This window comes from Lycium barbarum, chromosome 6, assembly GCF_019175385.1.
Source record: "Lycium barbarum isolate Lr01 chromosome 6, ASM1917538v2, whole genome shotgun sequence".
Taxonomy (NCBI): domain Eukaryota; kingdom Viridiplantae; phylum Streptophyta; class Magnoliopsida; order Solanales; family Solanaceae; genus Lycium; species Lycium barbarum.
The window spans coordinates 116,161,758-116,233,846 of NC_083342.1; the positions used below are offsets into that span (position 1 = coordinate 116,161,758).

At 32.4% G+C, this 72,089-nt stretch overlaps 3 protein-coding genes across 3 annotated transcripts; all 3 read right to left on the minus strand.

Annotated features, from left to right (window-relative positions):
- Positions 1-11,894: 11,894 nt before the first annotated feature.
- On the minus strand, positions 11,895-20,051 carry LOC132645733 (plasmodesmata-located protein 8). The gene is made up of 4 exons (XM_060362893.1): positions 19,499-20,051; positions 18,970-19,271; positions 12,516-12,623; positions 11,895-12,169 (listed from the first exon to the last, which is right to left on the minus strand). The coding sequence occupies exons 1-4, from the start codon at positions 19,984-19,986 to the stop codon at positions 12,165-12,167; spliced, it is 903 nt and encodes a 300-aa protein (XP_060218876.1). The 5' UTR covers positions 19,987-20,051; the 3' UTR covers positions 11,895-12,164.
- A 10,171-nt stretch (positions 20,052-30,222) lies between these two features.
- LOC132644457 (uncharacterized) lies at positions 30,223-33,065 on the minus strand. The gene is made up of 4 exons (XM_060361052.1): positions 32,461-33,065; positions 31,660-32,177; positions 30,880-31,490; positions 30,223-30,663 (listed from the first exon to the last, which is right to left on the minus strand). Exons 1-4 carry the CDS (start codon positions 33,063-33,065, stop codon positions 30,223-30,225), a joined length of 2,175 nt encoding a protein of 724 aa, XP_060217035.1.
- A 24,045-nt stretch (positions 33,066-57,110) lies between these two features.
- Positions 57,111-58,190, minus strand: LOC132645734 (auxin-responsive protein SAUR36-like). Its single transcript, XM_060362895.1, has one exon. The coding sequence runs from the start codon at positions 57,830-57,832 to the stop codon at positions 57,338-57,340; it is 495 nt and encodes a 164-aa protein (XP_060218878.1). The 5' UTR covers positions 57,833-58,190; the 3' UTR covers positions 57,111-57,337.
- Between the last annotated feature and the right edge of the window lie 13,899 nt (positions 58,191-72,089).

A 72,089-nucleotide genomic window follows, 5' to 3' on the forward strand; every position in this document is an offset into this window, starting at 1 on the left:
ATAGCCCCAAATTTGAGTTTTCGAACTCCCCTTGATGTTCCAGTTCCTTTGACATATTATCCACTCGAAATGAAGTTCGTTTGCGGCAAACCGATATTTCAAACTTGAGCTTTGAACTCCTTTAATGGTTGACATAAGAATTTTTTTTTTTTTCAACTTGGTTCTTCAATTTTCAAATTCTTGGAAAAAATTAAAATGAGAAGTTGAATCACATCGTGGGTGAAACCACCTCTCGTGGAAAATAATTTATTTGTAAACTTTATGAATCTCTAAATGCTCTGTATAATCTCCAGAATATCTCTTTTTATGAAAATAGCCAGTATACCCCTATTTATAATAATATGAAACTTATTTGACTATAAATTGAAAAACCTATTTCTATATAAATTTGTCTATAAATCTTAGTTAGATATGAATTTTAAAAAAAATTACCAATTTTGATTTCTTACAACTTTGAATTATGTTTTTCAACAATCTCCAACACTTTTAAATGCTACAACTTGGCAATACATATGGGTGTCAGTAGTTATTTAAGATAAAACACTTAATGAGCTAGCCAAAGGTTTTCCTCCTTTGGTATTTAAGACCTCAATTATTGTTTTGAGATGCGCGAATAACATTCTTGGAGGAATGACGTTGGTCATGTTGGAAAATCTCACAGGATCGTAGAAATCGGATGAAGGAAAGGTCGTTGGCGTTGAGGACGCATTGGTTGAAGAGAAAAGGAAGGTTGCGCATCAGGGCTTTTTTTTTTCCAATCTGCTAAAAATTATAAAATCTTGCTGTGTTTGGTAAATAAAAAAATGCCTATATGTTTAGTGATATAGGGCCTTATTTACATGAGGGATGATTTTCCCAATAAGAAGCAATTGGTGTTGGCTTAAGTGTGAGCTAAAGTCTATGGGGCACTCAATCATATGGACTTAGTACACCTTTGGATCGGATTCACAATAGAAGTGGATTAGATCACAACTGAATTTTCTAGGATTAGTTACATGGTGAGATAACATTTAAGAGGTATTTACCTACAGTAATTATAATTTAAATTAATTGCCTACTGTACGTATACTATGTATTTAATTACCAACCGTAGTTATGCTATGTATTTCTGAGAATCTCAGGCTCAGGCTTTGGGACGAATAACAATACCTTTGACAACTAAACCTTGTTTCCAGTTCAATCTCTCTGTTCATATAGAAAAATCTCAATATCATTTCTCTTCTCCTCCCTCTTTTTCTTCCTCTTAAATTCACTGCTCGCGAACAACTCTCCTATTGGCACTTATTTTGAAGGAACCGCAGCGTTAGTAACGACGTTAATTCAAGGTGGTAGGTTGGCTGAGTATCAACGGCGATGACAGAGTCGTCATCTCTGGTCGGAATCCATGGCCAATCGACTGAATTTTATCAAATCTGAGTGTATTTTTCAGATTTAGGTGTATATTATTTCTTGTCGGATCTGATCAGATTTGAGTGTTTTCTTCATTTATTAGTGTAAATACATTGTATATTTTTGTCTTTTTGTATGAATTTCTGTATTTCGAAGGAGATTTTTTTGGTATTTTCGCTTGTATTTTTTGAATTGTTTTGTTTGACTACAACCGAATTGAATACAATGCATTAGATATAATGTAGAAGTAACTATGAATGAATACAGTGAATTGAATACATCCGAATATTTCTGTATTTTTTTAATTTTTTGTTGTTTGAATATAGTCGAATTGAATACAATGTTGTTTACCCTTAAAATGGAAAACAATTAAATTTGTACGCAGTGCTAAGAATATGTGGTTTGATTTAACACAACATTAGATTATGTGACAAACGATGAAATAAAATGAAATATAACAGATCTGACCGCGATGAGTATCGATCGGCCTCGGGTACGAAGAACCGAGATCAACCCATTGTGGCCGGATAATGAACAGTGAACAATGGTGAAGAACTTAGAAAGATGAATAAACGTTGATAATTATAGCCTCCTCAGTACATGGGTGTGCGTGTGAGAAAAACTGGCCAAAATAAATGGGGGTCTCCTCTTTATATAGTAGAGGAGTCCTAACCCTAGTACAAATCTAAATAAGGCACAAAATCCCTCAATAATTGATGGCAAGATCGGTGCCGAAATATCCGGCTACAGGTGGCGGATATTTCGGTCTCCCACGTATGGTGATTAACTGTCTTCTTATCATGTCCCGACATCTCGTTCCAATCCGAGCTCAAGAACCCGAGACCTGGTGTAATAGTTCTGACTCCAACCGAACCTAGCTTCTATGTTGGTAAACCGAGGATATCCATGCCCTCGTTTTTATCTGTATACAGTATAAAAGTAGTTACGAATAAATATAACTAAATTGAATACATTTGAATTGAATACACCCTATGTCAAGAAACTATTAGCTACGAGCCATAATTGGCTAGACAATAAATATGACTTGTTAGAACAGTCCAAACTATAATTGTTTCCGTAACTTACTTAATTTTCTTAACACTAAACAAAACGCAGCATTAACACGGGGGAAGAAGAGTTAAGACGGAGTTAACATGTTATTTATGTATAATAACTCTTTTAAAAGGACAAACAATATAAAATTTTCAAAATTGTAGTCAACAATTACTTCTCAGATTGGACATCAGTAGCATTGCCAAAATAAAATAGACGCCTAAAATGAAAATAACCAAGAGTAATTAATAATGTGTCCAATTCTGCTATCATGTTACGAATCTATATATAATATAAAGCTAAACATAGACAATCCTATATGACACCTCTATGGCCTCCATTGACATTTATTTTTTTTCTCAATTTTTTGACATTTTCCTCTTCATTTTTATATTTTACTAAATAAAATAAAATATTAAAGGTTTCATCACTCACTCATAATAAAGACTCACTCACCATTTAATGTCATTATTTTTTCCATCACTTCCCCTATAATTATTGTGATTACTTTGTATTAAATTTATTATGAGTAAAAGCAATGAACCTTCCTCTCATTCTACTCATTCAATTCAATTTTAAGGATCCATCTATATATATATATATATATATATTTGCATCATTCTTCTCATTGATTATATTTAAAAGCCTATGTAAAGGCAATAAATAATTATAGTAAACAATTGAGAATAACGAAGAGTCATAGTATGGGCACTGTTACCTACAAAGTGAAGAACGAGGATGTGAGGCAATAAAGAATTGCTCTAATAAATGATAATGAAGAGTGGCAGAGTCATTTAGAAACTGAAGAAATTAATTCTTTTCCTGAAATCTCCTCTATTCCTTCTATAGTTCTATTCCTTCGTTTCCTGCCACAAACAATCTTCTTAATCTATCTTTTCCTTTCTTCTTCCCATTTTCTTTTTAGGTAGATTTTGTGTTTTGCAATGTATTTGAAACCTTTTCCAGAAATGCTTAAAATTAGAAGTCAACTGTTATTATTCTTTTTTTTTCCCCCATTTCCATTAATCTAAGTTGGGAATGTTATATTGTTGATCTTTGTTTGAGGCTTTTGCTAATTTAATTATTGAAAATTGGAATATTACATGTGCTAGAGTGTCGGTTTCTAGTGTTTCGTTCTTCCACTTTTTCTATGATTTTTTATATTTTATTAACTTTAGCTTTGTTGATTATTGCAGGTTGCTTGATTTGTGAATATGCTGATTTGGATTATTTTCGTTTTAAAGATATTGTTAAAATTATTCCTCAAGTGAATTTTTAAGTCTATTATGAAAAACAATGGTTACACGCTCATTACTTTTTGGAAGGACTGATTTGCTTCTTCTTTTCATGCAGACACACATAAAATCCTATCATCAGTGATCAAGCATTTACTGCTATTGATCTGAAGATAATATTGCATGGACTGGTTTAGAGCAGATTAAGTTTAAGGAGAAGGAGAGAGAGTGTTGCGGCAAGATTCAAATCTACACCTCTTTCTTTTTTGGGAAAAGGGTTCAAAACACACTCAAACTATGGCCAAAGTTGTCATAACACACCTGAACTTTGCGGGGGTCCTATGACCCCCTTGGACTTATTTTTTGTGTATTATCTACGCTTTCAAATGGACAAAGTCACCCAAACTCGTTTGAGTGTATGCACACGCTCCACTACAGGAAATTTGATTTTTAGCGACCACTTCTTAACGAAGGGAGATGAATCCGGTCGTTATAAGTGAACTTATAGTGACCAAATTTTTTTCCAGTCGTTAGAGCTAATTTTTCTTTCAATTATCGTGCCTTTTGTGTTGAGTTTGTGCCTGTTCAAAAATTTATGTCTTTTGCTTTCCTTTGTGTTGAGTTTAAAAGATTTAATTATTCTTCAATTGGGTATTTTTCATATCTCCACTTTTCAAAATTTCAAACCCAAAAAAACCCCATTGTAACGACCAAATCAAACGGGTCTTTTTCGATATTATATAGGATTTGTGACATTGTCGACATTGAAAACATGATTAATAATAGTGGATTAAGATAGTAGAACCAGTAAACAAAAACTCCATTAGGGACATCGAGTTTCGACTTGAAGCTTTCAGATCTAGGTCTTTAATTTCCGGATTTGATGAATAAAATTCTTGGTTGCTGATTGTTTGAAGCTGAACTCGAGCTTAGAAGACGTCTGGAACGTGAAGAAGAACTGAACGATTCCATGACTGCCATGAACAAAGCTTGAAGCTTCGAACTTGAATTTTCGGGTTGCCGCAAATGAGCTTCATTTCGAGTGGGTGATATATCAAAAGAACCGGAACGTCGAGACGAATTCAAATCTGAAATTTGGTGATGTTTGCTTGAGATTTAAAGTGCATTAGGATCAAATTTCAGTCCAGTTCTCTATGAAAAAGATGAACAGTAATTTGCTGCCCAGATTTTGCTGAAGTTGCCATAACACGCATGAACTTTGCAGGGGTCCTATGACCCCCCTGGACTTATTTTTTGTGTATTATATATACTTTTATATGGAATCTTACGCGCTCAAAGAGAGTAGATACAATCGCTTGTACAGGTCACCATATAAAGGCGTACAAAATACACAAAAAATAAGTACTGGGGGGTCATAGGACCCCCGCAAAGTTCAGGTATGTTATGGCAACTTTGGCCATAGTTTGAGTGTGTTTTGAACCCTTTTTCTTTTTTTTTTAATTAAAATTTACCCACTAAATACATAAATGTATATATGTAAGTACCTCTTCAGATATGTAAGACTTAGTTAAATTTTTCGATGTACTATTTTTGAATTTACAATTGAATGAGAAACTTTGTGATCAAATAGTCTGTGACGTTCTTACATGTTGTGCTTGAAATTTTTTATTTCTTATATGTGTGTGTGTTTTGGTAATATTGCTAATATTTGTTCTTTATATTTCGATGCAGGAATTTATTAGAAAGAATGGACATGATTAAAGGTTTTGAAGAAAGAACTTGAATGAGAATTGGAACAACTAACCACGTCTCTTTCACTTTGGGAAATGGTAATTTTGTGTTATTTTCTGTATAATAGTTTAAATCTTATGAATGAATAGCCTATTTCCTAATGTGTTTGCCTTAATTGTTTGGAATTGACTGTATTTTGTTTCCTTGTGATTTAACAATATTATAGAAACCATTAAAAAATTAAAAGTTATCTTAAATATTTTCTTTCAATATATTAAAAAGTGATACTTTCACTATTTTCATTTAGAATTTTAAGCGTAGTATCTTCTCTAATTTTCCTTTATCTTATACCTTTTGAAAATAAAATAATTCTCAAATATATATAAATCAAAAAATGATTGAATAAAGAATATAATACCAAGGATGAAAACAATGAAAAGGGACAAAACTTCCTTGTGTTTATGTTTTTTATATTAATTTTTAAATTAATATTAACAAAACTATATGTTGTGTTGAATTTTCTCTCTCTTTTTCTAAATTGAACCGTTCAATATGATAAATATCATTTTTTTTTTGGTTTGATACATGATATCATCCAATTATGGCTAATGACATAACAAGATATGTCATTATTTTATCATATAAGACACATTATCTTGATTAATTATCTAAATTCATGTATTGAGAAAACATTTGCATTGTAATCAGAGTTTTTATATTATTGAAATTATTGAGAAAAAGTATATAGTGTATTTTGTGAAGGTGAAGGTTTTACGCCTTCATATTTAAAACGCGGAAGAAATGAAGGTTGAAAGTATTCTTTTAATTAATGAGAAGTTAAAATGACTCATATCATTCGGCACATGCTTCTATATATGTAAGTGGATACAATGTCTCTCCATTCCCCGTCACATTCCATCAAGTCTAGATTTTTTTTGTTTTTGTTTTTGACTGTCTTTTGTTTTTTATAAGTGCAGGAAATGGATGGAACTTGGAAGGCTATGAATTCACTCAAAGAGATGGGGTTAAACTTGATCAAAAGAATATATAAATACTAGTTTTGTATAATAATTATAACAATAAATTCAATCATAAATAATTTTCTTTAACGATCTCGCGAAGCGCGAGCTAATTCACTAGTATGAACAATAAACCTAACTCAACCTTATAAATCAGCTCATAAAATGGAAATTGTCTTAATCTATGGAAGAAAAGCTATTCCCTAGTTAATATTGTAGAAGAATCTAACAATATGCTGAATTCTGCATTCGATAAGAAAAGGACTAATTAATTCCCACTAAAGTTTGTCTCATTGAAATGGAATTGGCTGACAAAGGATTGCGATTCGTTATGCCAAAGATGGTGTAATCAGTCACTGCTGAATGCTGATATTACTGTTTTATATATGCCAAAAGATAAAATTCAACTTTGGATATATTAAAAGATCGTGTCTAGTATAAATTAACTAAAGTAGGTGGACTCTTGATAGCTCCGAATTATAAACAAATAGAACTTCACACACCAACAATTTGCATTTTGTTATAAATATCCTAAGTAGTGGATATCCATTAAGTTATAAATATCCCAAAATATCCCAAAATATCTCAAAATATCCCATGTCCTGTTGCTCCTATAAATAGGATGCACAGATGCAATGTTGAAAGAGCAGAAGTAATATAATCTGATATCCCTCTACATATTCTCTCTACATATTTCCTCTGTGTATTTACTTAATAGTTTTATTTTATAACACGTTATCAGCACGAGCCTCAGCCATCTTGAGCAAATACTTTGAAAGCCTCGAAGGTGCAATTCTTGGAATTACACTGAGTACAAGTCGTTGCCTCACTGGAGATAAAGTAAAGGACTTGCAGTACTTATTTAGTCTAAACAGTTCAAGTAACATGTTCCAAGTATTTTTCTATCTTTGTTTTGATGGTTGATTGTTGTTGACTTTAACAACTACGAAAATTTTAAACTGATTTTTGGGAGAAGCTCACCATCAACGTAGTAAGAAACATGGCCTTTCTTTTTTTAAATATTACTATGGAATATAACACTTCGGCCTCTTTTTGCCAAAATATCTTGAAACCAAAGTTGCTGAAGGCCTTATGCCAATATTCTACTGGAAGGTTAGTTCGCAAATATGAAATGATTAAATGAGTTTATATCCGTGAACACCAGAAGTGGTAATATTTTTACGGGCTTATTGTGTTTATGATTGAAGATGTGTTAGAGAAAAATTCTCCACATTAAATGTATGCCTCGATTTGCTCCTGAAGTAGCAATATCTTAAAAGAGGCTATAAGCTATCACGATTTGATATGCTTAAGGCGCGTTCAGATAATTATGTTTTATTCCTGAAGAATTAAAACTTTTGATAAATGTTATAAATATAGATCCAATCCCTGAAGTGAATGTGATAATATGTGGTAAAGCCTATAAATATAAACGTGCATTTGATTGTGAAAATATCATGATCCATCTCCAGAAGAGGTAGAATAATTGAGAAGAAATATTCTGAATATTATATGCTTTTCTCCCGAAGTACTAAACTCATAATTTTGCTCCACGAGTAGCAAACTTTGAATTCTACTCCAGAAGTAGTAAGCTTATGTATTTTACTCCTGAAGTAGTAAGGTTTTTAATTCTACTCCTGAAACAACTCTGAAATCTACTCCCGAAGTAGTAGAATTCAGAAATTTACTCCTGAATTAGTCAACCTTTAAACTTTACTCCTGAAGTGGTAAAACTTGAAACTTTACTCCCGAAGCAGTAAAACTCTGAAACTTTACTCCTGAAGCAGAAAAAATTACCAAAATATCTGAGAAATACTTTGAAGCAATGTTTTCTTGTGTTTGAGCAAAATAACGAGTTATTGATGAGCGTCGTATTTATAGCACATTTAAATAATCAGGTTTCATTCCCCGAAGTGAATGAACAAATACCACAACTTATCTCCTGGAGGGATAAAATACAAGGAATGTAGATGTTATATTCTGGTGGTATGAAATTCAGACATTGCTACATGTACCTGTCGTACGTCGAAACATATTTCTAAGGCAAAAGGAAGTAGAGTAGAATGTTTTCTCCTATAACCACATTAATACATTATGGTTAGTTGTTATTGATTTCCTTGAAGAAAATAACAATTAATATATTTCTTTATGAAGGATTTGATTATTATGTGTTTGAGCTTAGATACAAAATACTCAGTTAATGATGAATCTCCCTGAAGGAGATGTTTGAAATATTGAAGTTTAGAATTCAATGTTTATTTCGTGACATCAGTAGTGTCGAAATTTGCTTTAATGGTACCAGAAGTATTTAAGAAATATTTGGTAATAGAAATTAATGATCAAAGGCTCCAAAAGAGCTAATTATTTATTTACAAGTATCATGACACTAGCAGTGTCCAAATAATATATGATTAAGGTGAACAAATTGATGTCTCTCGAAGAGCTTATATATGATAGTACCATTCATCTCAGATCATAATTATTTCGATCGGAAAATAAATTATAGTAAACCTGAAGTTTACTAGCGAGAAAAATGATCATCATATTGAGACTACAGATGATTGGAAGATTGAATATCTCCAACTTATTACGGGTAGGGACACGTGTGTAAAGCGTTACCCGAGCATGATGAGATCGCATGTCACAATAAACCAGAAGTTTTGACATAAAATTTCATGCAATAGTAAACCAGAAGTTTATTAAAAGAAATAGCACTCATCATAGTAAACTTGAAGTTTACGGGTACAGATAATTTTATCAGTTGACAAGACCATTTTGATCGTCCTGATTTAAATATGATGTGCTAATTGGGTATTAAAAACATATTGAAGAACTAGAAGATTCTTCAAGAATTTGTTTGTGTTGCTTGTTCTCATGATAAATTGATTACACCAGCTAATGTTGGGACTGAATCCTCAAAATTCTGAAAAATATAAAAGGTGAATGTGGGCCCCTTCACCTGCAATGTGATGTCTTAAATAGATGCATCTATTTAAGACAGTCACATGTATGTTTATTGTCAACTGGCAGTTTGACATTTACAAAGTTGCTTGCTCAAAATAATTGAGTTGGAAGCACAATTTTCAGAATATGTAATCAAGACAATCATCTTGATAATGCTGGTTTATATCTAAGTTGGTTTGGCATTGGATGCCTCCATAATACAGCTAAACCATTGCTTATGAGAACAGAGTTTCAGATGTTGGTCTGAGATATGATATATTGCATACAACAGCACTTGTATGCTTCAAATCAATAAATTTTGATAAATTCTCCCCTCATATTTGGTTCAGGGTCAGGAACTAGATATTTCCATCTTTTAGCATTTGATGTGCGGTACATGATTAATGGATATACCATGATGCACACAGATGGATTTTCCCAAAGAAAATGGGGACATATGTCACTAAAATAAGGGGGAGAGAATAAGCAGTTAAGAAATATGTTGTGAATTATCATCAGTATGATCCTCAGATAATTCAAGTCAAATGCTGGAAGCATTTGCTGACCCAACTATTTCATATTTCATTTGCAAAATGCTCTTAATGTCCCTGAAGGACAAAATCTACAGCGTGCATGGAGCATGGTAGACCAATCGGTTCCAAATAAAATAATCCTTGAAAAAGGGAGGAGCAAATGATCATAATAAGAAGGCAATGTGCTCTTGAAGAGCTACGACATAACACTTCATAAACCTTATGGGAGGTTCAGGTACCTGAAAATAATGAAGTGATGAGATCTCAGTAAGTTATGTCGAATTGCGAACCGATACAACATGATATCTTGTCGACAATATACAATATAGCGCACAATATTGTATAAGGTTGTGAGGATTTGATTTCTACGTCTCTTAAAGCATGTTGACGTAGAATAATTACCAAGTAAAATGATCCATCTTGGTAAACGTAATGTTTATTGGGCTAGCAGTCCAAACAACAGAAGATGTCACATTATTTATACTGATGGATGCTGTCACGGCCTATGTGGCTTACTTGATGAAATTTAAATGAAAATTCCTGAAGGATATAAAATGCCTGAAGCATTTGGTTTAAAGTCTCGGGAAATGTATTCAATCAGATTACAAAGATCATTATATGGTTTAAAACAATCAGGGCGTATGTGGTATAATCGCCTAAGTGAGTACTTGATAAATGATGCCATTTGTCCATGTGTTTTTATTAAGAAAACAAAATCAGGGTTCATTATACTTGCTGTTTATGTTGATGACATAAACCTCATTGGAACTCCAGAAGAGCTCCAAAAGGCGATTGAATATTTGAAGAAAGAATTTGAGATGAAAGATCTCGGAAAGACAAAACTCTGTCTTGGTCTGCAAATTGAACATTTCGCAAAAGTGATCTTTATACATCAATCTGCCTATACTGAGAAAGTTTTAAATCAGTTTTACATGGACAATGCGCATCCTTTAAGTACTCATATGGTTGTTCGCTCACTTGAAGTGAACAAAGATCCGTTCCGACCTCAGGAAGAAAACGAAGAGCTACTTGGTCCTGAAGTACCATATCTTAGTGCAATAGGTGCACTTATGTATCTTGCTAATGCTACAAGACCTGACATAGCATTTTCTGTTAATTTGCTAGCAAGATATAGCTCTTCTCCTACACGGAGGCATTAGAACGGGATTAAGCATATATTGCGATACCTGAAGGGAACTAGCGATATGGGTCTGTTTTATACTAATAAAGGTAGTACAGATCTTGTTGGTTATGCAGATGCAGGTTATTTATCTGATCCACATAAAGCTCGATCTCAAACGGGCTATTTGTTTACATGCGGAGGTACTGCTATATCATGGAGATCGACCAAGCAGTCCATTGTTGCTACTTCTTCAAATCATGCTGAGATAATCGCTATTCATGAAGCAAGTAGAGAATGTGTGTGGTTGAGATCAGTGATACATTTCATCAGAGACAGATGTGGCTTGAAGTGTGATACAAAAATACCCACAATATTATATGAAGATAATGCTGCATGCATAGCTCAATTAAAAGGAGGTTTCATAAAAGGAGATAGAACAAAGCACATTTCACCAAAGTTATTTTTCACACATGATCTCCAGAAGAATGGTGATATTGATGTGCAACAAATCCGTTCAAGTGACAATCCTGCAGATTTGTTCACTAAATCTTTGCCAACTTCAACTCTTGAGAAGATGATATTCAAGATTGGAATGCGAAGACTCCGACATCTGAATCTTGGTCTTCGTCAGGGGGAGTGAAATACGCGTAGTACTCTTTTTTCCTTAACCAAGTTTTGTCCCATTGGGTTTTCTTGGTAAGATTTTTAATGAGGCAGCTCTCAAAGCGTATTTCTAGATATGTGCACTCTTTTTCCTTCATTAGGACTTTTTCCCACAGGGTTTTTTTTTTAATAAGATTTTAACGAGGTACATCATCTATTAATGGACATCCAAGGGGGAGTGTTATAAATATCCTAAGTAGTGGATATCCATTAAGTTATAAATATCCCAAAATATTCCAAAATATCTCAAAATATCCCATGTCTTGTTGCTCCTATAAATAGGATGCACAGATGCAATGTTGAAAGAGCAGAAGTAATATAATCTGATATCCCTCTACATATTCTCTCTACATATTTCCTCTGTGTATTTACTTAATAGTTTTATTTTATAACACATTTAATAAATTAACAAAAAGAAACTCGTGGTGAAACTCATAATTGCTCCTAACAAACGAACCCACAGAAATCCACCTTCCACCTCCTTGAACCATGCTTAAGCTTCCCTTCTCTCAATTTACCCTACAAAGATTAATCAAGAAAGATACAAATTTAAAACATTGTAATGAGATTGAGAGCACAGCCCACGTGGCAGACCAAAAATTGTGTATAATGAAGTTATCTCTGGTACGATGAAGGATTCAAATTATGACAATGTGAATAAAGAGATGTATTAAGTAATTAAATATCTATACTGATTAACTTTATCTATTCTTAATCTTTATATAAGAAATTCGATTATGAATTAAGTATTGCATTCAACTCGAAATCGCGAACCCATTGTTGAATCTCTCTTGTAATGTATACTCATAAATTCGATAAGAAAAAATTAATTTGGGCACAGCATAAAGAATGTATAGAAGTTTACCTGGAGACTTGCAGCAAACGGAGAGAAGAACGATGAAAACAGCAACACCCGCTAATACTCCTACGACTATTGCTACTGTTTTCCCTGCTACGTCATCGTTGGATGGATCTGTTCACATAGGTACACACAATTAGCTCTTACATTAAATATAAAGAAATTTGCATAAAGACTCTAAGATAATGTTCTCTTGTTATGTTTAGCGAAATCCAACACCCCCCACAACCACCCGGGTGGCGGAGCAAGAATTCATACTAAGGGGTGTCAAAAAATATAGATCTGTCGTGATCCAGGCTCACAACCTTAGGGAGGTTTTGCAACCCCTTACCACTGTGCTAAGTCTACAACTTGTGTCAAGGAGTGTCAATACTGATATACATATCTATACAGTGTAAATTTCCTCGGGCAAGGGTACCCCCCCACCCCCCAAAAAAAAACATGAAAAATTTCAGTGGATCAAGGTCAACTAAATTCTAACAATAAAGTTATAAGTTAAAATAAGAGATGTTTTTTCTAGTCAAGTCTTATCGATTTTTATATGATATTTTTATTACTTGACGAGTCAAACAATTTATTAAACAATTTTGAAACACTTTTCTAAATATTTTAAATCATATAAAATTGTGATTTATAGAACTTTTATATAGTGTCGAAACGTATTATATGCTGGCTTTTTTTAAAATGAATTGGTCGATGTCCGAATTCATTAAAAAATTAATGCACTCCTGAGTCCCAGCTCATCGCCTTTTTAATCTTTTTGGATGAAAAGAGGCCACTAACATAATTACAGAGATAACGTATTTTGAGAAAAGGTTACTCATGTAATTACGGAGATGACTGAAGCTCAACAATATCTACCTTGACATTAAGAGCTTTAGACCTCATTTGTTTTCATTAAGATTAAGACGTCTGAATCTGAATGCACATCTGAATGATTAAGATGTTGTCTTTACATCTGAATACTGAATGATTAAGAATGTTTGTTTTTCAACATCTGAATGTGCAGAACATATTTATTTAAACAAAATAAATATACAATTCAAATAAAAAAGTAACTAAATAAAAATTTAATAAAACAAAAATATTATTTGACAAAAAAAATGAAACATTTATGTTCGCTAGTGATGGTGGAGATGCTTTGTAGTGGTGGTGGGTGGGGTAAGTGTGTGGTGGTGGGTTAGGTGGGGTATGGGTGGTGGGTGGTGTGGTGAGGGGGGGGATTAGGATGGTGTTGGTGGTGAGTAGGGGGGGAGGGATGGTGGTGGTGGTGGGGTGAGTCGTGGTGGTGTGTTGGTGAGGGTGGTGATGGTGGGTGGGTTGTTAGGGTGGGGGTGGTAGGGGGTGGGGTTTGGGTGGTGATGGTGGGTGGGTGCGTGGGTGGGTTGTTAGGGGTTGGGGTGGTGTTGTTGGTGAGTGGAGGTGTTGGGGTGGAGCCGGTGGTAAAAATTATTCATAAAAAAAGTACCTTTTAATGATGTTCAGACTTTGTTCAAGATCATAATGATTAAGACCTATTCAGACTAAAGGTGGCAACCGGTTCGGGCTAACCGGTTTTAACCGGTAACCGGAACCGGTAGAACCGGTTCCGGTTAACCGTGTAATTGTTTACCGGTCCGGTTCCAATATTTTGGAAACCGGAACCGGTTAAACCGGTAAAACCGGAACCGGACCGGTTTAACCGGTGAAAATTTAAAAAAAAAAAAAAAAAAAAAAAAAAGGAAAGAGCCGTTGGGCCTTAATGGACCGTTGGCAACGGTCCATTTGCAAAAATGGCCGTTGCCAAACGGTCAGTTTTTTAATTTTTGGCCTCCCAATTTTTTTTTAACACTTTAACCCATCCCCACCCCTATATAAACCCTTCTTGATTTTCATTTTAATTTACATCAATTCACTCTTCTTCATCTTTTTCTCAAATTTCAATCTCTCAATTATAGTTTCTTTGCAATAATTAGCCACAAAGTCTTATTATAGTTTCAACTTTCAATTATTAATTTTGCAATTATAATATTGTTGGTGGAGTTGGTGATTTTGCAACAATCCGAAGTAGCTTTGGTGGATTTGCAATTCTAGCCGCCTTCACTTTGTTGGAAATTAATCCGGCAATTTGGTACCTTCGTTCCAACTCTATCTTTATTTTTCGCAATTTAATTCTAGCAATTTATTTTTCGCAATTTAATTTACGCAATTTAATTCTAGCAATTTAATTTGTTGTAATTTATTTTCTTGTGATTTATTTGATCGTGATTTAAATTAATTCTATTTAATAATGTAAAGAGGTTAAGACGTGGTGCCGGTAGTAGTAGTCGTACTGTTAGGGGCGCGCTTAATGAGGAAACATTTGTGGAAGAAACACCTAATTTAGGTATTGATGTTGGTGGAAATAATCCACTTTTAGGTCATGAGGCAATGCAACAACATTTTACCGACACTTTTAATGAAGACTTAGATGATGATGATGAAACACAACCCCCCGAAAATCCCATAGGAGATACATGTCCTGCACAATCACATACACAAGACAAACCGCCTAGAACTCGTAAGCCAACAACTAAAGTTTGAAAATTTATGACTAAGAATAGGGAAAACCAAACAGCTACGTGTACCCTATGTGGACAAGTATTTAGTTTTAAGCAAGGAACTGGTAAGGATGGTGAAACAAGTACACTAAATGGTCATATGAGAACCAAACATATGGATATTTGGGGAGAACAAACGGGTTCAAATGTGGGGGGGATTCAAATGACGATAGACCCACGAATCGGTAGAAATTTTAAGTATGACAAGAAAAAAGAACGCGTAGAAATAGCTAAAATGGTAGCTTATGATTGTTTACCATTTTCCTTTCCCTCGGGTTTGGGGTTTGTTACTTACATTCAACGTTGGTATAACCCGTTATTTGAGGGTATTCCTAGAAGTACTTGTAGAGCCGATGTTATAGATTTGTTTAAAAAATATAGATTTTATTTGCGCCATGTATTTAATTCTTTAAATTGTAATGTTTGTCTTACCGCTGATTTGGGTCTTAGTATTAACCATTTAGATTTTTTTGCTATTACATGTCATTGGGTTGATGACAACTGGGTTATGCAAAAAAGAATTATAGTTTTTTTATATGACGAAGGAAAAGGTCGTCACGATGGAAAATTTTTAGCCGATTCAATGTCTACTATAATGAGATTTTTTAACATTTATAGAAAAACACTTTGTATTGCTTTAGATAATGCTTCTAATAATACAAAGGCAATTGGTCTTTTAAAAAGAGAAATAAACCCTCCTCTAAGAAATATTTTTCATGTAAGATGTAATTGTCACATTTTAAATTTAATTGTTAAAGATGGTCTTGTGCATTTTGATGATTATGTTCAAAAAGTTAGAAATGCTGTTGCGTTTCTTTTTTGTAATGCTAATAGGGGAAGAATTAGAGATTTTAAGAATGCTTGTGTGGAAAATAACGTTAGACCTAGGAAAATTTAAGTAGAAATTGAGACTAGGTGGAACTACACTTACATTATGCTACAACAAGCATATGAGTATAGGATTCTCATACAAAAAGTTCACAACAAATATAATACTGATAGTGAGGATTGGTTAACTTTTAGGCATTGGGAAGATGTTAAAGAATGTATTGAACTCTTAGAAAATTTTTATAATGCAACTCTTGCTTTTTCTAGACAATTTTATCCCACGGTAACCGGAATTTTAGCCTACTTAGCGGAAATAGCTAGAGTTTTACAAGAGTATAAATATAAACCCGATTATCAAGTGGCTATTTTTGAAATAATAATCAAATTTAAGAAGTATATTTTCCCATCCCAACTTTATTTATATTGGGTTCCCTTTTAAATCCTTATTTAAAAGTGTCTTATACTAAAAATTTGGTTAGTCAAATTTATACATTTTTAGAAATTGAAGAGGGAGTTCAACCATCTTTAGCTGAAGCCGATCTCGCTATTAATGATGAGTTTAGAAAATTTTTTACTCATTATTCTAGTTTGGAAGAACGTGCTACACCCGTTGCTCCACGCCCTACTACTTCTCAGAGTAGCAAAAAGGGCTTGTCGGGTTTAAAAGTTTTACATTCACAGCCAACTTCTTCTTCTACTGCAAACTTTGATGAATATAACTTTTATTTGATGCAGCCAAATGTGTATATCAACCAACTGGATGAGGTGGACGTCTTAGCATGGTGGAAGAAGTACAAGGCAAGCTATCCGGTACTTTCAAGAATGGCTCGAGATATCCTTACGGTTCAAGTATCAACCGTGGCTTCGGAGAGCGCATTTAGCCAAGGAAGACAGCAAATTGGAGACCATAGACATTCATTATCCGGCTTTAGCTTGCAAGTACTAGTGTGCATTCGAGATTGGATTAGATCGGAGCGACGCAACCAAAACTCAGAAGCGGAGGAAGGCGAAGAGGAAGAAATTGAAGATTTGATAGCTAGTGGACCGGACCAAATGGAAGACTTTGAAGATATTTCCATGACCGAATATGATGTGGGGGAAATTAACGAAATGGTTCAAAATTGGTGATTTTATTATTCTGCTATTTTTGTACAACTCATGTATTATTTGCAAGTTAAAAAAAAATACAACTTGCAAATAAATGTTATCCAAGAATGAATAAAATATATGGCTCATTGAGCTTTCTTCTATTTACTTGTGTTCATATTTTTACTTTTATTAAGTTAGGAATATACCTAAAATATACTAAGAATATACTTATAAGTATATTAAGTTATATAGTATACTTAAACATATATAAGTATATATAGAAAAAATAGTATATATAGTATATAAGTAAGTATATATAGTATATAGTACATATATATAAGTATATAAATATATATAGTATATATAAGTTATACATATATATAGTATATATATTAAGTTATACATATATATAAGTATATGTAAGTTATACATATATATGTATACGAAAAGCACTATTCTGTATTGCTGACTTGCTGTTAGGTTGTTAGTCAGTAAATATTTAAACTTTAATTATAAAGTTGTATAACATATGTAAATATACCTACAATATACAAATAAATACTATAATATATATATATATATATATATATATATATATATATATATATATATATATATATATATATATATATATAATACAAAAAACAAAAACAAAAAAAGATTTTAAGCACTCCAAACCGGACCGGTTCCGGTTTGGAGTTTAAAACCGGTAAACCGGAACCGGCCGGTTAACTAACCGGTTACCGGTCCGGTTCCGGTTGGAACCGGTTAACACCTTTAATTCAGACCAAATAAATTTTTAGATCTTAATATAAACAAATGCATTTAATAGTATAAGATCTGAACCATTCAGATTCAGACCTCCATTAAATGCAAACAAATGAGGCCTTAATTTGGCATATCGGTTGGCCCCGTTCATCTTCGATACACGATTGCTTGATCAATGAATTATTATGCGCTCTTTCAAGATGGCTGCTTCTAGGTTTTTCTTACTTACCGTTTTTAAATGGCAATATTGAAGTGCTACTTTTAAGGCAAATCATAGAAGATATGACTATGAACTCTGTTTTATGTAGGGGTTTTGATCTACTTTCTTGCACAAATGCTACTTGAGGCCATCTTGAAATGATATAAAGGCGCTTTATGTGCGATAGGAACAAAGTGGCAGGTGAAGCATAAAAGAAAGAGGGAATAACAACTTCAAAAACAAAAAGAGACATAATGGCGGCCAAATTCCCTTGAGATATCAAATAAAGTGAATTATTCCTAACTTTATGCGGTAGGAACATTTTTATATAATCTGTTTTTGAAAAATGTGAGTGATTCTTTTTTTATCCTGCATTATATAACTAAAGGAGAAATGCTTGAACCCTTACCCTTGCGGATAAATTCAGAAGAATTTGCTAATTAGAAACACAAAACCGATTACAAAAGAAATAAAGCTGAAGTAATTAAAAAAGAAATAAATTCAAGGAAATTCCCACAAAATTACTAATAAACGTAAGGAGTTGTGACGCTAAAAAATGGTTTTATATCGAATTTACGCAATAGTATAATTCCCTTATTCAAATTGAAAGTTTTAATCCCCATAAACTGAATAACTAATTTTTTTGTATATAACTACAATTCACAAGATAACAAAAAAAAACCTATAATATGAGTATCACACTTTAATATCATGCATGAGTTTCAAGTTTAACTTTCCTATTGAATAAACCAGCAAAAAACTCTTCCGCCAACCTTGTATCACTCTAAAAAATGAAAGGAAAACAATGGAATTTAACTTATACTATATAGATAGTGCAAAGAGCTTTTAAACTGTTAATATATTTTAATCGGTTAATGTGGCAGATAACTTACCTTGTCTCTAAGTTATTAATTCTATTTTTCATGAATAGAGTTACTCGTAAATCTTTTTTAGATAATCATTTTATACTATCAGCGTACAGAAGTTAAATACTCACCGGAGGAGTGAGAGTAACCAGAAGCCCAGTATCTAGCATAACATTGACCCAAAAAAACATCAGCAGCAGCAGCAGCACCACACATGTCCTTTAACTTCATAACAGCTTCAGAAACACAAGCAGAACAATCTTCCGGACTCAAATCACCCAAACACTGAGCAAATCCTTCAATCGAACCCGAACTGCTAACCTTAAAACCTGCCACCCCACCACCACCTTGCATTAAATCAGCAAGAACCTGATCCCTATGCCTAACGAATTCACTATCTCCTCGAAGTTGATTCTTGCTACACTTGTTATACCTGTTGAAAATATAATTAAGTAAATAAAAGTGTGCGCTCTCTAACGGTTTAAGCTTTTAGATTAGACTGTCACACACTTCAACATGCTATCACAGCAGCAAGACGTGTTTTCAGGTGTTTTTTCATGTGCTTGGCCATGACAAAAAGAATCAGGCTCACACGTGATGAAGCGTATGTGTTGATAGTATAATTAAACAAATAAAAGTGTCTCTCTTTAAGAACAGTACCTTAAACTCGTGTCCGATTTACCAAGAAAATCTTCGTGCTCGTATCTCACATAACAATCATCTAATTGCAAAATAGCCCCAAAATTGTAAGGACAAACTATGTTCATTTGGCCAACTGCACTTGCCACACATGTTGAGCAGTCTTTTAATTGTAGGTCACCGTTACATTGGTACAAACCGTAAATAGTCGATTCTTGAGGGGCTGCACTGTCATTTCCAAGAGCATAGCTATTGTAAAGAGTTTGAGAAGAGGAGATAACTATTGAGGAGAGTAGAGAGTTTAAGCTTGAAACAAAAGGAGAATTTGGTTCATATTTGTCTTGTGAACAACCAGCATAGATAAAAGTGTGAGCTTTAACAAGGTGATTATTAGGGGTTGTCGTAAAGAGTAGGAAAGTGTAGAAGAAGTAGAGGAAGAAAATTGAAAGAGAAGAAGAGAGTTTGAATAAAGGTAACAAGTGTTGTGGAAGGTTTGTGATGATCAGCATTTCTGTTTTCTCCTTTCTGGGATTTTATGAAATTTGTCTTCCTTTTATATTGTTCTTTTTTTGGTTGGGTCATTGGCACTTATGCCCTATTTTGTGCTCTTTTTTTTAATATTTAGCCCTCATAACAAACATTTTTTTCGCAGGGCATGCATAAGCTTACATTTTAGCATCATAATATTCCATGAGTTATGCTTCATGACTAAAGAACTTATGTCCACTAGCCTCTAAGCATAAATTTGATATTCGATTGCTAAAGGACAAATATTAAAGACCGCCGGTCCATTTGAAGGACAAAAATTAAAGACCACCCCATTTGAAGGGGATTCGTGCAATTTCTTCTTTTTGATTTGGATGCTTTAATTTGATTTTGTGAACTTCGAGGAAAATAGTTAAATTGAATAAATTAAAGTGGTTTTTTTTAATAAATAAAAAAACATTTTTGCGCTTTTACTCTGTGCACATTTGGTATCTTTGGGACTCTATTGTTTTATAGGGATAAACCAATCCTAGACCCTGGCGAGTACTTATGATATGGTTTTTAGTAAAATACTGAACAAAGAACTTTAGTTAATTGTTTACTATACAGGTATAGCAGGTGGATTCTAGATTATCCCGCTTTTGTTACTTCAAATTAATTCTATAGGAATCAGTTGAAAGAAAAGTAATTCTATAGGAATCCGAATATATTCCTATCTTATTAACAACCATCAAGATGGGCTTGGTCATGAAGTTAGCTCAACCTAACCCACTAATCATGTAGGATTACGCTAAGAAATTTCAGCCCATTTAAAACTGAACTTTCTCAGCCCTGCTCCAGAAGGCTTGCTGGCTTGATGAGATCGGGTTGGGCTTGCTCGTGAGGTTACGCATAAAAAAATGGAAAATGTACTGGACATAACTATCTCTAAGACTTATTTATTAATAATAGCTACTTTTTATTTTATTTATTGGTAATAGCTTAAATTAATTTCAAAATTACCGGTTGTAACTGATCTACAAGTGTCTCTGTATTTCCCTAAAGTTACGGCCCATGTTCCCCAATAACTCCCAATCTCTTCTCTTTTCAAATTAATTTCTCTCCCATCTTCAATATCTTCAACCGTATTATACGCCCATTATCTATCATCATTATTATCACGATTCCATCTTCCTTAATCGTTACCCACACAGTGTAGGTAACGAATTTTAATAATTTATTAGAATTTTTTTACTTTCTTTGTTGTATTTCTCTATATTTATTCTTATATTTCATCGTTTTCTTTGTTTCTTTTTCATTCCTTTTTTTTTTTTTTTTTTTTTTCCTGTTTTCAGCCATTGTTAGAGTCTTTAAAACAAGATCTAATTATCCATTTTAATGGCGGAAAGAGATACTCCAAGTAGGAATACTCGAGGTAGTCCTCATGCTTATGATGGTCCTAGTTTCTCTTTGGGATTTTCACAACAACAACTTCCAATTGCAGGAGAATTTGCTAAAATTGCTGCTGAGAGAAGAAGCAAGAAGATTCATGCCCCATCAAGGATGCGTCAACTTCCTCCAACTGAAGTTCCAAAACGGAGCAACCCAAAAGATGATGTACCAGTAAAAAAAGGTTCTAAAGTTGCTCAACAAAATAAGAGAAAAGTAACCAAGCCTTCTTCAGACGTTAAGGGTAAAAATGTTGTTAAAGATGTAGATCTGGAAGAGGATGAACAGGTATTGATGAATTTTTTCGATTTTGTTGTTTTGTATTTCACTATATTTCTGTATATTTCGACATAATTGGATATGCAATTCAGTATATTTTCGTGTATTTAATAAAATCTATATGTGCATCAACTGTAATTTACATCATATACAACATAACTGTGGAAGTTGTTTTTCGTGATTAATTGTATTTCATTATATTTCTATGTATTTTCACAAGTACATATGTTTACTATTCTGTACTTCTTGATTTTAAAAGATGTGTTAGTTGTGTTATGCAATTTTTTTTTTGTGTGTATATTTTTCTTGGATATGCAATTCAGTATATTTCTTGTGTGTGTCTATGTTTTATACAATTGTTTCAGCCTTAACTTAGTGTTGCATTTTTATTTTAGGATCCTAAATTCTATTTTAGGAGTCATCCTGAAGAGGCTCCATCGATGCAACGGTACACTAATATCGAGGTGTTCAAAGATATCAAGAGTAAGCTAACTATTGCACAGTTAGAGATCTTTTCCAAGACAATATTTGGGAAATTCCTCGGAATGTAGCACCTGGAGGTTCAAGCACAAATTTTTAGGTGCTTCATGGTAAGAGAGCTCAAGGAGAGCACTTCTGATTGCTTTACAATTGATATAAATGGTACCTGTTGCACCTTATTTTTACCAAGGCTAAACAAAGCACAACTTATGGAGCTCTGAAATAATTAATTATGTACAGAGTCGCCACCTAGCATTTAAGGTATACTAGGGTACCTATAAATTATTAATATATGCAGCTTAACATGGTCTACGAAAATAAGTGAGATTCTAGGTAAGGGTTCAAATTATTCCGAAGGGAAGGTGTTAGGCATCCTTCAGAATCCACAAATGTGGTTCCCGGCTGGACCAATTTAACTATTCGAGGGATGTGTAAAAAGGCTTGATTATTACTTACAAAAATTAGTAGAATTTAGACTAAAGAATAACTAATATGACTATTCACATAAATAATCGTGCAATATGTATTTTTTACATATGTGATATAATAATTACTTTTTAAAAAAAAGGTTATGTGCAACTTAGAAACTTGGGTATGTGACAAAGGTATAAAAAGAAAATGGACATGAAATTATTTTGCACTCGAAGTGAGTTAACTAATTTAACTAGTTAAGTATGTACGCTTAATCAATTAATTATGAGAGTACATTCTAAAGCCTAAATATTGAGGCAAATCACCCTATTTATTCACTTAAGTGTGCTAAGCTATTGAATTAAAACTCTAGCGAAACATGATAACTATAAGAATATTAGCTACAAAAATAATAACTGCCTAAAATTAATTTGTCTAAAATACATAAAATTTAAATCACCTAAGCAGATCATAAATAAATACAACCAACCTACACCCTAAAAAGTAAAGTTTCACTATATTTTATGCTTGCATAATTTAAGAATGTAAAAGAAAATATAAACAAAGAATTTAAGAAGCTATTTGAACTTCTTTTGAGTGCCATCTTCAAAAAGTAACTCCGGATACCTGCGTGAGACTTAATAAAAATGTTAGTAAGAAAATAAATAACTATCGGATGAATTAAAGAAATAATGAATAAACTTAAGCCTTGGAAATCGACGAAAATTTCTTCATCGGCCAATTTAACGCATACTGTTGAACCGAACTTAACACTAACTCTAGTCATACAAAGACTTTAATTAATTAACTAGAAACAATATTAAGCACCATGAAAATCCAAGGCATAAAGTGGTAAACAAAAGGCATACTTAAATAACAATTTGAAATAGTAACCACACTCAGTGCTTAATAAGGTCATTCTGATTTCTTATACACTGGAGAGAGCCAACAAATCCCAACTTCCACGGGCTTTGCTGAATAAAAGCAACAAGAAACAAGCAATCCCAATCTTCCCAAGTGTTATGGCCAAACAAGGACATATTGGTAAATATATATACAGCAAGCGCAGCCCATTTTTTCAGATCAATCAACATCAATAAAACACTAAGGTTCAGAACTCTTAAAAAGCAGCAATCTTATTGTGTCATTTCCACCTTGTAATATAAAGGGACATGAAAGTACTATTTGCAAATATCAAATTTAGTAGTATGCGGAAGCAGATAAATTAAAGAGCCTATATAGTCCTTTGTTCATTTTTCAACTAAAAGGGGTTGTTGATTAGAGCAAAACGAATTCATGGGCATACCGTAGATTGTCAACCATTTATTTTCCGGCGTAGTACGCCAGAGTTTCTTTTCCGTTCAAACCGCGTTGCTTCGATGGTAACGAGCTCATGGTGACCGGATTTTTTTTTTAGTGTTTTCGTGATGGGATAACAGTGGGGAGAAGAGGGGGAAGGGAAGCGTTGGTGGTCGCATGGCTGGTTTCGTGGCTATTTGGTGTGATTGGGAGACGAAGAAGGAGGTGTGGTTGCTCGCTGGCTGCTCCGGTTCACCGGAGCTTGAAGCTCCTCGACGGAGTAGCGAAGAAGATGAAGTGGGGACTGTTTTGGTGTCGTTTGGTTAGGAGTCGTGGCTGGCGCTGTGGTTAGGTAGGTTGGTGTGCACGCTGAAGGTGGTGTTCGCCGGAGTGGTGGTCGGCGGCAGTGAGGGTGATGGTCGGCGGCGACTAGGAGAGAAATGGGGGGGAAAATGTTTAGGTTTTTTTAGAGAGAGAGAGAAAAATCTGATATGTTTTAGGTATGGAGAATAATGAGGGGAAAGAAAGAAAGAAAAAATCTGAGAAGTGTAAGTGTGTGTTGTGCCAATATGCATTTGATCCCATCATTAAATTAACCCCCCCTTTTCTTATAATATAAACAAACATCCCTTTTTATGCCCAAAAATAATGAAGCCATACCCCTTTGTCCCCAACCCATCATCTCAATTAACTCTCTTTTTCTTTTTTTAAAAAAAAAAGAAGTGATGAGATCTTGACCTGACCAAATTTTACTCTGCGTTTAAAAATTAATTACTCCGATTTTCTCTGCACTGTCGAGCTGTACTAAAATATAGTTGATTAATACACATATAAATAATAATGTAAGTATAAAATATAAATAGTAATGTATAGGATAAAAAAATATATTGCTATAAAGTTAAGAAACAATTATTAATTTCACGAAAATGGTAATATTACGCTATACCTGTGCACAATAATGACTCTTGAAAAAATGACAATAAATTAATAAAATTCCCAAAATAAGGACAATCATCAAAAAATGTAAAAAATGTGTGAAAAATGTATTTCGTGCTCTTTAACGAATTAGGGTCCCCCAAAACGTTAATTTTAAGCACGTCGAGCCAAAATTAGGTGTCAACAACTTGTCCCTCTTCGACCGGAGACGGTGAAAGAGTTTTCGGACGAAGACGTTGACATTCAACAGTACCGTATTGAGATTTACCATGAGAGAATTTGCCCTTATGAGCGGGCTAAATTGTGTAGCCGATGAAGGTGAATTTACATACGATGAGGAAAAATCGAATAGGATTATGGATGATTATTTTGGTGGAACTAGGAGTAAAGTAAAAAGATTGGAGTTCATTGATTGCTTTAAGAATAAGTGTTGGGGAGATAATGATGAGGACGCTGTTAAGTTTGCAATTTTGTTTTTTATAAATACATACATCTTTTGCGGTGAGCCTAGGAAAACGAATATACCAAGGGTTCATTTTGAAGTGGTTGAGGATGGAAGGTATGTAGATTATCCATGGGGCAAAGAAGCTTTTAACGAGTTGATTAGAAGCATCAGCAAGAAGTATTCTGCCACAACACAGTATTATAGGATCCATGGGATGCCACTGGCTATGCAAGTTTGGCTTTATGAGTGTTGTTCAAGAGTTCCATCGTATCTCGCTATTAAATCCGGAAATTCCATTCCAAGAATGTTGAATTGGAGGTCCATCGACAGTCAGCCCAAATATAATATTTTGATGGAAGGCATTTTTAGAGACGACAAACAGTCGGTAATATTCGAACACTCTAACTTATTTTTATGTTTTTTCATAGCATTTTATTTTGCAATTATGCCTTACTGATTTTAGTTTGTACTCCACTGTTCTACTGTCGTATTTATTGCTTTTCTGCTGGTTTTTTTTCCTGGTTTTTTGTATTTCACTATATTTCGGTGTATTTCCTTTTGCATTTTCACCATACTTTTTAAATTTCACTATATTTCTTTGTATTTCCATGTTTTTCAGTGTTCAAAATGTAAGTGTGAATAGTTTTATAACACACTAATTAAATATTTATTTCACACTAATTAAATACTGATTAAATACTGATTTTAGTTTGTACTCCACTGTTCTACTGTCGTATTATTGCTTTTCTGCTGGTTTTTTTTCCTGTTTTTTTGTATTTCACTATATTTCGGTGTATTTCCTTTTGAATTTTCACCATACTTTTTAAATTTCACTATATTTCTGTGTATTTCTATGTTTTTCAGTGTTCAAAATGTAAGTGTGAATAGTTTTATAACACACTAATTAAATATTTATTTCTTTCTTCTTCAGAGCTATACATTTGCAAATACAATCCCCACTAGCAGTGAGTTGGAGAGCCTCCAATTGCCCGATGTTGTTGTCTGTCGAGATACAGTAGACAAAAATGTCTTAGTTGATGCCAATGAAGGTACCCAAGTCACAGATATGCCAGTGGATGACTTTGATGATTTCAGTACTACTCCCCCCCCCCACCTTTCTAAGGGCAAACAGCAACAACGGACGAATCAGACAGATTCTCCACCTTCAAAGAGACGCAGACAACTTCATACAACAGCTTCCACATCTAAGAAACAACAAATCCACACCGAACCACAGACAACTGTGAAGAAGAATCACAAGGATCAAAAGGTTGCTCAAAAACCTATTTTACAGAAGTCTGCTTCACCAAAGTTGAATGAACAAATGAATAGACCCCAAAACACCACAGTCCTACGTGATGTCCCTACTAGTTCCATGAAAGAGGAAATGCAATTGCTAAGGAAAGATTTTCAAGTTTTCAAGGAATCAGTAAGTGTTTTTTAGTTACGAAACAAAAAATATTTTGGTGTATTTAATTTACTGTTTCTAAACAAATTGAAATACTATTTTTGTTTAAATATTAGGTCGTTGGTGAGTTCACAAGTGAGTTGTCCAAGCTTCGAACTTTCATGGATGACAACTTCAAGAAGCTATTTGAAGCAATCAAGGTGAACAATTCTGCGGACAAGGTAAACGTGTGAAATAGAAATTGAACTAACATTTTTAGACTCTTATTACGAAATACAATTTATATTAATTCATTTTTTTATGTGAAGGCTGCCGATAGTGAGGCGCCGGAGCATCAAATTGATGCTGGGCTACAGTTAACGCCTGAAGAAAACTTACGACATGATTCTACCATTCAAACATCTCCTCCGAAACATGATGATGAGTCAATTAAGGTAAAATGAGTTTGTGACGTGAAATCCATCTTTTAAAGTTATGTTGTTGTGCATTGTATGCACAAAAAAGTATATGGTTGCCATGTTCCAGTATTAAATTTTAAAGTTATGTTTTCCTCGGTATTTTCTATTTTACAAACTTTCGTATTTTATGGCGTTTCGTTTGTATTTCACTGGTACATTTGTCTATTTTACAAATTTTTTTTTTTTTTTTTGTATTTCTATGTATTTCCACCCCCACAGAATCAATCTAATCCTGGCCCTATTTCTGTGTATTTACTAATTCTCCAACCTTATATTTTTATGTTATGATTTTGTTTTAAATTTTGATTTTTTCTTATTCAAAAGGGTGTTGGACCAAAGTTACATGAGGAAGTTCCGGAAATTGTAGTAACCGCCGGAAATTTAAGAGCAGATACACGTAAAGCTTCATCTGAAGAGATTAATCGGGCGGACGAAGGATCTTTCAATTCAACAGAGGTAAATTTTACATTCAATCTTATAGATCTTTTCAAGATACTGCTATACTTAACATTTATTAAATCTCCTTTTTTTTAGGGAATGGTCGCAGAGATGCTCATTGAGTTGCCTCTAGAAACTCGTGTACCAGAAGCAGGTGCGGGAATACAACCCGGGGACATCACTGATCATTAAATTTTAGAGACTCCACACAGGTTCGATGAGAACATTACTAAGTCACAATGGTTGATCCCTGACGAAATGTTACCAAGCCAAATAGGTTCGTCAGGATTATCTGTGTTTCATCAAACTGGTCACAAAGGATTTGTTATGCCAGTAATGTCTGCTGATAAAGGAATACAACAGCCAGTGATTAATGCGGAAGTTGTAATTGCTCAACCAGATGTTATTCCAACTAGGATAGTCAAACCCAGTAAATACTTCAGTTCACCTTACATGACCAATTACGGCTCTGCAGAAGCTTCTGTTCAAGACCCCACACCTTCCATATTTGAAAAGAAGCATCCATTTGTTGAAGATCCAATTAATGGCCCGCGAAATACTTCGCTTATTCAACAATACCTGAATTGGCTTGAACAGGATCTACTTCTAAGGCATGATAAAAAGTAAGTTTGAACGTATTTACCTTTTTAATTTATATATTCATTCTTTCAGCAGAGTAAACTGTTCAAAATGAAAATAACTGATTGTTGTTATTTAGAAAGGGTAAGGAAAGCCGTTACAAAAATAATAAGCAAGCTTTGGATCCTGATGACATCAATTTTGGCTTCAATTTTGGTGTGTTACATGTTGACGACAAAAACTGGTTCTATCTCTTATCGATGAATGGACAGTCTTGGAATGATGAGGTGCTATATTTCGCATTCCCTCTTTTCCCATATTTCTCTATATTTCTCTATATTTCCCATATTTCTCGATATTCCTTCTGTGTATTTCTCTATATTTCCTGCATCTTGACTGCATATTTTTCTGCAGAAGCTTATTTCATTTTTTTAACCAGTATCCATTAGACTAATTTCATTTTTTTTACAGCATATTGATGTCATTTTTTACTACTTGCGGAAGAAAGGCAAGTACGACAAGGATAACAGATTCAAATTCACAACTGTTGACTGTATGTTCTTCTCCAAAATTGATGAAATTCATCGTGCATATGCTAATCCGGAGGGGAACAGTAGTGTTGCCAGTTCGGAGAACGAAATATGCGAGTACATTAACGGGCATAGGATGCTGGCTAATGTGCCATGGCATACAGTTGATTGTGTTCTCATCCCTGTCAACATCAAAGAGGAAAATCACTGGATCTTGATTATAGTGCCATTCACTGACAGGTATTTCTACTCTTTTTAAAAAAAAAAATCATTAAATCTGCATATCTCCCTGTATGTTCCTCGTATTTCTATCCTACAAGGTCCGTATGAAATTTAATTTACCAACCTGTTAACCGAGCTGATGTAATATTCTTTTACGTGCAGGCGTCTGTACATCTACAACTCATACCGAGCTGCTGGTCATGATGCTGTTGTTAGAAGAGAAATACACAAGATAGCTACCCTATTGCCACATCATCTACATTTGTCTGGATTTTATGAGAAAAAAAAAAAGCATCGATTGGATTAACCACCCATCATACAAGGGCAAACAACAGACTGATGACTTTCATGTCATGTATGTGAACGACCTGCCACAACAAGCCTCTGGCAGCATGTATGTCTTTCAACATCAGAGTTCCATTTTTTTTTTTTCAAAATTCTCAACCAATAATCATTTTTATTTTTTATTTTTTCAGGGATTGTGGTGTGTATGTTGCCGCATTTGCTGAATACTTTTGTTCTGGACGAGGCGTTCCATCTGAAATTGATGCAGAAACACTACGTAATAGATACGAGGCATTACTATGGGAATACGGATGGCAAAAGGCTGATTTGAATGCCTTCAGTGACAATGAACTGCCGCCAAGACCAGTTAGGCCTGCCATAGATTACAACGCGGTCGACACAGTAGTTGTTAATTAGTCCACTAGGTTTTAATGTTCAATCGTTTTTCACAGTACAGTTTTGCTGACCATTTTTCTACATTTTGTTGTGTTGTTTTGTAAAGAATTGACAAATGGCAGTGTTTTTTCATCAATGACTTAACTAATTTCTTTCACGACTATTTTTTGTTTAAGTCTCCCATATTTTTATTTATCGTTTAATGAAAACAGCCTCTGGTGTATTTTCAATATATTCCAATGTTATATACCCACTCTTCAATTCGACAAATTATTCCAGGTGAACTGGAATACTTTTACAACTGGAATACTCTTACATTTTGAACACTGAAATACAGAGAAATACACAGAAATATAGTAAAATGTAAAAAAAATATAGTGAAAATGCAAAAGGAAATACACCGAAATATAGTGAAATACAAAAAATCAGTGTTGTATTCCAGCACCTGCTTCTGGTTATTCCAGTCCTAATGCAACTTAATATTTCTTAAACATTTCACTTATTTTTCATTTTAATGTCCGTTAACACCGAATTGTATGCAATATTATTATGAAAATAAAGGACAAAAATTACAGAATACAACGATGAACCAAAATTTTCTTTATTTAATATTTTTGGGGATAAGGTATTTTTTTTTTAAAAAAAAACAATTACAATCTAAACATCTACTTCTTACGTGGCTCATTGGAACAAGAACGTCTATTGTGACCAAGACGTCCACAAGTACTACAAGCATTCCTACGTTTACCAATCATCGTCTCCATTAATGGTTTATCTCGCTTTTTCTTTGGCCTTCCCGGGGGTCTCTTGTATCTTGGTGGCAAAACAACTTCATCGCTTATGTGTTTGGGAATATTCCACTCACTCTCGTCAGGCAGAGGATCCACAGGCACATCATACGTCTTAATCACTGTCTTTGGTTTGAATAGGTCTGAACAATATTCATCAGGCATAAGACTTTTACTCTTCAATACAGCCCATGCATGTGGACTTGGTATCTCGTCCATTTGGAACATCCGAGAACTGCATGTTTTCTTTTTAAGATCAATTATGAATCGCCTTGCCTCATCATTTACGGTATACACATATTCAGTTGATGGTTCAACCTAATCAAGATGAAATGTGTCAGACCAGAATACATTGAATATTAACAACGATAAGTAATATGAAATACGTGGAAATATACAATCCAAACAGAATTACTTAATATGAAATACATGGAAATATACAATCCAAACAGAATTACTTAAGTACCTTCTAAATATGCTGAAATATATTGAAATATATGTAGGCAGACTTCAACCAAATAAACAGTAACATACCGTCATACGTAGAGATTTACATTCGTTTATTGATAATAATTGCTGGAATGCTTTCCCAAGTGTTGTGAATGTGTATGTACCGTTCCTCCTATTAGTGCAATTCCATCTCCCAAACATCTTCCTCATTTCTTCAAGAAAATCGAAAACCGGCAACTCTCTTGCTGCTACCAATTTTCCATTAATACATTCGGCTATATTTGATGTCATTGTCCATCCTCTGTTAACGGGTGAATACAGTCGAGCCCACTTTTCCCTTCCAGCATCCTCCAAGTACTCTTTTACCCGAAAATCAACCTTCTCAATCTTCTCCATCAGCTTATCAAACTCAGCCTGTGTGTATGCTTTTGCAAGTGCATAGAATACAGGACTCAATACTTCACCATTCGACTTGTATTTCGTGGTCACATTTTTCCATAAATGCCATATGCACGCCAAATGTGGCACAGTTGGATACACTCTACTCACCGCCTTAATGATGCTCTCATGTCTGTCTGATACAACACACATGTTATACCTATTCCCATAAGCTTGTTTGAACTGCTCAAAGAACCAGGTCCAAGACTTATCGTTCTCTGAATCTATCACACCATACGCCAATGGTAGAATATTACCTGCACATACATGTTTTTGTGTATTATTACAGTGAAATATTGCATAAAGCATATTGGAACTACATTAGAAATATAATGAAATACAACAAAATATACCAAAAACAGAAAAAAATGTATTTAAACATTTTGGCATCTACCTGCACCATCCAACGTGCTGATACAAAAGTACCGTTATATGTAGTTTTAAGGTGGGAACCATCTACTACAACTATTGGTCTACAACACTCGAAGCCTTTTATGAACGCTTTAAGTGCTATAAACAAATACAAGAACTCGTTTTGTTGTGATTTGTGCATTCTCACATGTGATCCAGGGTATGTTTTATCCAATATGTAGACATATCCCGGTAACTTATTGTATGATTCTGTTGGTTCCCCTCTTAATTCATTCATTGCCTTTTCTCTAGCCCTCCAGACCGTCATATAAGAAACATCAACGCCATACTCATTTTTTACGTCGTCTACTATATCACCAGGTGTATATTTCCTCTTGTGATTTGCTATTTTTGGCTTAACAACTGACGCACCAATCAACCAACTTGTTGCTTGCCTTTGGGAATACACTTTGTCCTTCAATGGACACGTATGTTCGTCATGAAAAGATCTCACTCTGAACATTTCAGAGTTCGCTATACTTGAAGCTCTGAATTTCCAACGACAATCAGTTGAACAACATACCAGAGTGTAACTACATAAACCAATACAAGAAAAGAACAATCAGATTGAAGTTTCAAACACATACAACATCCTAAATACATTGTCTATATATAATGAAATGGTTAGATAATGGAATTAAATCATTCAAACAGTTCGTATTTCACTGTATTTAATTAAATCCAACTGAAATGTAATGGCAATACAACAGTTTACATCACTGTATTTCAATGCATTTCTTAGTATATTTCACTATATTTCATATATATTTCATAGTATATTTCAATGTATTTCATATTTTTAGGTGACTAACATACCTTACGGCATTCGACCTCTCTGTCCTGAAATTGAATATTTTGCGAATTGCATAATTCGCCATAACATTCTTCAGAGTGTCCTTATCTTTGTAGATTTGATCAACAAAAACATCCTTATGTTCCTTGTTCGAAATTATCAAGTCATCGTTGTTTTGAAATAAAACAACAGCCTTAGCACAATCCGACGCATCCAAATCATTTGAATCAACTACGTTTATAGCATACATATAATCATTAAATTCAAGTTGAAACATATCGTCTCCAACTGCAGATTCGCCGGACATAAAATTCTCAAGATCATTATCAGTTATGCTAACGCACAACGGATATGCTTCAAATCCCCTGTTTTCTCTCTTATGCTCAACATACACCCTTACTCCCATATTGTTGCGTATTTCAATTGGCATGTTTTCTCCTTCAACAGCATATTTTATTGATATCGTTTTCCTGCTAATATCAACACCTAACTGAATTGCTATAGTTTCAACCAAATCACCGTATGAACAATAATCTTTGAAGACAACTGCGTCTAGTTTGTAATCAACAAAGCAATTCTGTTCATTCCAAAAACCGGAGTGTCTGATCACTGTTGTTATGCTTGACATGTTTCGTTTTGATAATTCAACAAAACTAGAAGAACAGTGACTGCATTGAAAAAAAAAACATTGTTCCAATCACAGAAAATTGAATAAAAAAAAAATCACACAAATCATTGAAAATTTGAAACATACCTTTTGTAGAATCTGAAATACAAATCTGATCTTCACTAAAATTCCATATATACACTCGTCCTTATCTTATTGAGTGTATTTCAACTTGATTTTGAAGAATTCGAATGTAGAAAACCGAGCTCAAAGAGATTCTTCTGTAGTTGGATCTTTTTAAATCTTCAGTATTTTTTTGAATTCAAAAAGTTTTGATTGTGATAAAGGTGGAGAGAGATACGTAATCTGTTATGGAAGAACATTCATTACGCGTGATTAATGGGTAGATTTTAACTGAATCCCTGAATTTAAAAAAAAAAAAAACTTTTCCATAAATACGGCCTAATTTTACTCAGCAGTGTCGGACGTTCCGTGTATTTCACTATATTTAAAAAAAAAAAGAAATACACGCGTTTCAACTAAAAAATCAGCTACGCTTAGTAAATAACAATTTTATAGCTATTTCTTGTTACAAGCTACTAAAAGGTAGCTATTTATGTAAGTTTTACTAAAAAAATAAGTAAAGTTTTCACAAACAGCTACCTTTTAGTTCTTTCTAACAACCTATAACTACATGTTCTACATTTACAATTCGTAGCTGGAGGACCTATATTTAGTTAGTAGACGCGTCGACTTAAATATAGGATAAATATAATAGAAATACACACGCTGAGAAAACTGAAAGTGTTATATTTATGGAAACAAATTCTATTCCAATTTAAATTAAAATCAGTTTTTAATGTTCCTTGATTCACGCAAATATCCTCCCATTCCATTTCTGATCTCATATCTCATTCAAACAGCTAAAAAATTCAAAAAAAAAATTGAATTCAAAAAGTACATTCATATTTTTAACCAAAAAAAAAAAAAAAAAGGTTCAAAAACTAGTTCATCAAAAAACTTTGAAAAATAACAATATCAAACCAGTGAACAAAACTCGTTTTAAACGACGAATATATATTTGAATTCATCTATTGAAATATCGAATTCAAGTTGAGTTCATAATTGAGGTAACAACGTTTTCACTGCAACTTTTTAATTTTTTTTTATTTTTCTGAAATTTTGAAAAAGATAGTCAAAATATATGAAAAATATATCTGAAATATAGTCAACAGAAACCAGAATAAGTAATATTGAATATAATAATCAAAATGCAATTAGAATATAGCCAGAATATAGTCATAATTGAGGTAACAACGTTTTCACTGCAACTTTTTTATTTTTTTGATTTTTCTGAAATTTTTCTAAATATAGTCAAAATATATCTGAAATATAGTCAACAGAAACCAGAATAAGTAATATTGAACATAATAATCAAAATACAATTAAAATATAGCCAAAATATATATGAAAAACAACTATTAAAATATCAATCCAAAACATTAGGAATTGAAAATTCAGGAAGTAACGAAAAAAACATATAAGTTAAATACACGGTGAAACGTAAAAATCAGTATAGAATCTTACCTTTTTTGGGAATTAGATTTGAATTATGAGTGAAATTAATAAGTAGTTAATTAGAGATAAACAAGGAAGTTGAACTATTGTAAAACTGATTTGAAATTGGAGGAAATTAAGGGATATTGGGCATAATGGCGTGTATTTACGGGGATAGGAGAGAGAGACCTTTTTTTTGGCTTAAATTTAGGGGTGTGGGAAGTTATCAGATGAGTGGTAAAAAAGTGATAACTATAGGAAGTAAATATGTTATATTTTAGCTACTAAATATAATTATTGTAAAGTTTAGTTATGTTCCATAAATAGGTAATAATGTAAGTTATGCCAAGTAAATTGAAAAAAGATATACAAAAAATAACGGCATGGAGCACTAAAAAATTATCATCAATATATAATATAAAACTAGGAATAGACAATCTTATATGGTACTTCTCTATGGCCAAGAAACATATTTATCTTTGAAAAATTTACAGTCCATAACTACCTCTAAGACTTATTTATTAGTAATAACTACCTTTTTTTAAAATTATTTTTGATAGCTTAATTATTTATCAAATTACCATCTATAACTTATTTTTGTAACTGCAGTGTATTTCCCTAAAAATAAGGTACCTCTCTCATTTATCCACAATCTCTTTTTTTTTTTTACAAATATTTTTCTCTCACATCTTCAATTCACAACCGTATTTTACTTCCATTATTCTTCACCATAATTAGCACGATTTCTTCTTCGTCCTTATCAGTTACCCAAACTCTACAGGTAATTAATTTTCGTTATGTTATTTGTTGTATTTCTCTTCAATTGTTCATAAATTTCATCGTCTTTACCTTCACTTTTCATTCAATTTTTTGTTTTTTTTAATATTTCAGCCATTGTTAAAGTATCTTCAACAGACTCTAACTCTCCATTTTAATGGCGGGTATTGATACTCCAAGAAAAAATACACCAGTGGCAACAAGAAAAGCAGTGGATGATCTCAAGCCAATAGCCGAAGCTCAGCCATAACAATTGTTTGCTAAATCTCCATGGATAGGCCGAAATAAGAAGAAAATTCTTCTTATATTTGCTAATCATGTGGTGTTGTTTACCTTGTGAGTGATGAAGAATAGTATTGATTATAGCAATATGATATTGTAGCATCATCTAAGAGCAAGAGAATAGGTTGTTGTTGTAGAAACACCATTGATGAGAGTTGTGGAGCTTCATGCCCACCAAGTGTTTGATAAAATGTTTCAGTATATTTCAGTGTATTTCTGTGTATCAACAAACAATATCTTTAATTTTTCAGTATATTTCGGTGTATTGTTTCGCTGTATTTAAATTTATTTATCTTTTTTTTTTTTTTGGTGTAGAGTCTATTTCTACTCCACTTTGTTTTCACGATTTTGTATTTCGCTATATTTCTGCATTTTGTATTTCTAATTTATGAAATAGTTTCTGATATATTTCATTGTATATACACATACTACAACTTTACATATCTTAAACAATCAACTATATTTCATTGTATTCCAGCGTATATTTTTCTATATTTGGAAGTTTTCAGATCTTTAGTGGTTTTTTAATTCAAAATGTTTTGATTATGATAAAAGTTGAGAGAAATTCGTGAGCTGTTATGGAATGCGTGAAATATGGTTGATTTAAATTAACTTACCATTTAAAAAGAAAAAGAAGAATCTGTTTAAAAAAATATAGCCTATCTTTACTCAACTCGATTTTGTATTTCCGTGTATTTCACTGTATTTCAAAAAATTTGTTCCATAATAGCTCCTGATTTCACTGAAGCGTGTTTACTCTTTACTGTATTTCTCTATATTTTTAAAAAACAGAAATACACGCATTTTTAAAGAAAGTAGCTACGCTTGGTAATTTTGTATTTTATAGTTATATCTAGTTAGAAGCCAATAAAAGATAGCTATTTATGTAAGTTTCACATCATCTTTTATCTCCTTTTTTTGTCCCATTTATGTGATATGTTAACAAAGTTTAATATTTTTCTTCCATTCTCTACAATTGTACGTTTACTGTAGTAAGGTTTTAATACCCCACTAATTCTCAGTTAATGCCATTAAAGCATGGTCTTGATTAGCCAAAATGATAGATGTTCATCCGTTGCCCAAACGGCTTTTTAAGAAGCCAAAAAATCTCTAAAAGATGGGTTCTTTTTTCTTCCCTACTTAATTGGGTACTTATTGCAAGTTTGCAACTTTATTATGAAATCAATTCATTCATATAACTTGGTCAATATGTGTTGTGAATTTGAAAAGACAAAAACATGGATACTAAATTTTCCGTCTTTAAATTCACGTAGTAAGTATTGTTAGCAACATGAATGTGCCTTTTCAGGAAGAAAAGAGGATAAGAACATGGTCTCGAAATAAACATTTGATTTGGGTAAGTGGTACTATGAATCTTCAAGAGTGCAGGAATGCATGCTTCAAAAAAATTTCGTGTATGGCTTACTCATATTTAGATATTAGAGGACAAGGAAGTGGATGTGCCCTTTGGTTCGGTGATCTGATTGATCCGGCGGGTTTCAAATGGTGGCCAAGACCTTTATATATGGATTGAGGCTTCAAAACAAGGTGCATGTTGTAAAAATATCTTTTCTTTTAAAAATAAATTTTCTTTTTTCTTTTTACTTTTAGATCTTGTGTGAATGTGTTACTATACTAACTTAATTTTCTCCATAACAGTTACATATCCATACCACGAAAGGGATCTTTTAAAAGCTTTTTGGTATTCGAGAAGTCAACCCCTTTCCAACTGCAAATGCTTATAATTATAATATCAATTGTGATTTAGATCTTTGTTTATTGTTTTCTGTTAGTTTGCAATATTTCGTTCTACCTATTCTGTTTATAATTATTAAATTTTATTAACTTTGTGGAATTTCACTGGATATGTTGTTGTTGTTGAATATTTTATTGAGTTAGGCGAATTGTTTTTTTGCAGGTTGGCTTCTGATTGTTTTCTACAGATTGATAATAATTGTTACATCATTCGTTACTTTTTGAGAGGAGTAACTAATGTCTTATTCTTTTTTTCTTGGGTCTTCGTTTTTTCTTTTTCCCTTCTCATCTCTTTCCTTGATTTTCAAATAGTAAAGTTTCTACGTGTATAACATTTGGGTGATTCATAGGTTAAAAGAAAAATATCATTGAATAGTTCCTTTTTGTGAATTTTGATGGATTTCTTGTGCTTGTGCAGAAAAAATAGATTATAAACAGAAAAACTAGATTGATACTTAACCCTGATTTAATTCTTATAATTTTTTTTATTACTCATTAAACTCTTGATATTTCGTTGTATTCAGAAAATATATGTGAGCTTAAGATAAATGTGATATTCCCTTTTTCTAACAATAATGTGCATGTACGGGAAAAAATTATAAGCAGGAGGTGGGTAATAATAATTCTTTTAAGAGGGATGATTTTTATAGGCTTTTTGTAAATAACTTCCTATCTTCTTCTCATGTCAAAAACAAAATTATAATATTATGTTGCTTTCAAGTTTAGTGTGCAATATCACGAAATTGAAACTTTTTCCTCATTTTTGTATGTTAGTTAAAATATCTAGGCCAGTAAATATGTTTAATCGCTGATTATATATCTATCTTCTCAAATATTCTTAAATTCTAATATTTTATTTTTTCCTGGTGAAAATAGGAGTCATTTGAGATTATTAGAACCAAAGTTAAAGAACTATTATGAATGCTCTCAGAAAACTAGGATCTTCCTCCATGAGTTTTTTAGTTGTTGACTATGAAATAAGAAAGGTACAGAATTAAATTATTCATAATTTATTTATATGTGTATGAAATTTAATTAAAATCTATGAATAATTCATATTGTCTATTTAGTTCTTTAATTTATTTTGAATAATAATGAGTCTATATTCATGTATGAGTGACATCTGTGTATGTATTGATGCTAATATATGTACTTGAGTTTTTTTGGTTACTCAATCCAAAAAGATAATTATTTTTCTTTAGATCAATTTTTAGGGTGTCAAAGTTATTTGGCGGACTTTCTTTTGTAATTGTATTGTAGTAAAAAGAAGTTTCGACGCTAAGTAAAAAAAAATATTTTTCCATCTCCATTTAATTTATTTTTAAATCATTCTAAATTTATAGATATACCCGCGCAAAGCGCGATCATCTTTACTAGTTGAATATATGGTTGAGGGCTAGGTGGTGAGTTCTCTACTCTCCACAATTGAGGCGGAGGTTAATTAACAGCATACTATCCGGTGTAGCCCCTTTCCTTTTTCCCTTCCCTCTCCTTCTCCTAATGTAATTAAAAAATTAAAGAAAAAATAATGGAACAAAAAGGTGTTTCTTTATTGGCTTAATGCATATGAAGCGTCCGGAACTTGTCCCTTTTTTCCATTTTGGCATCTTAACTAAGTGTTTTTTTTATTGAATCTCTGAACTCGTCATCATGTGTGTCTATCAAACACAATCTGACTTACATAGTATTCTATCTTCAATGAAACATCACGCTAATATATATTCTAATTTAATTATGTCATCTTATAGCTAAGGTTACCAGCAATTGAGAGGGAAAACAAGAGTAAGCTCTTAATTAAGATGACAGTGGAAGAGCAGAACCAGCAAAAACCGACACATTCATGACCTAAAGAATAGCTTACCATACGTCTAAAATATTACTTCATCTTCATTACCACAATTTAATTTTTGCTTCTAATAAAAAACAGATTTAGAGGGTTTGATAGACACACTTGAGGACGAGTTCAGGGGTTTAATAGGAACAACACTTAGTTGAGGTGCCAAAATAAAATAAAAAATCACAAGTTAAGGGGGCTGCATATGCATTAAGCCTTTTTTATTCTATAGGAATCCGATATATCCCTGTCATATAACAACCGTCAAGCCGATGAGATTAACCTAATCCACTTACCACTTACTGGGGTCATTTGCACTTTTTTCACTATTTTGTGGTACTTTTTATTTTTTACCTCTTGAGGCAAATAACTTTTTTGCGAGACATAAGTTTATATTTTCGTATCATAATATCTCGCAAGCTATGCCCCTACCATTAAAGAACTTATGCCTCACTAGACATAAGTTAGATTTTGAAGGGTAAAGATCACCCATTTGAACGACAAACCATGCTTGGGCAATTTGCATGATTGTCCCTATTCAGGGGTGATCTTTAATTTTTGGCTTTCACCTAATATCATGAGGTTTAGGGTTCGAACCCCGACGCAATAAAAAAAAATCTCAAGGTAGAGTTCCGTAGCAAAATTAGGCCTATTCGGACAAAAGTTAGGCCTTAAGGCAGAGGTTTGACTTAAGGCAAACATTTGCCCAAAATTAGATAGGCAAAAGTTTGGCCTTAAGAGCAGGAGGATGAAAAAAATATGTAAGCCGGGATAATCGATCAAAGATGTCACGACCCAATTAGTGAGTTGTGAGGGCACCCACACTATTCCCTGGTGGGAAAACCCTTCCCTTAAGGCTTAACTTTTGCCCGAATAAGCGTAATTTCAGGCAATTGTTTGGCAGGCAAAGGTTTCGCGAAAGCTTTGCTTTGGATTTTTTTTTTTTTTTGGACTGAGTGGGGGTTTGAACTCAGAACCTCGCAATATTTTTAGCCACTTAGCGAAGGACAAAATTAAAGAGCAACAATTTAAGGGGTAAAAATTAAAGACCTGTGGGTTTGAAGGGCAATCCGCACAAAAAAAATGCAATTCTTCCGTTAATCGCGTACGGTTAAGATAAAAAAAGGTTCAGCCCATTACAAACTAAGCATGATCAGCCCGGCTCCAGTTAATTTATTAGCTTTAATGAGTTTTGGTTGGGCTATCCAATGAAGTTAATTAGTAACAGTATCCATACGCGAGGGGTGAAATACCTTATATTTTATTGTGCGGATTGCCATTCAAAAGCACTGGTATTTAATTTTTGTCCCTCAAATTGGTGGTCTTTATTTTTTGTCCTTCACCTAATACCTCAAGGTTTTGGGTTCGAATCCTAGCTCAGTTTTTTTTTTTTTTTTAAAAAAAGGGAATTTCGCAAGACAGATGTTTGGATTCGCAAGACAGAGTACCTCAAGCAGAATTTTGAATGAAAAACTCTACCTGCAGGCATTCTGCCTGAGGCTTAACTTTGGCCCGAATAGGCCTAACTTTGCTACAAAACTCTGTCTTGCAATTTTTTTTTTTGACTGAGCCGGGGTTCGAACCCTAAACCTCATGATATTAGGTGCAAGCCAAAAATTAAAGACCACCCCAAAATAAGGACATTCCTCCGACTTGCCCAATAGCTTATAGCCCATGTACATAATTTTGTTTGAGAGGACCAGGGTTTTATTCGGGTTTTGGGTTGTAATATGGTTTGGGGCGGGTCGGATTAGTTTTTAAGTGATAATAGTCATTAATTCCATGTGGATTAGAAAAAAAAAATCACGTGGACTAAATGAAATGCCACATCAATCTTTAGTTGTTGGCCAGATTTATATAAATTCGTGTAGAGTTACTTTTGAGTGATATAGGTAAAGAGAAGTGACTTTCTTGTTACAAAAATGATTTTGCAAAATAATATTTAATAGTCAAGTGACATTTTGATTCTTTTGATAAATTCGGTAGAAAAATACATGAAAGTGAAGTATTTTATCAATAGTTTTGTTAAGTATTTGCCTCTTTCTCAAACTTTTAGGGGAAAATTGGACAGACGTTAAATATACAAATCTAGCTTCAAACAACTAGTAACAATTTACATTTCAAATTTGAATTTTTGCCAAAAAGCTTGAAGGAGATGTTAGATAGTCAACTGTCAAAACAGTCGAATGCAATTCCTTCCAATTAATTAAGTCGATGAATTTTCACATGACATCTTTAGAAAAATATTTGAGTTGTTCGGTCAGTTCAACTATTTCGACTACTTCTACATCTGCATTTCCTACTTGTTTGACAATTTAATACATCTTGCTACTTACTAGCTTCTCTGCAATTATTTTATTGAACACAAACCCTAAGAGAAAAAAAAAAAAAAAAAGTTAAAGGAAATAATACATAAATTGGAGAGGAGGAAATCCAAAATGGAGAATAAGTCAGACTTCACTAATCTCGTCCATGCTACCTATCATATTTGAACTTTTTCCTTTTCTTCTTCTCTATACGCTTGTTTTTTTTTTTTCCTTGTTGGGACAATTAGAGCAGTGCTTTATTTTAAGCTGCACCTTAAGGTATTTTCAATTATTTAGTTTTAGCTAAACAATTTTTAGGTTAAAATTATAGTAACAATAAGACTTGTTCATACATTGTAGAATATGGGCATTTATCAAGTGGGATCTCAAGACACTTATGAACGATGACCATTGAGTGCCTGTTCCTTACCGGCAATCATGCTCTAAATCCCAATTATCCTGAAGCTTCAAATGTCATTTGGGACTTAATTAACAAACAAAAAGATTTCAATTGTATACTCCGGTGTAAGTGGGAATCTAGTAGCTCAATTGATTGGCTACCTAAACTTTCACCTGTTGATGAGAGTTCGAATGCCACGTTGTAATCCCCTTCTCCTACACCTATGTAACTAAAAAAAATATTAAAAAATAAAAATAAAATATATGTAATACATATACACACACTCCGGCGTACTACATACTTTTTTTTTACAAATATCAATATAGTACAACTTGTGACAGTAAGTTAATTAGGTATCGTTTTTACTTTTTATTGTCTGGATTAAACACCAATTAAATTAAAGCTTATTACAAAGATGAGAATATAATTAGTATTTTATAGGTGAAGCTATTATATAGTACTCCCTCCGGATCAAAAAGAGTGTTCACTTAGTCATTTGTCTATTCCTTAAGAAAATACTAACTTCTAGAAAAAATAAGTAATTGACTAAACTGTCCTTAATTAAATATGTATTGAGATTTGATCACATAACACTTAATAGGGGTAAATATGAAAAAACAAAGTCAATTCTTTTTTGATTTGGTAGTGGACACTTTTTTTGACTCAAGAAAAAAATGCTAAGTGGACACTCCTTTTGATCCGGAGGGAGTAACTATTTTTTATATCGTTAGTACATGTAACTTAGGGCCCGTTTGGCCATGGAAATTTTTCACCTTTTCCCGGAATTTTATTCTGGAATCATGCTTGGACACAATTGTTACAATTTTCCGGAATTCAACTTTCAACTTGAAGTTGAAAAAACTCCAAGACCTTTTTTCACTCCAAATCACTCTCACAAAACAACATTTTTTTTTCACGTTGTATTCATGTCCAAACACAATTCTGATTTCCAAATACCATTTTTCAACTTTTTTTCAAGTACTACTTTTTTCAAATTTCTCTTTTTTTATGTCCAAAAGCCCACTTAAATTCGTATGAAAAAATTGATCGCTATATTCCTTTCTACCCAAGGGAATAATGATGATAATAAATAAAAAAGAGCTGCAAGTTCCACTAGCAAAAATAAAAATAATTACTACTAACGTCTACCGTGCACACTGCTATAATTCATGTGGAGAGAAAAAAAAATCATGTGGAGATTTCTCATGCCCTAGGCTAATTCTTGTTCATGGCATTCTGCCCAAACCCCAATCCCACCTGACATTTTCCTTTACGCTTTTTCTTAATTTAAAAAAATAGTGGAATAAGCTGTATTATTTGAGTCTTGATCCTGCATAAAGTTTAATCCCTCGTTAAAATTTTACAGGGACTAACATAAGGATTTCAACGAATTTCAATGAACCTAGCTGTACTTGACTACTATTTGTATTGCATTAATCAATATGACACCTCATGTTCCACTGGCATTCCTTCAAATACCTATAGAAATTCATAGGAAACAAGCGATTAGTGATGGCACCTATATAGGGTCTTGGAACTAAACCTTTGCCTAAACTTAAGGTTATTCCATGTTGCCTCTCTTCTTTAATTACAGTTTCACATTTCATAATCAAATAAACAGCATCCATAAAGTAGAGACAATTCTTATTTCTTATTTACTCAATTAGTTCTTTTTCATATTTGATGTGAGAAAACTATTGGTCTCCGCCTTCTACGTACTGAGATCATTTTTTCCTTCACAATCTCTCTTTCATGCAAGGATTGTCAAACTCCCCCACCAACGGGACTTTTCTTTATTATTGTAACGCAAAACTTAGTCTCATTTTCACACAGAGATGGTCAAACTCTTGTTTCAGCGGTATTTCCTTTATAATGAATTTTTTATTTATTTATCTCTTCTCATAGTTTTTAGTAGATCATTTACTGGAGTGAGATCAATTTGAAAAAAATAATTAACATCTTTTGTAATTTTTAAAGCAATACTTATTTTGGAACAAATTGATTTGATAAAGGCGACACTTCTTATCGAACATAGAGAGTAATAACTAATAATAAGAAAATGGATGTGAGCAGTCCCCAAAAGCTGGCTCATCAGATGAGGAATGTCCAAAATTATATAAGGAAATCAAATTATAACCACTCACGATTTATAACAAATTCTTGCCTACTACCAGACGTCCAAGACTAATATTTGAAGTGTGAATAATATAATATGAAGGCCCGACATCGAATAAATTTATTGACATAAATCTGACTTTGATATCATAATAAGAAAATGCCCATTGAATCCAACTTAATCTCAGAAGTTCGCTCATGAAATAACCACTCATAATAGATGTGGAACTCTGACATGGAGTAGAATGACTATGGATGGACTTGTACGATAGCCGTGGCTTTAAGGTAGGACAGTTAATATGTCAATTTGGTTTATTGATTTTGGATTTGATTTGTCCATTTTTAGTTTGTAAATATGCTTAATTAGTAACCGAACCATTAAGACATCAGTTATCATTATTAATTAATCTGTTAGTGGTCATTAAATGTTCAGTTATCAATTTATCCAATATATATGGACCGACAATTTACATATTTCAAACGCTTGCAATAGAATATACTCCCCCGTTCATTTTTATTTGTCCGTTTTTGACTTTGCACATCCTTTAAGAAATAATAAATGGAGTGTATAATTTATCAATATACTTTAGTGCATATTTTTATTGAATTTGAAAAATAATTGAAGTGAATATTTAATACCATTGGTAAAACATGAATAATTGAATAGCCTTCTCTTAATATATTAAAATTGACAAGTAAAAGTGAAAATTTATTTTTTGAATACTCAACGAATAAAAGTGAAAGGAGAGAGTAAAAGGGAACATATCATGCCACAAGATATTACTCCGCAGGTGCACAATTTGAGTCCTCCAACTCTCCAAGTATGAAGTATTTGACAAGACAGGGAAGAAAACATGTACTACCAATTGTGGACAGTTTGTGGAGAACCTAACACTTAACTTATTACTAGATGGTCTATGCCCGTGCTGCACACGGGCCCAACACTTCGGATTATAGTGTATTTATGTATATGTAATTGTGTTTAAATAATAATAATAATAATAATATATATACTATGTTCAAAATACGATTAATATAACATTGTAGTTTGTGCTCTGTATCTAAAACTTTATTTTATTCGTGTTTGCTACGAAAATTTATTAATACTTTTTAAAAGAGAAGACTTGTTTAAAAGAAAATTATTTTCCTCTCTTTGAGATAAAATAATAGCAATATTTAAGCATCAGTTGATATTTTCAATTTTAATTCGATTAATTTAAAAGTGTAAAATACTTATTATTTTTTATCAAATTTTGATTTGGATAAATCTAATTCACATTATTAAATTAATTTTACATGTTTGAAACGAAATAAAGTAGAAATTAATTTTCTATTTAAACGAAAAATGCTATTTTTAAAATTTTTAGTAAATATTTTCGGTTTAACTCATTTTACTTGTCATGTTGTCTTTTGCATGGTTTTTTAAGGAAATGTGAATTAGAATTATAATTTGACTAATTTATCTTATTCATTATTTGATCTTCATTTGATATTAATCTCTTTTCACATTTATTAGAGTAAGAATAAAAATAAAAAAGTAATTAAATTGTATCTTATTTTTTAAATATATATATATTTTAAGTATATTTATTTTAGTAAACATAATAAATAAATGACATGCCGGAATAGCAAATACAGTAATTAAATATTTTTAAGAAAAGTAATAATATGAGGTCCATGTTTTTTGCTGTGCAATAATTTCATTTGCTCTCACTAATGGGTTAATATGCATGTGGCAATGAATCCACTATTATTGACTTGATGGGGATACTTTGGGAATTACATGAATATTGTTTGATTTTTTAGTATATGGGGTGCACGTTTTTTTTTTTTTTAATATGGGTCCATTTTTTTTTCATGAGTATTTTAAGTATGTTGCTGTACAATAATTTCATTTGCTCCCACTAATGGGTTGATACGCATGTGGCAATGAGTCCATCATTATTGATTTAATTGTTTGATGTTCTAAGCATTTGTTTTTTAACATTGTTTATTTTATTAATGTGGGATTCACTTTTTTTTTTTAATATTGCTTGATTCTGTTAATATGGGGTCCCATTTTTTTTCCCGTGAGTTTAGATGTGGTGAGTTCTACTTTTTTTTCTTCCTTTTTTTTATTGCTCGGTGTTATTTAGTATGGAGCTCACCCTTTTTTTTAAGGGACAACGGACGATGAAGCATGTGTCTAAACACGATTGATATAACATTGTAATTTGTGCTCCGTATCTAAAACTTTATTATATTAGTGTTTGCTAAGAATACAAAGTCTGCACTTTTTTTTTTTACATTGTTTATTTTTTTAATATGGGATTCACTTTTTTTTTAATATATTGCTTGATTTTGTCAATATGGGATATTATGTTCAAAACACGATTAATATAACATTGTAGTTTGTGCTCCGTATTTAAAACTTTATTATATTAGTGTTTGCTACGAATACGCATGGTGTTTAATATGGGGCCCACAATTTTTTTCACATTTATTAGAGTAGGAAAAAAATGAAAAAGTAATTAAATTCTATCTTATTTTAATATATGAGTATTTTAAGTATGTTGTTGTACAATAATTTCATTTGCTCTCACTAATGGGTTGATACGCATGTGGCAATGAGTCCATCATTATTGATTTAATTGTTTGATTTTCTAAGCATTTGTTTATTAACATTGTTTGTTTTATTAATATGGGATTCATTTTTTTTTTTAATATTGCTTGATTCTGTTAATATAGGGTCCACTTTTTTGTTCCCGTGAGTTTGGATGTGATGAGTTTCACTTTATTTTTTATTTTTTATTGCTCGGTGTTATTTAGTATGGGGCCCACCCTTTTTTTTTAAGGGACAACAGACGATGAAGCATGCTTTTATAGTTTTTTTTTAATTTTATATTGTCTGGTGTTGTTTAGTATGGGGCTCGCCCTTTTGGACATTATTAGTTTGCACTATTTTTATGCATATATATATATATATATATATATACTATGTTCAAAACACGATTGATATAACATTGTAATTTGTGCTACGTATCTAAAACTTTATTATATTAGTGTTTGCTAAGAATACAAAGTCTGCACTTTTTTTTTTACACTGTTTATTTTTTTAATATGAGATTCACTTTTTATTTTTTATATATTGCTTGATTTTGTCAATATGGGAAACTATGTTTAAAATACGATTAATATAACATTGTAGTTTGTGCTCCGTATTTAAAACTTTATTATATTAGTGTTTGCTACGAATACGCATGGTGTTTAATATGGGGCCCACATTTTTTTAACATTGTTTATTTTTTTAATATGTGATTCACTTTTTTTTAATATTGCTTAATTTTGTTAATATGAGGTCCAGTTTTTTTTTTCCCGTGAGTTTGGATGTTGTGGGTTCCAGTTTTTTTTTTTTTTTAATACTGATTGGTGTTTAATATGGGGCACAATTTGTTTTTAATATTAGTTGTTGTTTAATATATATGGGGCTCACAATTGTTTTTTTTACAATTTTGTTTTTTTTATTATGGACTGTTTAATATGGGGCCCAAAATAATTTTTTTTTTTCATTTGGGGGGCGGGGGGGCTTTCTTTAATATTAATTATTGTTTAATATATATGGGGCTCACATTTTTTTTTTTTACAATTTTTTTATTTTTATTATGGGCTGTTTAATATGGGGCCTAAAATATATTTTTTTTTTCATGGGGGCTCACAACGGACGACGAAATAGTAGTAAAACCCGTGGTTCTCAATAGTAGTAAAGTAATATTGAAGCATGAAGAATGGACGATCAAGGGTAAAGATTAATTTCAAATCTGTCATTAAGGGGCAAAACGGTCGGTCTTTACTGGGTATCATAAAAGTATTATCCTAACGTGTCAAGTCTGTGCTCACTCAAATGGATATTTTTGATATTCTATAGTTATGGTGCTTGATGGTTGTTGTATTAAATTGCTTTACTTGTGTACCTTTTCCTCTATTGCATGAAAAACCCCATATCATATTTATATTATCTTTTCAGTATACAGTTACTTCTCCACGCGTGGGTCCCACAACATTTCGCAGCCTTTGATTTTTCTGATAGCCAAATGGCTATTTAACGGACAGTTCATATTGTTTTTCCTAGCTATTGTAGTCGCAAAATAAATAAGCGAAAAATAACCAAATGAAATCCAACCCAACCAGACCAAAAGATCAATAAAGTAACTACACTTTTTCTTTTCTTTTTTAAATCATTAAGTCTTATTATTTTGTGTGGATCTTTATATAAGTTTATTCAACCAACAATTAGCATCAGAAATAAAATTTTACTTATCAAAGAAGCTAAAGAGATTCAACATTTATTATATATATAAATTAACATTGTATATACGATATAATTTTCAGAAAAGGAGGTTTAAATAAACCCACTTGTGCCCCAAACTTTGCTTCGTAGTTCGTGATAATAATTGTGATAGCGTATGTCAAATATTGTTCGAATCGAAATAATCAGGACGTTATTCAAAAGTTAATAATTGCAAATCTTGAACGACAATAAATAAGACGACAAAGAAAATTATACTAAATCAGCATAATATCTTAAAATGATTGAACCAATTGGCATATAAAAGAAAGCATAAAATTTAGAATAATCTCCCCCTCAACAAGACTCTTTAACCCTAATGAAAAACATTGTGAATGCTATTGTATTTTTTTTTTTTTAAAAGGAAATATCCTCAATTTATAAAAGTTCAAAACTTCTCCCGCAAGAAAAAAGATAACTATGGTAGAGTCTTTTTTTCACAAAGAAAACCTTTTCGAAGTAAAACATAATTATGGTAGAATCCAAATAAGGTAGAAAATTCAAGACAAAATATTATGCTTACTGCTCTAGAAGACGGATTAATTATTTTGAGCGCAAAACTTCATACATCTAAGATGAAACTAATGTAACATTTCTGATTAAGATAAGAATTAATTATTCTATATAAATCTATTTATTCTATTTTTTAATTGTTTAGATTAAAGAATTAAATATAATAACAAATCACATGTACATCTTAACACAAAAATGTTATTTTGGAAATTTAATAATCAGTTGACCATATAGGTTTAAATTTGAGAAATAAAATTCCAAGATTATAATGATTTTTATTATTTCAAAAGAAGAAGGTACTGCAGAATAAATGCTTAATATCATTTTTTCTGATATTGTTAGACATGTAATATAAATGTAAATGCATGAATAAAAATGAATATATTTCTGTATGTTTAGCATTAAAAAAATTTCATGCAAACATCACTTGTATCCAAAAAAAAAAAAAAAAAATTTAGATATAAAAAAGGTACTTTCTGTATAGGTCAAAGGAACCTTTATATGATTTTTTTTTTTTTTGTATTAAATTACAATCAGAGTACTCAAATTCAAGCTCCAAAAATTAATATTTCAATTGAGAAATTATTGTCTATGACATCAACTTAACATAATTAGTTTCATTCTACTATCAAATTGTTTTAAAATTGTGTGGGATTAATTTTGTAATTTATACACTAATATTTTACATATCTATACATTATTAAAAGCTAAGGAAAAAGGCACCACATTAAGCCAAGCGGCAGCCTAGAAAAAACCCACATGGCATCTCTTAGGACAATGCTCCAAAAAATAGGAACTAGAAAATTAATTGAAAAAAAAAATCCTACAAAACAAGCTAATCGTGCAGCTAATTAACTACCTTTGTAATAAAATAAAGCTTTTAAATTAAATTTTTTTAATTTCATTTAAATTATCCTACTATAAAAAATTTGAAATTGAATTAATGGATAAGCCTATAGAAAATGTGGTAACCGTGCACTACAAGCACGTTTAGGACTATCTTTTTTTTTTTTTAATTTTATTTTATTTGGAAGTTATCAGATGAATAACTATTCACATAATCGACTTTTGTGAGGTGGTGATTATTTTAATGAAAGCAAAATTAAAAAGTAATAATTAACGTATTAGTATTGGATTTATGCTTTGTTTAAATTATTTTTCAAATAATGACTATCAATTATCATGTTGCTAAAAAAGTATTGTGATCCAAGAAATAGAACAAATAAACAAACGATATATCTACCTATATTTAATAGGAGAGACAAAGCTCTATTAGAATGTCAAGTGCAATCCCCACAAAATTCCAATTTAAAAAATACTAAATTACAAAAATTTAAAAACTGCAAACTCACATATACTACTGAAAAATAAATCACGTTTTCTTTTTACTCCTTTATAGCAACTACTCCACCAATTAAGGCAATTTTAAAGGAGACCTATGTAATGTGAAGGTTACACGCATTCAACCGATAGTGTTGAAATATCTATCTGTTTCAACAATTTTGAAAAGAAAAAAAATATTGAATTAATTAATTTATCCACTTAGTTGACATATTTTTTTAGTGTACTTGCGGTAATTTTTTTGAATTACTATGATCAGTTTTAATTTGTGGGATAGCAGTTATTTTTTAAAACTCTGAGTTAGATGATGGGCAGTGATGGAAACTTGTAGTTATCTTAATGTAGTTAAACCATCTAACCTCATTTTTAAAATCCGGCTCTCTCTTCTGTACAAGTAATGTTGTTGTTGTGTTTCAATTAGGCATGCACAATGTTTCAATCCTGTCGTATTTTCTAGTCCTACAGATCCACTGTTTATCTTCCTATTAAATCTTGATTAGCAATATGTTTGTCTATTTTTATTCCTCGTTTTTAAATGTCATGATATTTTTAACATGATGATTGTGTTTGGTTCATTATTTCTTCATCATTAGTGTATTACATAAAATCGGTGGAAGAACAAATTGTGACAGTATTCAAATCTAAGTGACGAGAAAATTGGAGCAGGGAATATAGTAAATTTCAAGAGCCACTGTATTGAAGAATTTTATCTCATCATATCATGGATGCTGGTGAGTTTATATTTACAACACTTTTTATATTCTTTATTTCATAATTCTCCTCAGTTTTAACATTTTCATCTTCTACATGCAGATGGTGATGGTCATATTATAAGAAATTATGCTACTATTGTGATCTAATATATCTTGGCATGGAATCAAGAAAGTAGTCTTCAAAAGTGTAATTGTTCTTATTTTGTTCCTTTCCCCATTTGATTTTTGGTAAAAATGGATACAACAGTTACGTAAATAAGAAAATTACTTAAAAAAAAAAATCATCGAGTTGACATTTTTTAAATTGTTATTTTACTATTCTCAAATTATTATTAGTTTATTGAAACAAATGCTCATGGTATTTTGACTTGATTGGTTTTTTATGTGTTTATATTGTTGTCTAATGATGGTGATGGTTTATCTAATTAATTCAGTTTTGATAGGAATTTTGAATGATTTATCCAAAGATAAAAGTCATTCGGATGAAAATGGAGAAATTGGTACTGAATAGCTTTTAACTTTTTTAGAAGAAAATACTAATTTCTTTTTTATTATATACTTTTCTTTAATTAAAAAAAGTATTACATAGGGTAGGGAAAGGAAAAATGGGAGAGGGTATGATTACTAAATAGCATATTTAAGGTGTTTTCTTCGTTACCATTTACATAACTATTTTTCATATGTTACTCTACCAGTTATGTTGCATCTTGAAGTAGTTTTTCTTGATTAGTTCCTTTGTGCATTTTGTCTATACATCTGGACGTGCTTTGTGTTGGTTTGGACATTATGTTCGAGTCATATTGTGTTTTTTTCCTGCAAGATTCTTCACTAGATGAAATATTTCTTTTCTTAATCTTCTATCTTTTATATTCAATAATTGTACCACGATTCAAGACAAGTTGATATCTGGTGATAATCGATACATTATGTTCGTAATATAGTATGGAATTTAGTAATTTTGCGAATCTACATATGAATTTTGAATTTATTTAAATTTTAAATTGATACTTTATTGTGATTTTACAGAGAATTACCATATGTAAATTGATGTTAGCTCATTCTTCTTTCTACGGATGACTAACATACTGAAAAGTGCTTGAACAACTCAAGTCACGGGAGTAAATAGTTAACAATAGAAGCTTGAGGAAGGCGCAACATATATATATATATATATATATATATATACATAACACAACATATCTCGCTCATAATGTCCAAAATGGCATTATGCAATTGTCCAAAATGATTGCTAGAAATATAATTTCAGGTTCAAGTTGCTCCATACTTGCTCTAAGCCTCTAAGTAATATTTATGTATGTGTAGAAAGTAGTAGCAATTGTACAAATTTTGTTAGTTGTTTTAATCTGAATATTTTTTTTTAATTTAGAGATATATAATTGAATTTTCTATAAGTTATTGGGCAAGATTATATCAAATAAACTTTTTTGGCTTATTTAATTTGTTCTTTTATTATACATGGAGACTCTTCATATATACCTTAATGCTTTATTTTATACATCTGTATGTCAATATATCTGCATTTACATTAATGAGTGATTAGTAGTAAACCAATAGAAGCTATTGGAGAAGCTCCAAAGAAATATTGCACAAAATTGCCTGATTGCTTCTAGGTAAATACTTATTAGCAACAATTGTTTATACAACTCAATAAATACATTATATGTGATTACACATGCACTTCATTTATTTACACATCATTATATTTTTACTTAATTAAGTCACTTAATCACAGTAAGATAAATTATATTTGAACCTTATGGCACATAGTACAAGATCTTAGGCAATTTAAGATGGAGGAAATACTTTTTCCTTTCTTAGTGGCCTTCTTATCAATGACCATGGATTGAATATAAACAAATAAGGTGGTCGAGAAAATAAAATAATAATTTAGTATAATTATTTTTAACATTTTCCGCGCATCGCGCAGGTACTATACTAGTTATCGGTTTAACAAACCAAGACACGAACCGTACCCTTGCAGCAAAATTATATACACGACTTTTTAATCAGTATTTGCATGCTTAGTTGCATTTATTAGAAAAGATAGAGAATAACGTGATCAAGTAACCTGTATGCTTAATGTTATTATCTTGTTTTCTAAATGAAGGTGTTATAGTTTAAGACATATTTTTTTGAACTCAAAATTATAACACAAAATGTTGGGCCCGTGCTAGCACGGACCATCAACATCTAGTCTATTTAAAACCAGCAAAATATTGTCTATGAAACTCGTGTGGCGGAAGTGGTAAGGAGTATTAACTTGTTGTAAAAGAGTAAATATAACAAACTTTTTTGGGTTATAGATTAAACCATTTAGGAAATTCAAAGAGCTGTTAACCGAATTCATAAGTTAATAGCATTCAATATAAGATCGCTTTTGAACCGTTAAACTAATAAATCAATGGCAATTTTTTCAGTTCCATTTATCGGTTAAATTGAAATTTGCACCTACTCCAAAAAATTTCAAGACCATTAATGTACATGAACCTTTTGCAAGGGAACCCAAAAAGGATGGGAAACTTTATGCTCCATTTGCCTAATGGAGGACCACCTACCCCTTAAATACTCGTTGGTCCAATCTATTTCCCGTAAAAGTTTCGTGGTGGTTAATGGGTTTGACACTATCAAAAATTAAAGGTAGCCAAGAGAATTTTCTCATCTCTAGAATATATGTATAGATTGTCCTACTATTGTGGAAAAGGACACTTGTGGAGATGAATCCTTGACGGCAAATTCCCTTCCTTCAGTTACTTCAGAGGCAAATTTTGACATTTTGCTTCCTTTTTTGCTTTAAATCTGACCTTAAATTTTGATTTAGTAAATCTAACACTGCTCAATTACCCTAATTTGAAACTAATACTCTTCAAACTTAGTAGGCGTTTGGACATGCGATTTCATCTCATGAGATGAAATCTCAAATCATCCAAAAAGACATGATTTGGGATTTAAAATCACGATTTCAAAAATTATAAATGTAAAAATTGACCTATACGTTTATATTTTGTAAAAAAAAACCCATAAGTTGGTAGATATATTTACTAATCATGTTTACCAACCGGGAAATGCATGCTCGGCGTGAAGAGATTGTTCGTACCATGTGGGAGGATTATATTAAAGAGTAGTTACGTTACTATTGATGTTAAATTTTCCATTTTATTGAACTAAAGCTTGATCAATTGATGTTGTATTTTTTAGAAAGGCCTTCTAATAGTGTATTAATTTTATCATGAAATATGATTTACTCATTTGATAAGATTGTATAAGATTTTTTTATTTTATTTTTATGGTTTTCACAACTTGTGAGTTCTTTATGTTTATAAAAAAACTGCAACTTAAGAAATTCAAATTGCATGTCCAAACATGATTTCATCTCGTGATTTCATCTTATGATTTCATATCATGAGATGAAATCATGTCCAAACGGCTCCTTAGAGCTTGTTTGGTCAAGCAGTTAAAAACTGCTTATTTTAAGAAGTGATTTTTTTAAGAGTGTTTTTCAAAAAGTACTTTTGGTGAGAAACAATCTGTGTTTGGCTAATTCATTTGAAAAATGAATTTGAGTGCTTCTGATAAGCCGATTGTGTTTGGCTAATCTCCTTAGAAAAATGCTTTTGAGAGTCAAATTACAAAAAAGGACAAATATCAACGAATGTTTACAATTAAGATTATTTTATAGAGAGAAATTATTTTAAATATTTGTTATGAAAGAATTCAATTAAGTATTTGCTTTTATTTGATTAAAATTTAAAAGTACATATTAAAGTTTTCAATTAATTTAATACAAAGATAAATCAAAGAAAATATTGATATAATATCAACATGATGATTTAAATATACTACAAAAAAACATCAATCAAAATAAAATTTAAAATCATTCCACAAATGAAAATTCAACTCAAAAACGGGAGAGTTGATTATGTACAACTTAAAATAAAAGATTATTAATTAGAAATTATTGGATTAATGAGAAATATACTTGGTAAATATGTATTTATGGTAGGGATATTTAAAAAATAAATATCTACTTCTGCTTTTTTCAAGAAGCATCTCAACCGCAGAAAAACTGTTTTTGCTTCTATTTAAAATCAGTTTTATTAATTCTCGAAACACCTCAAATAGCCATAAAAAGCGTTTTTGGCCTCAAAATCGCTAGGCCAACCAGGCTCTTAACATGCACAAAGTGCGAAATAGAAACATTTTTCAAAATTATTTTTCTCCATTTTATAGAACTGAGCAGTATATATATACAGGACTTTTCCAGTTATCGTAGAAGCGGTATATTGAAAACAACTGCGCAAAATATCCACATATACCGACTTTGACAGACGCGATGATTTAAAAGATGAAAACTACATAATTAAGAAAAAAAATCAATAAAATCAATTCTGTGTATGAACTCCCATCCTTTCCCATCTTCATAGGAAGAAGAAGCAGGAAGTGTCTAAAACTGCCTTTCTCAAAGGATAACAATCACAAAGGGGAATCGAAGCACCCATGACAGAGCTGCAATTGCTTAAATCATTAAAAATTGGGCTTTGACCTCCACAATTAACTTAAAATACAATTTTTAAAGTATATTTGCCATCTTAACAGCTGGACTAGTATTAATATAGCTAATGGCCTAATTATTTCATTTTCGGCCACACGCTATTATTTTTCTTAAATAAGACGTCAACGTTTTTTATTAATTTCTAGAGAAAAAAAAATAAGCATGCGTATTACGTGAACATTATTTGGTGCGCGAACAAAATCCTGCATTGCTAGCTGAAATAATTGAGAAGCTACATATAAGGTTTCTAATCTCTAAATTGTGTGAGGTCTTTTAGAGGAAAATCATGCGGAATTGATTCAAATCGGACAATATCACATCATGTTAAGAACATTTTTTAACAACTTTAGCCTAATAACTAGAGGTGGGCGTTCGGTTTTTTGGTTCGGTTTTATCAAACTTTGGTTTGGCTATTTCGGGTTCGGGTTTTTGAAGGTGGACACCTAACACCGAACCAAACTAGTTCGGTTCGGTTCTTTCGGTTTCGGTTTTTTCAATTCGGTTTTTTTGATATAATATTAGAAGCGATTCCATTAACACTAATTCATATTCTCAAAAGCAATAAAACATAAAACTGATAAATTGAAATCAAAATCAAACAAACAGGATACACAAGAACATAAAACTATAATCATGATAGAGGATTACTAGGTGTTATATACATACCGTAAGAATAATTAAGAAAACACATAAAGGACATACATTAATCCTAAAGACACATCCTAGTTACCTTTCTTTGTTAAGGATATTTGAATTTCTCAATTGAAGTGGAAAATTAGGGATACAAATGCAAAAGAAGACTTATTACAATTGAGTTTTTTTTGCTTTAAACTTAATGGGCCTGAACTATTTTAATTTTTTTTTTGGGTAATGTATTAAATTTCGGTGCGCGTTCGGTTTTTCGGTTCGATTTTATCAAACTTCGGTTCGGCTATTTCGGTTTCAGTTTTTTGACGGTGAATACCAAACACCGAATCAAACTAATTCGGTTCGGTTCGGTTCGGTTTATTGAAGTTTCGGTTCGATTCTCGATATTTATGCCCAGCCTTACTAATAACTGTAATTAACTCCCAGATTCAGTGAGATGAGTATGATGAAGGCAGATAATGGCGTGGGACTCAATTTACTTTGCTTTACGAGCTTAGAGACAGACAAATACAAAAAGAGAAGCTAGTTGCTAGCTTCAGGCAGGTGAATTTTGAAAATTGACCCGTGGATTGTAATAACGATCATAAATAATTTAGTTCAAGGGGGAAGGCCGAAAACCTGGTGATCGTGGTACGGTGTGATCTTGATACAAAACGGACAATATTACATCATATTTAAGATCATATTTGGGCTGATTTAGCCCAGCAAACATTAATAAAAGTTGACCACTCTCATTCAAAGTTCACTAACCACGTTAATGAGTTATGGTTTTCCCATATTTGAAATTGCTTGATTTGATACTCAGGTAATTAGCAAATTGAACACCTTTCAAAAATGGAGTATTTGCAGAAGAATAAAAAAAGACAAACATAAAACGGAAAAAAGATCAGTTTTAAAGGCAAAAATAAAAATGGTCAAGAAAAGCCAAAGATACTGGAAAGAGATCGGAAGTTTCATCTAATACTGTACATCAATAAACTACTCTTCTTACATCAGAAATGAAACCACCGAAAATTCAAAACAAAAAAAAAAAAAATACTACAAAAATCCCTGATAAACAACTCTCAACTGTCTCTTAACAATTATCGTCATCATCATCATAAATAATCCAAATGGTAGCATATTGCATGCATCACTTCCATGTTCACACTTTCCGGGTCACCCGACACGACACTGCTTAATCCGGGTCTGAACACGCTCAAACTCCGAGATCCGACAAGGTATCGTAATACCACCCGGGTGATTAAACCCGTATTCTTCTTCAGCCTCCCTTAACAACTCACTAAACAAAGGGTGATTAATATAAATAACAGGAACTAAAACCCTTTTATAATCACCATCTTTCTGTCCCACATAAACAGCCAAATGACCTTTTGGCACCGTTACACTTTCATCCTCAACTGGGTCTTGCCCGACATGCATGTAACCCCGACCCGACCCGGAACAATGAGCCTTGCTGCAAATAGCCTTGGCTCTTGTTTTGACCCGTTGGGTCCAGTTCAAGAACCTAGAAAATGATTTTGTGGGTCCATTCCAACTTGGAAGTTGGTCCAGCCGGTGATACCTCGCCGTTTCCCGCCGTCGTTGCCGGAACATGCACCGGAAAAGTGTAGTGACACGGTGTTTGAGCACGAAACCTCGGAATTTACGCATGTTTACTATTTGTACTAGGAAAAACTGAAAGAAGATAAGATGAAATATTTTTACAAGGAAAAGAGTTTTTTTTTTTGTGTGGGGTTTTTAAGAAAATGGCCAGGGATCAGTTATGGACATAGTTAACCTGAAAAGTGTAAGGCAAATTACAGAAAAAGAAATTGGTGTATTGAACAAGGCTAATACAAGTTGAGTCTTTCGTCAGAAAACGAAGAAAAGATATTGCAGGATAAAATTGGTTATAAAAGAGCAAGTTTTGCAAGTTCTTTATTTATTTTTTTTTTATTTTTTTTTTGCCTTTTGGGTGGAGGGGAGAAGAGAAATGGAAGATGTGGGGTGTGTGAATTAGAGATATGAAGAGGTGAAGCAGAGTCATTTATATATACTTAGTAATAACTCCACTGAATATTGAATGGGGCGAACTGTGGCTAATTGGCATAAGAAAACAAAAAAAAGAGTACATGTACCGATGTACGTATACTACGGAGAACTAGTAATTTTTGACTTTTACATTTATAAAGTATTTGAAACAGTTAACTATATGGAGGATTGCGTGTTTAGTTTTCATTGGGAGGTTACGGGTTTAGGTGAATGCAGCTGTGACGTTCTTGTTTTTGATGTGGTTTGCCCGCCGTTCAAAATAAGTGTTCATTTAGCTTGTAGTAAACTCGTTAAGAAAAATACTACATCTTAGAAAATAGAAGATATAAATATTTTAACTAAGCTATCCTTATTTAAAATTAACATATTACAATTAACTTGACACATTAAAATTTATCACTTAGCACTTAATAAAAATAAATCTAAAAAAATAAAGCAAAATCAAAATAAAATAGCTAAATAGACAAATTTTTTGAACTGGAGGGAGTGATAAGGATTCAAAGTTGGAGAGCTTGTGTATACAATCTGAATTGAATAAAGGCTGAAGAATATTAAATGTGGTTTTTTATAATATTAAAGGCAAATTAAAGATATGCTTGAATTAAAAGGACGAATAAGGTGAGGATGCGTAATAAGTGTGCGTTTTGCTTCAGCAAATAGGGGAAGTTTTGTGGGCTACGGAGTAAGTGACGCATTTGGCAGTTTCAACTTTAAATCCCGAAGTTACTCTTTCTTTTTCTTTTTGCGCCAAGTTTATCTTTTGATTTTATTTATCTTCATTTATTGATGTAAATAATTTTTTGCATAACTTGTAAAAAACTATGATAAGAGCTTACACATCTTATTTTTTAAATTACTAATTCTATTCGTATACGGTAAAAACCGGATGTATGCAAGACCGGTGAGACCAAGGACCGGGGATAAGAGGAGACAGGAATGAGTACCGAGTCTTCCCTTCGGACTGGTGGAATTGCACCAGCTGCGGCTGGTCTGAGAAAAGTGAAAACAAATCTGTTTAGTCTGGTATCCCCGGACCAAACTCTGCATCACAGCCAGTCCGGTTTCTCCATGACCGAGTTGATCGTGGCCGTTAGTCTGGTTTCGGCATGACCGAGTTGATCGTGGTCGTTAGTCCGGTTAATCAGTTACAAAATCACCACACATCAACATCGCTCTGTCACATTGTACCAACAACCGTACAGGTGTCAGACCGTACGGCATAACCTTATCCTTTTAGGGTTTTCTTTATTCTAAAAGGGCTTTATGTTGTATGCAAGACCCATAATGCAAACTATAAATAGGGGGCATTTCCCTACTTTTAAGGGTTAACTTTTTGAGATCTAGAGCATTGTAATAGCCAATATATATATATATATATATATATATATATATATATATATATATATATATATATATATATATATATATATATATATATATATATATCAAAATACCATTCCTATCTTTGGCCCGAATCAGTGAAATATTGTTGTCTTTAGATCTATTCTAATACCATTAACTTAATCATCCATAGCAACTTATTTATTCAAGTTATTAACGCATATATTCATATATACATACCATTACACACGAATTCATATATACATTCCACATACACCAAAAATATATTAAAGTTTATCCAATATCCTATACCTCACTTACAAATTTAATTGATTACATAAATTCAGGATAAACACTATTAATTCCAGATAATTACTTTAATGGTGATATGATCGGTGTAAAAAAATTTTACATTCCCAATGTTTAGATCTAGAAGTTAACCTTTTCTGTTATAGAGCATGTTTGGATGGGCTTAAAAAAAGCAGCTTATAAGCTGGAAACAGTTTATAAGCTAAAAAAAATAAGTTGGGGTAGTCCAACTTATTTTTTTTGGCTTATAAGCTGTTTTCAGCTTATAAGCTGCTTTAGATAAGCTAAGCCAAACATGTCCAATTAATTTTTTGGGCTTATTTTAAGCACAAAATGGCTTTAAGCTGACCAGCCAAACACTTAAAAAAACTGAAAACAGCTTATAGGCAACTTATAAGCCAATCCAAACGGGCACATAGTACTTTTTTTTTTTTTTGCCTTTCTCGCTTTGTTAGGTAGTGCAAGACCGCAAGTACGTGTCTAGTTGACAGAATCTTTAATTAGCTTAATGAACTTCTATTATGTTTGAGAAAAGAAATTTCAAGTAGAAGAGCTAAATAAGCAACTGGCATTTTATCAAATAATATACCAGTAGACAAATAAATAAGTACCTGCAGCCATTTGGTAGAGCACCAAAAGATTTGACTTCTTCATGAACCTCATAAAGAAGTGCATTAGGATATAATTAACAACTGGCTGGTTACAAACTATTATGTTTCTCCCTTTATTTTATTTTATTTATCTTTTTGATATACTCCTATATGTTTAGTCCAAGTTCCAAGACATCAAAGCAGCAGTACTATTTAATAAAAAACTCATTTCTAGCCTAAATTTATCCTTACAAGTCACGGATGCAAAAAAACAAAGCGCAATTGGAGAGAATAAAAAGAATAAAGTGCCAAATAAAGTTTGATGATCAGATGATGAGAAGTAAAGAGATATGTCCGAAGTCAGGTTATTGAATCAGGCAAAGACCACGTTTTTCGTAATAATAATACATTGAAAACGACTATTTACCAGTAGTCGTTAATACGTGTGTCCGTAATACAATTTATAGGTCAAATTAGGACGGTGATTTTTCTTGCATGTCCAAAGCCTAGCTCTTGAGACTATTTCTGTTGACATAAAAGGCCATAAATCTCGGTTAAATCCACAGAGGTAGTATTGTTTTCTTGTTTTCTTCACCCAAGGTTTGCTTTAGTTGGAATTATTTTACTAAATTAATTTCTTATTATTTTTCAAACTAACTGATATACCTTCTTTTGGAAGGAAAAAAAAAACATGATTCACTTCTTGCACTACGATTCGAATTGTGAAGGCACCAAAAGAGCACCAATACATTCATGTAAGAATAGCAATATTTTAATGGGGGTAAATTGCATTTAATTGCAGAAAGAAAAACAGAGACTTCTTGGGGGAGGTTGCAGCTGGTGGAGAATTAATCAAGGTTTCCACAATTTGAAATATTGATTTAGAAGTCAAGAATTTGAAAATTTCTTCGTATTGATCTGCTCTGTTTTTTCCTTCTTCTGCTTTTTTAACTTAAAATAAACAAGTTGCAATTTTACAAAGGTTTGTCCGTACGCTACGTACAATTTGTACTTCTCTTCTGTCTACTGAGGATTTTCATGATAACAACGTGGGCCCAGTGTGGGCCACGTTAATGACGAAGTATCGGAGAAACGGGCACTAATTGCGGTGGTGGGCCGGGTTTATTCGAAAATTACAACGATTGGCATTTGGACGCTTGATATACGCATTGGTTTCTTTTTAGTCCATTATTTGAATTTTGTTTATATTTTAAAAAGTTGGGCAAATATAGTCTTCAAAATTGATGAAGTATTAGACTGTCGTCTCGCGTTTACTGACGTTTAGACTATGGTTTAACATTTTTTATAAGATTTTCAGTTTGACCAAAATGAATCTTAGACTATGATTTAAAAGGTTCATAAATTATTATTTTTTAAAAAGACTATTTACTAACCGTCATCGCAAAAAGGGAGAGCGCCGAAAATTTCTGCATTTGGACTTTTATTAAATGCAACTTTTCAAAGACTCGATGGACTGTGTAAAACTGGAAAAGAGGAGTGTGGAGGGACTAAATTATTAAAAAGAAACTTAGCAAGATTAACGAAGAATCAAGCTATCAGATCTCTATTAGATTATGTTGGAGCAAACACCAAATCCCATGGATATGTTATTCAATCATTTTTAGCTTATCATCCTTGTGAAAGTGAAGTTGTAGTATTAGGCAATAGATTTGTTTGTTATATTGTGAACTTTTTGAAAGTGAAGCTCATGATGAGGATTGTTTTCGTAGGCAAGTTGATGAGTGGATATATATCCTGGCCTGCCGAGTAGTATAGACATTTAATACTCTTTCCTTCTTTCTTTTTTTCAATATATGTAACTTCATTTGATTGATTCTATATTTAAGATTTAGTTTGATTAATTTTTATATTGTATATATAGGTTATAGTTAGAGAAAATACTAAAATAATAATTTGGAAGAAATGTCACGTCAATCTTTTTGATCTAGCTAAATTTCTTTAATAATTAGAAACTTCTGAAATCTGTGTCAAATAATGATATTTAGAAAATGATATGAAATATTTTAGAACATCTTAAATGCAATGATTATCATAGATAAATCAAGTAGCAGTGTTTATCAAAACCGTGAGAAAACACCAATCAAGACAACAAATATTTGATCAATTACGTTGCGAGCTACTGATCATATCACTTTAGAAAGACAAAAAAAAAAAAAAAAAAAAAAAACGGAATTAGCGAATAATAACTTTTATCATTAAATAATAAAATTCGTAACTAATTCTATTTAATGATAGATTAGTAATGATTTATCATAAAAGCTCCGCTAGCTATGGAAAATATATGATGCACATATATTGTACGTAGGTGGGTGGGTCAATTCAAAATGGCTGCTCAGTGCTCCCATGGTTAATCATTTTGCTCTATTACTCTTCAAGTATGTCCAAGTACATGCATGCATGCGTAGACTCCTAAATTTGGACTCTCATTCTTATCTTAATCACTGAATTAACAAAAACATCAAATAATTACGTCAGCAAAAATAAAAGGTAATACCAGAAACACCCATATTCCTTGTGCAGGTTTTTTATTATCTGCATGCGTAGAGATATTTATGCTTTTCTTCCTTTTGTCCTTTCTTGTAAGAGTAAGAGCTGTGTCCGACATTTTACTGTAAAAGGTGGGAAACCATACATAATTACATATGAAGGGAGTATATAATAATGGAGTATGTTTAATTTTGTTCATATCAAGTTGTTAATTTTGTTCATATCAAGTTGGCTTATCTGAAAACTTTAGAGATATTTACAAAAGCAAGTTGCTTTACATAAAGAGGCGTTTAATTTAAACAAAAATTTCGAAGCTTTATCCTCGACAAATCTGCTGATTAAGATATGATTGAACTTGATTAAGAAATAAATTAAAAAGATATAAAAGAAAGAAAAGATTGATAAGAACAGATTTGTCGTTATAGTTGTTGACAAGAACAGATTTGTCGTTATAGTTTTACTTTCCAATCATAAACAACAACAAAATTCGGGGTATGGGGAGGGTAGAGTGCACCCAGACCTTACTCCTACCTTGGGAGGGTAGAGAGGTTGTTTCCATTAGATCATCGGCTTAAGGACAACAATTCAAAGCAGGATGAAAAAGAGATAACGAATAAACCATGGAAATAAAGTAATACAATAGTCAAAGGACAGGAAACGACAAATACAAATAGTAATAGAACTCGAAGGCCAAGAAACTACAAAAGTAATACTACCACTACTAGATTGGAAGGATAAGCGACACAATACTCAACTACGTACTAACCTTTTATTCTAATCCGTGTCCTCCAAAACCTCTTACATACGGTAAGCTGGGACTCTGCCATGTCATGTAATACTACTTTGGTCTACCTCTACCTCTTCTAAAACCGTCCATAGCCAACCTATCACACCTCCTCACTGGGCCATTCGAGCATCTTCTCTTCACATGTCCAAACCACCTCAGTTTCGCTGCCCGCATCTTGTCCTCCGCCGATGCCACCCCCACTTTGTCCTGAATATCATCATTTATAATCCTATCTCTCCGATGCTGTTACACCTTGTAGTTTTATACATTTAGATTCGTCATACATTAGTTGTCTTAGTTTTGGACATCGAGATTTGTCTTCGAGTTATACGAGGTTGGACATGCTTAACTTATGCGTATAAAGGTTTAAGTTCATGTTTGGTAAGTTACGGAAGAACTAGGGAATAAGTGAATCGAAGCAGAAAGGTTCATCAAAGCTGTTTCTGGAAAAAATAAAATATGGACTGTATAATATGAGATATGGTCCGTATTTTGAGATATGGACCGTATTTAAGGATTTTAAAATTCTCCAAAGAAGCAGAATTTTGAGGTGGTTAAATACGGATCAACTATACGGTCGTATAAGATACGGACAACACGTTGGTCGTATAATTTTATACGTCCAGTATATACGGTCCATATTTTCTGAGTCAGAAGATTTTACTGATTTTATATATTGCGACCCCTCTTCATTTTAAGTCATTTTTAACATAACCCCAAGTTCAAGAAAGCTCTAGAAACCTCTCCCAACATATTCAAACACTTCTCCAAGCATAAATCAAAGATCAAAGTGAGGATCAAAGTACTTAGGGTTTCAAAGTGTGGTTGAAACTTGTATCTTCTTCTTGTAGAGGCTTTGAAGGGTATTTCAAGGTGAAGTGATCTTGGAATTGAAGTGTTCTTGGGGTAGTATTTCATCTTATTTTCATGTTTACGAGTTCATGTGCTAAATATGCTAAGATTGGAGGAAAGGTTCAAACATGAACCTGATGATATTTTGAGTTGTAAGTTAACTTGAGCTATGATTGTTAGCATGTTTTGAGGATAATTTTGTTATGAGGGATACTAGTAATGTTGAGAAAGTCATGTTGTATACAAGTGTATATGGGGATGCTCAATGGTATATCTTTAAATATGGTGAATATAAGGTTAAAGGAGATCATATGGAGTTGTCATGTAAATTGTTGGTTGTGGATTTTGTGGTAATGATTAAGGAATAGGGGAAAGGCTGTCTATTTCACTTTGGAATGGAGTTATCATTGATATACGAGCGACATCTAAGTCGTATATATATTTTTGGTTATAGGAGTGGTGCTCTAGTGGTGATAAGCTTGTTGTTGGATTACTTGGACGACTTGAGGTATGTTAAGGCTGTCCCTTTTGGCATGATCATATCAATACGAACATATACGAATGATATTTATAATAACTCCTCTCTTAGAAATAGTAGGGGCTTATGTTCTTGATCTTCTTATGATGTTATCAATCTTATCTCATGATTATTGATCTTGTCTTATGATTATTGGTCTTGTTTATGATTGCTGATCTCATCTTATGGTTATTGTTCCTTCAAGGTGAGATAAGTCGATGATGTTAGCTCCACAATGGTAATCGGAGGTATACTGGTCTTACGTCACTCCGATAGAGTTGTAACGTTTCTTTGAGCTCTCATGCATGCTTTATATATATATATATATATAGATATAGCTATTTTATGACACCACGCTGCTTTATAGTCGGTCGGGTACATCACCTGTTGTGCACACACACATATGTATGAAAATGTATTTTTTTTTTTTTTAAAAAAAGGAAAGCATGCATGTCATCCGCCTTTAGAGGCATTCAGATGTACAGGTTATTTCTCTTTATCTCGTGTACTTTCATATCTTTATTATGTTGTTCTTCAGGCCTTACATACTCGGTACATTATTCGTACTGACGTCCTTGTGTTTGTGGACACTGCGTTCATGCCCGCAGGTAGACAGAGAGACGGTTCAAACCCTTAGGCTTCCTTCTGAGCGCTTGTATTGGAGCACTCCACTTGTTCCGGAGTTGCAGTTTAGCTTGGTATGATTCTTTTGTGTATTTATGGGTATGAAAGGTCCTGTCCCGTCCTTATTTTGTTATGCACTCCAGTAGAGGGTCGTAAACAGAGATGAGCAGTTAGATGTCTCATGACCTTCTCGGTCCATATTCTGTTGTATCATTATCCCGACAGCCTTGTCGACTTGTATATTTTGGGTGTTGACACCCACTTTTGTCCCGCCTCTCCTCCGAAATACCTATTTATACTTCTGGTATTTTGAGAAATTAAAAAATATGCATTTAAATTTTACTATAATTATTAGTCTTTTATTAACACCCACGTTTTTATTCTACTGCAGTTATTATTATCATTATTATTATTATTATTATTATTATTATTATTATTCTTAAATTATCATTTATTACTAATTATCATTAATTATTATTATTCTTGTTATTTCCATTATTATTATTATTATTATTATTATTATTATTATTATTGTTATTATTATTATTAATTACTAATCATTATTATCAGCGTTATTTTTGTTATTAATTATTAATCATCATTATCATAGTTATTTTTATTATTAATTATTATCATTGTTTTATCAATAATTGTTATTTATTATTATTATTATCATCATTATTATTTCTTATTATTATTATCATTATTATTTTATTATTACCACTATTACTGTTATTATTATTAATTTATTATCATTTTTGTTATTATCAATAATTGTCATTTTTTTATTATTAATTACTACCATATTTATTATTATTATTAATTATTATCATTATTCTTATTGTTATTTGTTATTAATTATCAATATTTGTTATGTACTATTATTATTATATCTATTATTATTTTTTATCACCATTATCATCAGCATTATCATTATTACCATTATCATTATTGTTATCATTATTAGCAGTATTACTACCGCTATTTATTTGCTACTATTATTTAGTATTATTGAAACTTGCATTTCTCGACGTTTCTACCAACTTCCGCACACACATCGCATTTATTTCGCACATTTAAATGATAGCGTTTGTCATTAAATATTATAGCACGGTCATTTGCGACATCATATAATTTTTACCCGGATCTTTTTTTATAATTACATATTTCCGTATTAGGTGATATTCTGGCACCCTTAGTACATCGTCAATCAAAATGTGTCTCTTATTCAAATTTAGAAGCCAAACTATTTCTTGCACTCAGTCCGTATTTTGACTTACCGGACCACAAATCAAAGTCCGATTAATTCCTAATATTTTTTGGACTAGACCATATGTTTTATCTCAATTTTTTTTAGATCAGTCCATGTTTAATTTAATAGTCCGTTCTTTTAATACCCAGTCTAAAATTTGACCCGGTCCACAAATGGACCGGGTCCAATTCATTCTTCAGCCAAATAAGGGAAACCCTAAAAGGGTTTCCCCTTCATTTTCCTCCATACCCACCGCCGCACCCCTCTCTTCTCCTTTCCCTTTCTCCCTCCTCCTTTCCCGCCTCCCTCGCCGCCGCTCCCACTTCCCCCCTTTTCTTCCTTCTTCTCCGCTCCCCACTTTCCCCTGTTCCCCGCTTCTCTCTCCTTTTCACCCACCGCACTTCCCTTCCCTTTTCTTTAAAAAAAACTCGAATGGAAAACACTATAAAGGGTGGCGATTTGAATCGAAAGAGGAAGTTTTTTTGGAGCGGCCAAAACCCCCTGGTGACAGGCGAAAAAAGAAAAAACCCAAAAAAGCAAGAAACAAGTTTTTTTTTAGTGGCAAGATCACCCAAGCAATACTAGTTCATCAGCCGCCTCAAAATCTCCATAAAAAATCAGTTTCTTTAGCAAATCGTAGTCTCATTTTAATCGGGTCAAAATATTAGATCCCAATTTATATTCGTTTGCCTTGTTGTTGCTGTGAATCCGAGTATCGCAAGCTCGGATTTGATAGTGTTTGAGGTGGATCAAAGACTCGAAACCCCTGTTCGCTGCACCCGAAAAAGGTCCGTAGTCATCCTGTCCTTTTTACTTTGCTCGCAGATTCTTTTCATTCGTGTGTCGATATGTGTTTCTTTGTCGTTTCAGTCAATTTAGTGTGTTCATGCATATTCCGTAGTTGCAGTTAATATAACTTCAGTTAGTAGCTTAATAGTATGAGCGTATGTTTCGAGTTAATTGATTGCGGTTCTAATAATCGATAATGCTGGTATATGTATATCCCAGCCTAGATTGATGTTAGTTTCAGCTGTGTCTGTATGCTTATATTTAGATGACTGTATTGATAATGTTTGGTTTAATCTGGTAATAAGGGTCTGCCCCGTTTAGTTATACGATGTCGTTTAACTTAAACTGGGAGTTTAAATATGCATACAGGAGTTCGAATCGTAATTCCTACCTGACCTTGTAAAAATTTTAGTACTGCAATTTAGGAGTGTTCATATGAGTCATTGTGTTCGATATTATCATTAGCATGCTCGAAGTATATTTAGTCCTTGTTTTACTTGAATGTTCAAACTATTTTCATCTCTTAAGCAGCTCGTGAGGGTTTTTAAAAGGGCATCCCATTTTTCTTCTACTTATTTGGAATATGGTGGACAACAGTGGTGGTTTAAGCTGTCGATAGTTTCTTGCTTAAACTGCTCTGCATCTGTTTTTGGGTAATCCTTAAATTTGGGCATGAGACATATCTTTACATGCTGAAACTGGTCATGACCCTTCTTGTATCTTTTGTGCCTATGCCCTGTCTGATGCTAGCTTGTGTATGCCAATGTGTACTCATATGTGTGTTCAAATTATCCTATATGAAGAAAAGTGAATCTGTTGTTGTCTCTGGTTTGGGTACCCTTAATACGCATAAACTGAATAAGTATGCAATACTGGCATGAACATATCAGGAATGCATGTTTGTTTTGAGTAAAATCTTTTTCCTTTTGGTGTAGTTTTCAACAATATCTGGTGTTTATGTGTAATTATGTTGTTGGTTTGCTAGTTTAACCTTGTCGTTAGTCTAAGTATTAGAATTTTTTTTCTTTATTTGAATTCAGCATGATGTTTAAATATTTATATAAAGGTCGATGATATAGTGAGATCATTTTGTTTTAAGTTAGCGTCAATTTAGTGCTAGTGTCAGTCTTGTATTGGTATATCTGATCAGTTGCTAAGTATGTTTAGTTCTGAAATTTCATGTATGTATTCAGTGTTAATGATGTTTCTTAATAACCTCAGCTTAAGCACTCATGTAGGTTTAATGATGAATCAGTTTAGCTTGAGATATCATTATTTGTGTAGGTATCTTACACCTCTACCGCTAAGTGGCTTCAATATTAGTTTAAATACCTCCCAACCCAGCTTAATCATTTGATCGTTGGCAGTATGTTTATCTTAGCGTTGATAATTGTTATCTTATCCTTTGTGGTTACGCATCAAAATAAAAGAGGATTAGAAAGCATATAGGGACAAATCTGAACCAAATCTGCTAAGTTGGTGCCTTTACATGCTAAAAGATATAAACTTGAAATGGTTTGGGAAGTGTGTAGTGTGTTTTATTCAGGCATGATTTCACTTAACTTGACAAGAATTATTGCAACAGTCCTGTATTGGGTCAACATGCTCTATTACAGTTCGCTGAATGAATGTTTCCCCGTCTTAATGCTAATCTAAAATTCACTATAACTACAGGCATGTATTTCAACTTCAAACGATCATAAGTTCCCTTTTTTTAGCATGGCTCTGTGTATTTATCCATTACCTTCATATGGGGATATATGGCATCAGTAAATAACCTGAGTCATTTAGATTGGATTTGTGTGCTGTTCCCCCATACTGTGATTGTCGTCTTGCCTGAAATTCAAATTGTTGATCTCGTCATATGTAAACATGATTAGTCCAGACCCACTCATATAATCCTATTGTGACCCTCATGTAAGCTAACATATTTACCATCTTCCTCCCATTCCTGAACATGGTTCTGCCTGTATCTAGTATGTGCAAAGATTCCAAAAGATGATTCCGAACTTATCATGACCATTTAACTGCTTTGCTATTAATTTTACAGCATAGTTGTGGTTCTGCTCAGTTCAGCTGAGATTGATAGCCCTTTTGTGACTTGACATTATCAAAATCTATAAATGCCCTATCTTAGAGTATATATGTCATAGATTAATTTCTTGAAATATCTGCCTAAATGGCGTGCTTCGCTAGACTATACATTGCATTATGTTATCATGAGCGTTTGGACTAGACTATCTGTAACTGTCTGTTGTCTCCCTATTTATGACATAAAATGCTGTGGGTTCTGTTTGTTTGCCTATGTAAGTAGCGAAACTAAAATGTAAACTGGCAGTTTGTCTAGACACATTGAAGCGGTTTATGCTGATTAATACACACGATATGTGGCTGTTTGAGTTTCTGTCCATGTCTTAGTATTGTTTCGCTTATATCGTAACACGTTGTGCCTGAATCATGTATACGCGCGCGTATGGCTGGTATACCCTCATTGAAACACGTCAAATATACATCATCTATTGATCCTTTTTTTTTTTTTTGAGTTTATATTTCCACATGTTTAATATTATTTGTTGATTGTATACTAATCCTTTTCCTTTCGTTTTTATGCATGACCATCGCATACGAGTCCGAGGACTTATCTTCTTTTTGCATTCGGTGTTGGGCTAAAAGACCAACGAAACCTCTCATCATTCCTCATCCGCAGCAAACAGAAAAGAAAATCTGGGCCAAGGCCCCAATAGCAGTCCAGATCCACAGCAATACAAGAAAAGCTGCTGGGCCGAAGCCCAAACAGCGCATAGGCCCAACAATCCCAAAATGGGCTGGGCCCATTTGATTTACTTTTATATATTTCATTTTCATTCGATTTGTATTATGTGACTAACATTTTACTTTGTTTTATTCTTCTTGATTTAGATGAACTTAGCGAATTTAGTGAGTTAACTTTAACATATTGGGTAGTAAATTTAGGAGAAAAACTCACAAGCAATCTCCCATAAGTTTCATTTTCTCCTTTTATATTTATAATATACATAATATTTACCCCCTAGAATAATTGATAGCATAAATTCTTTTGAGTTAGAGGAATCATATTTTAGTGTCTTAATTTCAGAATGTCATCAACACGCAAACGTATTTTAAAATAACTCTACAGATTTTGAGCCAATCATGTATATTCTTGATTAAGCTAATGGATAAAGATAATAAAAAATGGACAAAAGAAAGCTATTAGCTATTTCGTATTTTTTCATACTCCTAAAACTCAAAGTCAATTAATATCTCATTGTTTAGTTCGTTCAAATATTTATTAAAGCATTGCATAAATTTACGTCTTCTTTACTTATATGTTAGATTATCCTATTTTCGTAGACTCATTTTATTGTGCTACTTCCTTTTAAAATTATTAATAATTATTATAAATTTTATTTCAAATATCATTCTAAGATTTCCTTTTATAAAGTATTGGTCTTATTTCAATAGCCTCTTATTTAAAGCGTTAGCAACATTTATAGAACCCTTTGTTTCAAATAGCATTCTAAAATCTCCTCTTATATGAATTACTAGTCCCATTCTTTTTTTTTTTAAAATAGCATCATTATTTGAAGTCCTTCTATAAATGGCATTTAAAATCTTCTTTTGCACAAATCGTTATATCTTTCTATAAGTCTTATTTGGCCCAATATATTTTCTTAAAATTTAAATACTATATCCAACATTAATTAATTAATCTAAGTTTGGCCGGATAACCGTATTCAACGGATTCTAAAGGATGCCTAATCCCTTCCCTTTAGGATGATATAGAACCCTTACCTAGAATCACATTGATTAAGCAGACCATTAATAGAGGTTTAGTTTTAGCTTTACCTTAGTTAATATCTAGGTGTCCTAATTCACCGTTAAACTAATTAGGTGGCGACTCCTTAAAACAAAGCAATATAGGAATCTCCAACATGTTTGTACTCCGCTTCGACTCCGGTTAAAAAGGGGTATAACATTGGGTTCAGCTTGATAATGTATGTATGTATATATATCTTTTGGGCTTGTGTCCTATCAAGTTCATGAGTATTTATTAGTTAGCATCATGGCCCACTCAGATACGATTATGTGATGCACTTATGTTTCGTAGTACTCGATAGGTTAGATCAGGGTGCCCGTCATGACTCTCCGGTTGGGTTGTGCTAGATGCCCACACATTCATAAGAAAATAAATTTTATTTTGCATCTTACAAATCTTTCGCGAGCTACATAAGAACCTATGATATATACTAAAGTGTCTTATTTGAGGACTAATTGGTGGTAGTAAT

Coding starts and splice junctions, on each gene's coding strand:
- LOC132645733 (XM_060362893.1), bottom strand. CDS start 19,986: ATGCTGATCATCACAAACCTTCCACAACACTTGTTACCTTTATTCAAA. Junction 19,272..19,498: donor AAATCGGACACGAGTTTAAG/GTACTGTTCTTA, acceptor TATTTTCAACAG/GTATAACAAGTGTAGCAAGA. Junction 12,624..18,969: donor TGGTTACTCTCACTCCTCCG/GTGAGTATTTAA, acceptor CTATGTGAACAG/ATCCATCCAACGATGACGTA.
- LOC132644457 (XM_060361052.1), bottom strand. CDS start 33,065: ATGTCAAGCATAACAACAGTGATCAGACACTCCGGTTTTTGGAATGAA. Junction 32,178..32,460: donor GAGAGGTCGAATGCCGTAAG/GTATGTTAGTCA, acceptor TGGTTTATGTAG/TTACACTCTGGTATGTTGTT. Junction 31,491..31,659: donor CCTTAAAACTACATATAACG/GTACTTTTGTAT, acceptor ATGTATGTGCAG/GTAATATTCTACCATTGGCG.
- LOC132645734 (XM_060362895.1), bottom strand. CDS start 57,832: ATGCGTAAATTCCGAGGTTTCGTGCTCAAACACCGTGTCACTACACTT.